Genomic DNA, 71,270 nt, shown 5'->3' with positions numbered 1-71,270 from the left:
GTCATTCGGTTTGCAATGGTCAAGTTTCATGCTCAATTCCAGCCGCGTTTTTGACCATTTCCAACGTCGTGGCCACCATTCGGCGATGATTCCCGAATTCGCGGAGGATCGCTGTCGGCTGCATAACCTTGATAACCCAGCAAAAGCATGTTTCATTGGTCATGATCGCATTGATAAGTTTGAAGGTTTTTCGGCAAATACCTGGCCGCCGTTGGACTGCTGGACTGTTGGATATTCCGTTGGACTGCCTCGCAAGAGAAATATCATTGGTATGGTCATGAATTGCTTCATTAAAGAGGTGCCTCTCAGCACCATGCTGCACGGACTGGCGCATTGCACATGCACAACATATGCCGGGAACCTGGAACTAAACTTATGCCGTCTTAAGTGTATTGCACGCATTTCACCTCTCTAATTTCTAACTGATTAAAATAACTGACGCCGCGGCGTAGCATGCGTCCATCCTAATTGATCGAGCGGACACTCCCAAGCTCGCTCTTGACGACCTACTCGTCGAAGCATCTTGTTCTAATTCGGTGGTTGGCCTGCATGATCTGGCCTCACATGCTCTTTCAAATAGTGAGACCTTTTGGACAGCTGGTGTTGCCAGCGTGACCGCTATAACATATTTTACGCGCGTGTCGTGGTTGCACGTATCGCCGCCATAGGATTGTATTGGTGCGCGAAGTGAGATTCTCACATGTTTAAACTGCATCAATCGTTTTGCAACATTGCTGTGCACTTGCATCGACCACACAATGCCGTGCTGCGATATTGTAACGCTTGTTCCCTAAACACAAAAATGCATCTGCTACCCACCCCGGACGCACGACTCTGCTGTCAATCCCGTGGGCGCACGCAGATCAACCATTTAAAGACGCACCTCTCTTTTTCAGCGATTGCACCGTTTTTGAAACTGGCTCTGGTGGCGGTGTTTGCAATGGTGTTGGCTACCGCTGTGGTCTTTTTCATCCGAAGCGATTTGACCTCGTCAGGTCGCGGTGATGATCCGGATGAGTGGGAAATCAACTACTCCGTCTGGATCGAACAGCTGCAGAAGGACCTGGACGAGGCCTGGGAGGAGGTGTGATGGACAGACCCCGCGCCGGAGCGAGCGGCCGCGGCCGGCCCCAGTGATGCGGCGGCGGCCGGTCCGCGCGTGGTGCGACGAACGCCGCTCAGTGATGGCTCAGTGACACACGACCCGCTGTCACGCGCCGGAGCCGGTGCCGCGTGAGCTACCAGTACCACCTGGTGTGAGAGCTTGTGGGGGGAATCCGGCGACGAGCGTAGCTCTCCCCGGCGAGAGCACGGGGAGTACGGTGGGCGCCAGAGCCGACGGGCGTGCCCCGGCGTCCAGACAGGCTGATTGGGGCTGGTGTAATGTACCCTGCTCCGGGTCTGGGAGACAGCACGCCGCCGCCTCTCAAGACCCGGCCAATGATCACACCAGCGCTGGTGCGGGCCAACACTGTGTCGGCCAGCGAATAGGGCCCGCCGAAACTTGTAGTGTCGTGCAATGGCGGAGTGTTCCTGTGCAGGTCAGATGGCACGTCAACTGCATGCATGAACGTAGTACGTTATTCAACCAATGATGATGATTTGGATACTGTCGTTGGTCATACGTTTGTCGGGCATTCCCCTGTCTTATCTTTTGCTTTCAGCGTTGGGTATTATCGTTGATTTTACGCAGTTGTAGTAACATTCCATGGGATCAAGACAATAAAAATGGATATTGGGAATACTATTACACGCATGGTTGCTTAAGTACACTTATGGCATTGTGTCTTTTATCCTTTGTTATGTTTTATACATTAATGATACGGGGTGCGGTGATGACAAGAAAGGTTGGCGGTAGTCTTATAACGTCCTGCACACAAATACATTTTCATGATCGAAATGCTTTCTTGACTTCTTACCGCGGTTTGCAGCCTTGGTGATAACATACAACAATCAAGCTCTGATGTCCTATAAATGTTTGCAGCTGGGTGAAACGTAGGGCGTAGATTCAGTAGCCGTGCGTGGAACGAAGCATGATTTTTATCATGTGTCCAAGCTTGGTTTTTAACATTTGCTAGCGTGCGGTAACGGGTTTTTGGCCCACTGAAATTGAATGTTAAGTTATTTGGTCAACGCTTCCGCCCACCGGGCCTTCAGTCCTGACCAGGCTACTTTTTCACACCTTCGTTGAAAAGGGGATGCCCGGGACCTATCAAGTATTGAGTTAACTTAGGTCACTGACCGTGCAAACCAGGCAGCATATGGAAAAGTATTACATGTTTTGGCCGATTATTTGTCGGGACCTCGGCTATTCTTTTTAATTTGTCATGCTCAATCAACGATGCCGGTCGAAACCAATGCAGCCTTGTTCCCAGAAAATATCTTAGCCGGTCCCGTGTGGCATTGTGAGTTAACATATGTATATGTGTTCTATATTAGTGTCATCTGGTTCACTACATCTAAATCGTGCCGGAATGGCTGTCAAGGATACCAAGATATTGCGTAACGGAATTATGATGGTCACGAGGGTCCTGAGCAATCGGCCAAACCTAAAATGACCAGCGTTGACCACTATCTCAGGCTTCTTTGCACACATTGCGCGTTTATGTTACATTTATTTCTTGTAGCTGTTTTTAAGTTTTAGTATACAATTTTGGCCTGTGGAGATTCTTCCCACACGCTGAGTCCCCGCTGTATATATATATATATATATATATATATATATGTATATATATGTATGTATATATATATGTATATATATATCTATATCTATATCTATATCTATATCTATATATATATATATATATATATATAGTTCGGCAAAGCAAAAACACGAGATAACAAGTAGTACACTGTTCTCTGCGTTACGCATCTTAGGTGCTTCCCTTGACCAATGAAAATGCGTTTTTAAATGCTTCATTCTTTCTGGTGCATAACTTTGAAGCTTAGCAGCGCTTGCGACGCCTCGTGGAATATATTTACCATGGGAATGCAACGGAGGGATAAACCAGGCTGCACAAATATTTCTCACTGTGTACCAGGGGGTAACCCAAAGAATCCCCTGCTCGGGCATAATCAAATTATTGTTGTCTCGGGCAGGTAAATCGACCACCGTAATTTGATATAAAACATACACGTGCGTTTGTTACTGTACATGAGTTACCCCCTCACAGTCCGGGCTTGTATTCCAATGAGACAGCTACCGATGAGTTAAGCTACATATGTGCTTTAACGCATTCAGGTCATTCAATGGGCGATTTTGTGCACACTCGGTGGAAATATTCTTACGAACACAGCTGTCCACCCGTTACAGGTAGGTCGGTTGATTTGGCAGCTTTACTGCACCATCTGTGTGCTTCTGAACGCCGCTTGCATCACCCCTCAGCACAACCAACGACGAATTTTCGCAACGCGCCTCTGAAGGCTAAAGAAAATGATCGCAAAGAACGGGTAGCATGTTGCCGAAAAATATTTCGTAGCAAACGATGCATAATGGTGTAATGGTGTATCTATCATTAAGCATACAAACTTTGCTCTGACAGTCATGAGCTACACAAAAATTACGTATTGGTTTGCATGCGTATTGAAACGTCCAGAGTTTATAAGGTCCAGTGGTCAAAAGTCCAGGATCGAAGCATCCGGCGTTCACAACATCCAGAAACCGTCCAAAACCCCTAGACAGAAAAAAACCATAAAGTCCAGCCTCGCAGCGTCCAGTGTTCATAAAGTCCAGTGTTCATAAAGTCCAGCGTGCGCGAGGTCCGCGGGTCGGGAGGCTGTCTCACTTCCTCGCAAGCCTTCACCCAATGGTTCGGATAATGCCCGATAGAGAGCTACCGGAGCCTATTTTGCCCGCCTCAGCCGACGAGTGACAGCACGCAGTACAGTGCTGCCCAGTAAAAACCACTGTGCATGGATGTGGACAAGGTTTTCTTTGAACGCACAAACACTGCCGCGTCAGCACGGCCCTGGCAGCAGACGCATTAAATAATTCAAAATTTTTATCCCTGGCTCGTGGCGACGGAAATAGCTGGTTACCCGGCAGTAGCTGCACGCCAATTGTGAAAAGTACTTGTCGGGGCGTCTGCTGTTTGGTATTGTGGACTATGGGTAAAATTATCGGCGGTCTTTGGTTCCGTTATTTACTGTGCGTGTTGGTGATGTTTATCATTTTTTGAAAGAATTGGTGACTGCTGTGTAAGGCGGACTGATTTGATGTCTGCTCCAGGTAGGCGCGCATATAGATATCCAGCTTGTGGGACGCTAACCTATATTGTTAGGGATTTTACTTGATTGATTCCCTTCTTTCCCCCAATTGCAGATTCTCTCGCACGCTCCTGCAAACGGAACTTATTCTGAATTATACATGCCTTTGCTCTTAAAGCGAGGGGGTAGGGGCTGTCTCATCAACTAAATCCTGATACTACTCCCTGGTAAGTCACGTTCAATGGCCCAGCCTACAAACAAAACGTTTCTTCAATTAGGTACGCTTTAAAAGGGCGTGGTTCACCAAAATAAGTCGGTTTTTTGAGCAATGAAAACACAGCGAACAGTATCGTGATAATATGCCAGCAAATTGGTTTGTCTCCGAATTTGGCTCACTCATGCATGTATGATGTATTGTGTATCACTTGTGCGTGCTCACTTTGGTATCGGTTAAGATGACAGCATACCGTGCATTTGTGTTTCTTATCATATTTTTCTAGCCTCCGTAATATCTTGCCTAGTTGTGAGCGGGGTTATACATCGGGAGATATGCGTAACCAGAATTAGAGTGCAAATTTGTGAATTCATATCATGTAATGCTTAGAAACATGTGGTCGATGGTGATATCCCTTCTGCGTGTGCTATGTCGCACGCATGTGTAAGTACCTACTCTCGCTTTCTTACCTATTATCTTGTTGCTGCACTGGATATCGGCAATGACGTTTCGTGAAAAGATTATCTTTATTTTGTCGACAGTTGCGGCCATGTGAGACAAGAAAGTTTGCTTACTTCCATATTTACTTGCTCCTTGTTTCATCTCGCACTGAGCCTCCCTCCGAAGACCAACTCCCACGCGACAAGTCGTGATCTGTCTGGGGTCCGATGCTGGACCACCACGGCGCTTGAGAAACTAAAAGCGGGAAACGTCCCCGTCCGACCAATTATGAATGTCATTAGAACATTTTCATTCACGCGTCGAAATTCACGCGCTTGACAGCAGCCAAGCTTTCGCGGATGAAAATGGCGCGAATGATCAGCTGATCGGCCAAGGCAACCGATGGCCGTAACTGTGCGAGTCAGAATTCAGGGAACCAGACTGCATGAGGCCAAGGGAACTACAACCACGATACAGATATACATATATATATATATATATATATATATATATATATATATGATATATATACATATATACATATATTATGAATGTGATAACTAACGGTTTTAATATGCACGGTTCGTTTCATTGTTTTTCTACGTCCTTGGTAATGGGGGTAGGTACGCCGTGTGCTCGGGGCAAGGGCAGTAGAGAGCATTTTGAACGGTGCTTATTGCAAATGCTCTTGAAACGGGATGAGCGATGGAGTATGCAATAGGCGTCTAGCAGCGGGCCGTATGTAGCAACACAGTGTGCGTACCTGAGCAGCTGGTGGGTACCTGTTGACTTGAAGGAAACATGTGCTTAAAGCCTACGTGGGGAGAGCCTAGAGGCGGCATGACCCAGTACACATGTCTCGTGCTAAGGAGGCGCCAGCTACATACCATGTACAAACAACACTTTCGGAATATAGACCTGGGCTTTGCATTCGATAGCGCAACACGATACTCAGATACACACCAAAGTGACATAAATGGGGCTTACGCGAGGAGCCAAATGAGAAATTAGGAAGAAATAACGGGCTACGCTTTGAGGCGATGAGGCGATGAGGTGTGTCTTGTCAACCGAACTTGACCAATGGCGGATCCAGAGTGGTAAGGATGGGATGGGATGGGGCTATGTTCCCTGTGCCTTGGGGCGAGGGGGCAGCAAAATATGGTGAAGGGGCAGCAAAATCTTCATTTCGGATCCCCATAACCTTCATTTTCAACAGGCCCCAAAATTTCACGAGCACCAAAAATGACCACAAATATTTATTTTCGATAGGCACTGAAATCCGAGTACTCCATGACCGGCCCAAAACCTTCATTCTTTAAGGGCACCAAATTCAGGATTCAGCAGTATTGTGCCTCCCAGTCTGACGAAACCCTGGATTGGCCCCTTGGGCTAAGGGGCACCAAAATGATCAGTTTTGAGCACCATAACTTCCATTTCGCGGCACCAGAACCTTTATTCTAAAGAGCCTTTCTATATATGTGGGCAATTTAACTTTCCCAAGGCTTTGGTTTTAAACAGGGTTGAAAACCCATGGACATCACAATATCTATGCCTTTCACCCTTGCAAAATTCTCGATCTGCCTGTTCCACGAGAGAGCACCAAAAAAACTTCATTACCGGGCATCTTAGCTTTTATTTTCCAGGGGTACCCACTTCCTGAGGCACTACACCGCAGGGGCGGGTCCAGAGGAGGAGGAGCCATGGGGTCATTTCTCCCCCCTTGGGCCCAGGGAGGATTTGATGCCCTGAAGACGCACCAAATCTCATCGCAAAGGGGCAACAATACCTTCATTTCGGAGCCACATAACCTTTATTTTATGAGACACCAAATTGCAGGGGCGCCACGACGTTCGTACCGTGGTCTCGACGAAACCCTGCGTCGGCCCATGCGGTGAGGGAGCACCAACTCATTTATTTTGGGGTAGCATAACTCTTATCTTAAATGAGCACCTAATTCCAGAGAGCACCAGATGGGGCCCTAACCCTTTTTCTGAAAGACCATTTATTTGAGGAGCATAACTATGTTGAGCTTTCCGCCCTGATAAAATCCTGGATCGGACCCTTGGACAAGGAGGCACAAAAACCGTCCATGCGGGGCGACATGATCTTGATTGCCAAGGCGTGCTAAATCAAAGCGGGCAATTTACAAGCCCAAAAGCATAATTTTAAAAGGGCACCAATGTCTAGCTGCATTACAGTCGGTGTACCTTCCACTTTGGAAAAAAATGAATCGGACCGTTCAGGGAAGGGGCACCCTGTTCAGGGAAACAGGCACCAACAGCCTACGTTGCCATTTGGGCTTTACGACGAGTCATCGCAATGCCCGCGGCTACCCATTACCGGAATCCTGCATCGGCCCATTGGGCCAAATGATACCTTTCTTTCGGACCACCACTGTACTTATTTCCTTGAGACACCAACCCAAGCGGGCGATTAAAAGAGCAGCTGAAGGTGGTCCAAAACGTCCATTTCAAGGGGCACCGAAATACAGGGGCACCGCAATTGCCCTGTCTTACACTGCTGATATCCTGGTTCGGCTCCTACAATGAAAAGGTATCAAGAGCCTTGATTGCGGGGCATCATAACATTTATTTTTATGAGCCTCTTATTTAATTTGGAACACCACAATCAGCCCAAACATTCATTTTAAAGCGATGTAAGATTCCAGGGGCATTTGAAATGGCCCCTAAAGCCTTATTTTCACGGGGGACCGATTAAGCGCGACTCCCCCCCCCCCCCCCCACACACACCTTCCTCTTAGGCTCCAAGGGTCCCATGGGTTCCGAAGGTCCTTTTTAGTCCCTTGGGCCGAAGATCAAGAGCCGATTAAAGGGTCCGAAGGGCAGGCCAGAGGTCGTATGGAGGGATCATAGCCCGAAGGCCGGACTCTAAAATGTAAGAGTAGCTCTATCACTGATCGGAGACCCGTGTGACCGTGTCTATTTGAAGCAGCTGACTGAGAACAGCCACATCGAACAGTCCGCTCTGTTCCAGGGGCCTAGGTGTTATTTCCCGAGCAGAGACAAGGCCAAGATCTCTGCATGCCAGTTAGAGGGCACCCTACATTCGTCAGGACACCTGAAACAATGAAGACCCCGCATTGCTGGTCAGTGACCACAGTCCCCAGCAGGAAACCATGGGTCGACAAGGACCCCCAGGTCGGCCAGGAGCATATTTGCTGAATAGGGACGACGATGGGCCCCCGTATGTCAAAGCGCTTATTTGTTGTGCTGGTTTGGACCCTCGTGACAATGAAAGGATTCATGAGAAATGACAAAAGGGGGTTCTCATGTACGATGAAACAGCGGAGAGGTCTGTACCAGCCAGGGACACCAGAACAGGACGAGAAGTCCTCTACCATTTCAACCAAGGACCGATAAGGCGAATAAGTGTCTCGATACCAATTATTGGACTTCCTGTGCCAGTTAAAAGTTGGTTTTCATCAGTGAGGGCCCCTGCGCCGATCCGTTACTGGATGTCTCGGAGGACCAGCCGCATCGAGGAGGGGACCGGCTGTGATGCATTCTTCTGAGGGTCTCCGTACGGTCCTGGGGGGCTATCACTACTGACTTAAAGCCGCTGGGAAACGCAGATGGAACGTAATGCCCTTCAGATGTTGACCAAAACATTTTATCAATGCAGTTTATTTGGCTGACAAGTTGATTCCCTGAACGGGTTCAGCAGTTGCAGCATTACGAGCAAGAGAGATTACGCCATTACGTCTCCCCATTGCGCATTCACGTAATCCGTCCCGATTCCCAGTCTAAAAATTGCGCTAGTGAAACATCCGGCAAGAGCACACTTTTTACACGGACTTCCACTGACTTCATAAAGCGTCGGAAAGCGCCGATTTCGATACGTTGGCATTCCCATCCGTCTGTTGACCGCTCCCAGATGTTGCTGCAAGGTTTCGTATGCTGCAGTGGTGTAACTATAACATTTGTGTTCCGACACCTCAAAGAGCACCTCACGGAGGGGGCCAAGGAATAGCGTACAGCCTGACCGCAATACTCTTCTCGCACCCTGAGCGCTCGCACAAAACTGAAATTCTATCATCTACACACAAAACAATCAAACTTAACATTCTGGATGCATTACTCATTCATGGCCCCAAACTATTTCCGAGCAAAGAAATGAATCAAACTACTAAATTACCTCTTTGGTGCAGCATCACAAATAAATTACTTAGATGAGGAACAAGACACTGATGAAAGGCGCGGGTATTAGGTGATTGGCATGTAGTGTTGTGAGTTGCTGTGTTGATTGTGTTCTTCACAGGTGTGGTGCTAATGATGTCTTCTGCACGGCTAAAGAATTGTTTGTTGTAAAGTCAAAACGGCAGGAAATGCCGTCCAGTGAAAAGTTTATTGTTGGCTTGCACGCTCGTGTTTTATGCTTTGATTCATGGTGTTTAAGGTGCCCAAATGAAATGAAGAGCCAAATATATCAAAGAGTTAGTCAGCAGTCATATACGGCGCAAGTTCTGCGAACTTCGCGTGTCTGTCGTCATAAAAGCATATATATATATATATATATATATATATATATATATATATATATATATATATATATATATATATATATATATATATACATCTGTGTGTGTGTGTGTGTGTGTGTGTGTGTGTGTGTGTGTGTGTGTGTGTGTGTGTGTGTGTGTGTGTGTGTGTGTGTGTGTGTGTGTGTGTGTGTGTGTGTGTGTGTGTGTGTGCGTGTGTGTGTGTGTGTATACATGTAAGTATATGTCATTATTAAACGCTCTGTGCGATTCGGGCAAGAACACCGGCCAGAATTAACACGTCACCATATCGGAGTGATCGGAAGCAGTAAACTTCACTGTAACTAAATCTCCACACATGCATACTGCTAAAATGCTAGAAAACTGGAGAGGGCCTCTTACTTTGTGAGCTCCCTAGAGTTCAGGGTTCTATCCACCAAAAACCCTCGTATTCCGGTCATTGAATTTTAATATTCCTATGTATGCAGGTTGTATACGGGAGCCTAGCTTACTGCGCACAGCCCTAGAAAACTAGCCGTGTTTCGTATGCAAATACATGAAGCTTGTCCATTTTCGTCGGATCATGGTGGATCCTGTCATATTAAGGCCAAGTACATCGAGGGAGACATGGCAACACATACTTAAATTGGCTGTGAAATGCCATCAAAATCAAGCGCAAGCTTGATTCCTGGCTTATATACGGTTATTGGGGTAGTTGATGAGATCAGCTGATGGCTGAGGACTAATACAGAGTTTTTGCTTTGTCTGTTGCAAGGGAATACAAAATATCCTCTCCTTCAAAATTATACTAAAACGTAACATACAAGTTTAATAAATGATTAAGATTTAGGTCCGGGAGCACCTCGGCAGGCTAACATATAGGGTCCGGCCGGAGTACAGGATCCCCTGAACAAAGGCCAGAACTGAACATCAGTGTACATGAATTAACGCCCCTGTGTGATCAAGAGTGTCCCGGCAGGTTAACAGAGAGAGCTCTGACAAGTGAAGGGTCCTCAGCAAGTGAGTTCAAAAAGGGAAAGAGCCATAGGTCAGTGAAGAGGTCCCCTGAGCATCGAGTGCCTCGGAGCGTCGTCTTATATGGGGCCCCAGCAATAACGCGGGGCACTCCAAGCAAGTGGAAAGACCCCGATTTGAAGAGCCCGATATGATATGAATGATATGAACCCGATACGATATGATATGAAGGGCCCCTGAGCAACCGAGTGTACCTCGGCATTTGGGGCCCGGCAGCAGCGGCGGGGCGGGAGAGCCCGCTTACCCCGCGGGCGCAGCGGTCTACGCCGAGCCCGCGTCGCCTGCCGCGTCTCCTGCCGCGCCGCCGCCCGGCGCGTCTGCGCCCAGTCCGCCGGTGAGCCCCGGGGTGCGGCCACACCCAGGCCGGACACGGCCGCCAGGCGTCTAGGTAATTTACATGAACCATGCTTAACTGTACGCATCACGTGATCATCAGTGGGATGCCAGGTTGGCTTTGCCATCTGTTGACAAGAGAGGGAAATAGCGGCCGGACTCAAAGATTCTTCTGTAGTGTTATCTAGCGGCAGAAATCCAAATTAGCCCGGTTGCCATGGTTATTGGACGTTTTGAACACTGGACTTTACGACTCTGGACATTGCGAGCCACGAAGTTACGTCCCTGGGCCTTATGAACTCCCCCAATAGGCAGGAAATTGGACGCATTCTGGACGTTATGGACGTTGGATACTGCAATCCTGGACGATATGAACACTGGACGCTGCGATCCTGGACGTTTTGATGACTCCCCGTTGGTTTAGGGGGTACATTTCATCTCCTTTACCCTACACCTGATTCCTTCATAGAAAAATCGTTACGCGTTGCCCGCAATGTAAAAAACAGACCACATCGCCGGTATTTGCACAATCCTGAAAAACTATCATATGCGGCATTCCAAGTGAGATCACCGAGTGGAATCGGCAGGAAGAGGAGAGGTAATGATGCAGTCTGTAAAAATGGTTGGCTGTTGTAGCTTCGGAAGGACGTTATCGCGTTGTTCGCACTGAGCTGATACTCCTGCCCCCCCCCCCCCCCACACACCCCGAAAGTGCTGCACAAGGTGAAGAAAAACATCAACAGCATCCTGAGTTGGCATAGTCACGTCATCAATTTATGCTGAGCTCTATCCCTGGTCCGTTCATGCAGGTTTTGGCCACCGCCAGTCTAGGTCGCAATGCAAAGGTCCAGGATGGATCGGACTATTGCACATTGAACAGGCAGCATAGCCCAATTATGTCGCTCCTAACGTGGTCTGCAACCCTCGTCCGTTCCAAAATATTCATCAGAAGTCCCAAGGATGGGCTTAAGCTCCCACGTGGGCATTGGAGGATAAATCCCATCTGTGCGGGCCGAGTGAGTGGCACCTTGAGCCCCCCATGTGGGGGTTGGGAAGGGGGAAGGGGTGAATCTCAACTGTACCATTGCCACTGAGCGCTGCTGCGACCAACACAGTTGCTGACGCTCCATAAAAAGTCGTGACTACGTATGTCGCGTTGCTTTAAAAGTTATATCTTGAGAACATATTTAGACTTACAGATAAGGGCAAAAGGACATGGGATCTTATCATAGGGGCATATCCCAATATTGAGGATAGGTTTATCTTTGACACAATAAGACTATGTGAGCTTCAAACGCGAAGTTCTCTGAAAGGGAGTGTTCCACGTCAATAAGGCATTTTGAACTAAAATGGCCACATTAAAGATCATGCGATGCAGCTCACAGCCTTTCCCTTCTTATGACCTAAGCCCCTCTAGTTTCTAAGCTACACACCCGCGAAAATGTGCATACTATTCGGGAGCTTTTCAAGGTCACTCAGGCATCCGTGACGCCATAATAACGTCTCTTAAATCCTGCTATTCCATTGGTCAGGCGGTGATCAAGGTCATTAAGAATGCAATTGCCTAGCCGTTAATATCTGGCGTTCGTGAGCATGCTTTCCAGATATACCGGTCGCCACTTGGCTCTAAATAGATGTCGCGCAAGGTGTGATAACGTAATCAAACCATGGAGTATTGAGGAGCATGATAACGTAACAGAGTTATCGTGTTGTCTACATCAGCCATTTCCACTTAAAAAAGTACCCAAATGGTGAAAAGTGAGCTTGTTTCAACATATCTGATGTTTGCTTCAATACCTTCCAACGTGGAACGTTCCCTTTAAAATATGCCGAGGTCACAAATGACCGTCATCCTGTGTCCTCTACTGTGTGGATACCTTCTATTGAAGATTGTGCAACTTAAGCGATAGTGTCCTACATTCCCAAGGGAAATCATGGTCCTTTAGTTCTAGTCCTTTTGTCCTAGCGCCAGTCCCAAGCTTTTCGAAGTGTATGTACGCTTCATAATCTTTGTGCACATGGACCGTCTGTCCCGATATTCTCACGCCGCTATCTCAGCCACAGTGCAGCTTAGACGACCGAAGTCTCTAGGTGTCGGGGAGCAGGCTGATAAGTGCAACGCTATCATCTTTCAAACAGTGACTCCAGCCGTCAGGGGTCGTTATTCTGGACCAGCGCGGTCGGGGTCGACAACTGACGACATTATCGGTGAGGGCCAAGCCGGCCGGCGCGGGACCGCGCGGTAGCCGTGACCAGCCGGCCGGCAGTGTCGCGCGGTCCCGCACCGGCCCGGGCCAAGCTGGCCGGAGCGGGACTGCGCGGTAGCCGTGACCAGCCGGCCGGCAGTGTCGCGCGGTCCCGCACCGGCCCGGGCCAAGCTGGCCGGCGCGGGACTGCGCGGTAGCCGTGACCAGCCGGCCGGCAGTGTCGCGCGGTCCCGCACCGGTCCGGGCCAAGCTGGCCGGAGCGGGACTGCGCGGTAGCCGTGACCAGCCGGCCGGCAGCGTTGCGCGGTCCCGCACCGGCCCGCCCGGCTCGATCGTATCCGTATTGTGCCGATGTTTATTAGGTACTCAGTTTTGTATTGATGGTAACAAACGTAGAATAAAAAAAGGAAATCGATACTTGTGGCGAATCGGAGGGGCCATCAAAGAGGAATGTTAAATCTTTATGGGAGAAAACGAAGGGATCTAATGATGGTGTCAACACTGAACAGAACACTGAACACTGAGCGTAGAGCACTTTTAGAACCCTGAATTACCTACATAATGCAGCTTTGCGATCAAAAAAGGTGCACTGGTTGCGATGTTCTAATGGCTTGATTTAGTAAGTTCACGGTGATACGTCATTTTCAGACATTACTGACTACAAACGGCGGAAGGCAGACGCCTAAAAGAAGCTGAAAACCTGAAGAGAGCATTAAATAGACTGACTTTCGTACAGTTATCAGAAAGTGGTAGGTAAAGTTGCACTTTTCGTGGTTGAGGTGGCCCCAAACATCCGACCATTTCCGCAAATGATCCAGCCCACTCTGGAGTGCAGTTTTGTCTGCTCCGCTGCTAATTCTATACCGTTAGGCAGCTCGTCTTCATACAGGCTGGTAGACGAAAGCAGACACCCACGAAGCAGCTGCCCTGGGAACAAGTAAGAACGGCATGTAGTTAAGTTTCCAGCTACCGCATGACTGGTACAAACAAGGAATAGGTCCATAGACATTTGCAGATTTCATTGCGGTACTTAATGATAAATGTATTTATACCATTAAGTGCTCCCACACAGCTTTCGTTCGTTGAAAGAGAATCGAAACTCGAGATAGCAAACCCAGTAGTGGAGCACATCGCGTTGTACACTCCTCTGCGAGTGAATTTGTGTTCAAGCGTCATGGCATGGTCGAAACGCTATCTTGAAGCCGATAGCGAAAGGGGGCCGGCGCCACGTCGTCTCAGGCATGCATTGTATCGCATCGCATGGCGTCATGCATCGCAACGCGTCGAGGACACCTAGCATAGCGTCGTCCGGACCATCTCATTTATCCTTCTGGGGACATCTACCTTACAGGCATCACGCAATGTGAGCGGACGCCGCCGGCCACGAGCCGTTACACGGTGGACTAAAAAACCGAAGACGGACCGGAAACGAAGATGAACGCAGGTGATCATTGGACGGCGTAGGCCCTGGTTGCCTCTGTAGGGCTCCACGACATTGATGCTACAACAAAGACTCCTGCCGATAGTAGTGCTACATTACTTCTATTGCCAATATTTGTACACGATATCAGTGCTCCGCAGCAAAACTTTTGGTGCAAAAAGTTGTACTCGTCATTACTTGTATTGCAAACACTTATACAATGATTATTGATACACAGCATTACTTCTCGTGCACATACACGACATTGGTGCTGCACGATGAAACTTGTAAGCGACTTAAGCACTACACGACAAAACTTATGCTTACAAAATTTATGCACGTCAGTACTTATATTTCAAAGACGTATACAATCATGACGTATGCACAACTCTACTTCTTCTGTAGAAAATTATAAGCGACATTAGTGTTACGACGAAACTTGGGTCTTAAAGACTTATACTTGTCATTACCTCTACCGCAAAAAGTAATACAGACATCACTTATACACGGAATTACTTGTATTGCATAGGTCTGCATGTGATATAGGTCTAACATAGATCACATGCCAGTCATTATTATGTCACCGTTGCACTGCTGTTGGTAGGAGTTTTTCCCGTAGCACTAATGCCGTGACACCCTTCTGTAGAGAGATCGAATGCATATGTAGAACCGGCCGATCGGAGGGCAACATTCCCGCCTACAGAGTAAAATGCAGTCACTGCCACTTCGCCAGAGTGCCAGAACACTTTTTGTCGTTTGCATCTGGGCCGTGCGAATGAAGGTACAGGCTCCAGCGTAGAATCACCGAGTACGCTTACCTATAGCGGAGAACTATAGTGATCCGAGCCTATAGCCTATAACTATATAGCCCCGAGAGGGATCAGCAACTGTAGAACACATCTGGGTTTGTTGAAATGTCGTTTGGCTTCACGTCGTGATAAGCGCAAAAAGCTGTGTCCATTTACCACATACACGACAGACAAAGAAGCGCGGTCCTCAACAGATGGATAGCTCCAGTCCAGCTGCCATTTCTGCAAGGTTGAACAGCTCGGCATTACAATAGCAACGCAAACTGCGAGGCCGCACACAAGATGAAATGTAAGGACGAGATAAAGGACATGCTGTCAAAATATGATGCATTCCACAAGGACATGCTAAGAGATACCACATAACAATCAATACATGTTATATAGGAACTTGGCCATTTCAGGACACACAAAGTGTATCAACACGAGACGTGTGCAAAAACACTTTGTGCTGAGTTTTGAAAGCCGTCCCAGATCATTTCAAGAACATCCTCTCCTTGTCTCGCCCATATAGGCTTGTCTATAACGCTTTAAATCACTTACAGAGCACGCGGCAGAGGAACAAAAGTTTCTCGCTTCTGTTTTCATAGTGACCAAAGTATTTAAGCGCGTTGTTCCCTCCAGTTTCATAATTTGTTTGCAGTTTCGAAAAAGGTCATACCCAGATAATGCAGTGCGTCTTCAAGAAATGAATCAAAACCACTGAGTGAGATGAATGAATGAAATGAATCAAACTACTGAGTTATCTCTTTGGAGGAGCGTCACAAGTAAATCAATTAAACGAGGGACAAGACACTGCTGAATGGCGCGGGTAATAGGTGATTGGCGTGCATTGTTGCGATTTGCTGTGTTGATTGTGTTATTCAGTGTGTGGTGCTTATGATACCTTCTGCACTGCTAAATAATTGTTTGTCGTTACCAAGTCAAAACGGCAGTGCATGCTGTCCGGTGAAAAGTTTTATTGGTGTGTATGCTCGTGCTTTATGCTCTGATTTGAAGTATTTTGGGTCATATAGAAGAGTCAGTCATCATTCATATACCGTGCAAGAGTGATCGGAAGTAGTGATCTTCACGGCAACTCAATCTCCACACATCTACACTTCGAAAATGCTAGAAAACGTGAGAGATATTCTTACTTTGTGAACTCCTTGGACTTCAGGACTGTATCCATCAAAAATCATCGTATTTTGGCCATTGAGTTTTAATATTCTTACGTAGGCGGTTCGTATAGGGGAACCTAGCTTACTGCGCACAGCCCTAGAAAACTGGGCGTGCCTTGTATGCAAATACATGAAGTTTGTTCGTCTTCGTCCGATCATGGTGGATTGTGTCATTTTAATTCCAAATATTTCGAAGAAAACATGGCAGCATACACTAAGATTGGCTGCTGAATGCCATCAAAATAAAGCACGAGCTTGATTCCAAGCTTGTACACGGTTAGCCGGGTAGTTGATGAGGTCAGCTGATGGCTGACGACCGATGCAGAGTTTTTGCTTTGTCTGTTGCACGGGAATACAGAATATCCTATCCTTAAACAGATATTAAAACGTAACGTACAGGTCTAATAATCGTCATAAATTCAGTAAAAAAGGGAAATAAGATGCATGACGTCGGCGGCATGTGACCTTATGTTCGACGATGACAATAGCGAATTCATCGGCGTAGTCGCCCTAGCCGCAAATTCAGTCATCAGTCGGTAAGAAGTAAAGCCCCAATAAAAACTATTAGGAGTTAGGCCCCCGTCGATGGCGTAGGCTCTCATATCAGGGCCTTGGATGACATGTTAACTGGGGGCAAATGCCCCCCAATGACCAAAATTTCACCCACCCCCTAGTGAACTCATTTTGCCCCTCCGGTAGGAGATCAAATAGAGATTAGCAAAAACGACAATGCACTGCCTGAGTAGAGAAATCGGCAATGCTGGAACATGCCTGAAGCTGACAATTACGTACGACAACGCTATTATCTTTCTTTAGAGTTTCGTCGTCTTTCGTCTTTTTCGTCTATCGTCTTTTTCCTAATATGGTAACTTCTTGGCAGCCGGCGGTTTTTTACTGGGCACTTAACGACGCAACAGATACAAATTCGTTGCTTGGCAACGGCGGTAAGTCCGCGGTTGGTAGAAGTAAGGCCCTATAAGCGTTAATTCTATTTCCTGTGGTTGATCCGTTCTCGATTGGTGTGATCGTTCAGGTCGCTGGGTTCTGCAATGGACATACGGCGGCCCTTTGCGAAAAAGGTGGCTGGGGGGATGGGGGGTAAGGAAGAGGGCCGTTCCTTTCCCTGCTTTTTTCGTGGCGGAGCGTTGTGGAGTAGTTGTGCACGGAAGACTGAATGTTAAAGGAGGTACCGCCTCCCCCATCCCCAACAACACACACGCTCATTTGACATCACACATCACACACATGAAGTGAAACATGCCGAGTCCGGTTAACATTATATGTGGATTTTAGAATGGCGCCGGTGCCGGGCCGGAATCACTTTTCGAACGTTTGCAATACCTCTCAGTACGGTTTGCTTTAACTCCTGTATCTATGTTTCCAGCTTCCATCCGAGCCCATTCCCGTTCCCGATTCCCGCACGACTGCTGCTGATGATGGCGAAGGTGACGTTGACGGAGGAAAACCCGCTGCAAAAAGGATCGCTATGCTAGGTTAGTTAGAACAGCATTTTGTTTCCATCGTTTTACATTTCTACCCACCAAAGTATTTCAGACCAAAACAGCTGGACATTTGTTGCAAACCATTTTTCCTGATATGTGATCACCACCCATTATTTGTTCCTGTGTAAATGTTACGTTCCGGATCAACTTATCAGGTGAGCCAACAGCAAAGTGCTACCGAGATTTGATTCCGGTGATCATTAACACGTCCCCGCCGGGCTTCAGATGATCCTTCGGCCGCCGGAGAAAAGACGGATTTCCGCCCCCTTCCCCCATGACCTCGGCCCCCATCGATGGCATGGAAAAAAGGCACCTGCGGAAAAGTATTGACAATAAGAGGCGAAAACACATGTACTTTTTACCCGGGTCAGTGTTAAGATCACCACAGGTCACGAATAGATCAAGATGCGTGACTAGGATTAAATGAACATATGGCACATTCTGGCTGGGAGAAACTGAGTTTAACGGTAAATATTGAATCTCGAGGCCGTGAGGGGTAAAATGAAATTATTTCTAACTTTTCATTTGGGTCAGGTCAAGCATACGGTTATTCCAAAATGGCCCACATGGAGAAGGATAACACATTTTCTTTCTTTTTGCTCGTGGCCAAACTTTTGTGGCTGAATTACATGCATGACTATGTGAGGTAACAAAGCACCGAAGTGAGGAGGTAAGAAAGCACCGAGGTGAGGAGGTAACAAAGCACCGAGTGCCATTTTAGGTGACGCAAGGGTCAAGCTTAGGGTCAAGTGAGGTCGAATTTTCAAATGCTCAGAATAAAAGAATTCAGTGTTTTAGCAGGGACATTGTGACAAAATTTTTTCAGGTAAGAGCACGTCCAGTGATTACTGTGAGAGGTCAAGAGATGCATTTCACTTGTCTTGCACTTTGACGACCTTCGGTCCCCATTGCTTCTTTTGATGACCACGGCATGCATGAGGAAAGTTTTTATGTTCATCTAGGGCCTAATTTGATATCTTACTTTGTTTTTAACATTGTTTTACGTACCGCAACTGCTCATTTACGACCAAAATATATTTCGCGCACACCTGAGGTCGAACAGATCGTTGACCTCGGAAGACTTCTGATGACCTTTAATTGATCTTCAATGTCATTAAAGGCTATTTTGACCGTGAATTTGAATCCTGCGTCCGTTTTTACCTTGCAGTCCAACAAACTGCCGGTTATGGACGAACAGGCTGTTTTACATCATGTACCCACATCGCTGGGTCGTGGCCTTACCTAAGGTCGCGGTCCTCTGACGACATGATGGTGGTAAGTTTTGAGGCCATACTGTTGATTATATATCAGCAGCAGCAGGCTGCATGAATTTAACAGTGACCTGTTGAAGCTTGAGCGGCTGTATTTTGAGTTTGCACCTCACTGATGTTAGGTGCGTTGCAGGACACGTAAATAGCTCATAAAGTTGCGCTTCGTGTCGTTTTATTGTAGCCTGCCATAAAATTCACCTTTTGAATTAATACAGTGCAAAACATATCCCATTGATCTGAGACTGAAGATAGCGTGCGAAACGCGTAATCGTGTTCAGTAACTAGTGTGGTGATAACCCTGGTGTAAGTGACCCACGGCGAGATATTTATGTCCTGAAAATCTGACGCTTACGTAGAATGTATACGAGTGCTGTCGTGCTATCTTATCATGATCTTTGTCTCAACACGACGCGACACACGATCGGACCTAAAACTCCCTTCAAAGGACGAAACCACTTACTCAGTATTGGCATTACTGCCACTGTCATGCCATCTCCGAAAATAATATCACGGTCTTCATCAACAGAAACCAAAAGCTGGTAACTTGATGCATGCAGTCAGAAAATGTCTGCCTTACTATCGTTGTGCCCTTTGGTGAGAATTCTCTCCTGTTCGTTGGTCAGTTCTAATCCTTGCAACCTCCCTGCTCCTAGATTCCACCCGGTATACTCAACCCGCCTCTTCTGGAACGCTTCTCGCTGCTCCGACGATCCACCTTACTGCTTCGGAGACGCACCATGCCACTCCAGCGGAACCGAGCCAGAGCAGTGCGGCAGCTGACGAGTGGTACAAGGGAGCCAAACTGAACGTTCAGTGGTTGTTGAACGCCTTCGACTGCCTTCTCCAAGAGAACTGGCAGATAAGCGGCAGGAAGCGAGCTGTGCTGGTGTGCATCATCTGCGCAGAGCACGAGGTGGAGGCAGCCAAGGCTTCGGTAAACGGGCGCGTTTGCACAGCCAGCGGCGTCAGAGCGGACTGCAAAGAGAAGCTGATGGGCGTGGCGGATCATATGCACGGAAAATTTCATGCCGTTACTGTGGATGCGAAAAACCTGGAGCAGTAGTGGATTAGCCGAAGCTCGAAACACCCGTGGATGTCCATCCTCAAGAGAACTGCCGCTGGTGTCATCAAGACAACCACCATCACGACCAAGAAGACACTTCTGGAGCTCGCCGTTGCTGTTCACTACGATAGCCTGCACGAGACTGGCCGCTTGGTCGTGGCCAGCCCGCTCCCTCGCAGCGCTGCACGAGCAGCGAGTCTGGACAGCTATAAGCGAGGGTGGTTGGGAAATGGACCTGCAGCCAACAGAGCCACCTCCTGCAGCTCTTCACTACAGAGATCCGGACATGTACCGGGAGATGCGCAGCGTCGTCGCCAAGCTACAACGGGCCAAGATCTGCGACAAGCTTGCCGCTGGAGTTGTGTACAGCCTACAGGTCGACGAAAGTATGAACCGTCCGCAGCAAGACAACAAATTCGTCACTGCCAGGTCCATGCTGACGCTGAGCTGCAGACCTACATTCTAAGCGTTGTGGAACCGGAAGAAGATGCCACAAAAGGTCTACTAGAGGCGGTTAAAACTGCTGTTGTAGGGCTGGATCTGCCTCTCGACAAGCTGTTTGGTTTGACCACGGACGGAGAGAGCGCCAACACGGGTCGCAGCAGTGGTCTCAGGAAAAGGCCCAATGACCTGCTGGGATGTCACCTGATCACCATCTGGTGCGTGTGTCACAGGGGTGACCCAGCTCTCGAGAGTGTAGAGAAGACGGTATCGGAGATCATGCACTGGAAGACGGACCTGTGTGCTCTAATAGCGCACTTCCAAACATCGAAGTCCAGGAACAAAAAGCTCTGCAGGAGCAGCGAGAATGCGGTCACTTTTCCCGTTAACATCCGAAAAATTCCAAAGCGCGGACCTGGTGTGCACTACCAGATGTGCTGAAGGCCCGCCATGCTGCGCTGCTGCAGCTGGAGTTAATGAAAGAGGAGCCACTGCCTGGTGGCCAGGAGGAAAAGTTCGTCCCAGCTGCAGACGGACCAGCCGTCAGAGCGCACAACAGCCTCGTTTTGACGAAGAGAACACTTGAAGCCGTGTGGAATGAGATCGTTCAGGCCGCGACGAACTTGCTGAACGACAGGATCGATGTCGAGCAGGAACAAGTTGTGCACGACATGGTGGTCTCTATGATGGAGTCCAGGTCAGCGAAACAGTTCATCGTTGACGGTCGCAGCTTGGCATCCCGACTGTTCGGCAGAGAGGGCGTGGCCCAGTTCACAAGAAACGCCTGTGACCAGTGGCGCAAGATGAGCGACGCCAGAGACCGGCATCCTGGCATGAAAGGAAAGCTGGTGGCGATGACGAAAAACGCTAAAAGCGCATGCAAGCAACTCTTGTCGTCGCATCTCTGCGTCACTCCGCACAGCATGGGCACCGAGCGTGCTGCGTCGCACTACAGCACTGTGTGCAGCAGCCATCGCCTGGGCATGCGTCTGTCAACGGTGAACGACCGACTTGTCATCAGTGTCAGCGGCTTGGGCACCGCGAGGTTTGACCCGCGTCCGGCGGTCGCGGCCTTCCTAACAAACAAAGACAAGCGCAACCGTCAGCCGGACCCGGAGAAGTACAAGCAGCGTGAATTTGCCAAGAAGTTCTTCCGCCCCGAGGGATTGCTGTTAAGTGTACTGGGTCACGTTGGGAGCATGCGTGTCAGCGAACTGTGACGTCATGGCGAAGCTGTTGGGTGGCCGAGGCCGAGCGAAGCTGACCATGGCCGAGGTTGTAAAACAGCTGGAAATACTGAAACCTGATACACGACATCCATCTCCACCCCAGGAGCTTCGGAGCCTCAGTAAGATGGTATAGTCGCCCGATTTCCCAAGTTTGCATGCATCCATTACCATGCATTTACGTCAAGACGTGATGCCGCATTGCTGAAAATGAGTTAAGTGAGATGCATCGTGGGGGCTTTCATCGTATTCAGATCGATTACTACGTACCAAAAACTTATCAACGGTTTCTCCAGTGTTCGCGGAAGAATTAGAACAAAGGTACGTCGTAGAGATAACTGAAACTCAGCAAACATGTCTCGTTTGTGTTCAGCTGACAGTTTCGGGTAAAATAACATGCAATGAGATAGCTTCGAGTTTGTTTCACTTTGATTTGATTTGATTTGATGATCATTGATTTGGACGATACTTCTAGGGGCGGAATATCCTGTGATGCTTTTGGCGGGGCCTGAGGCCCACCAACATTTTTGGAGAAGCTTCACCCATGGTTGTTGTATTGATTTTCCTGTCGGTGCTATCTTAAAAGTTCAGCAAAATCGGCTGAGAGGTTTGCTTAATGAGGGATGGGGGCCATGATAATTTTTTGGATTGTCCCCCCCCCCCACACCCCCAGTGACAATTCCTTATCCGAGGCCCTGCCTCATATAATATGGAAAACCCCGAGACCAACAAAGACGGCACCTGACCAATCAAAACTGCCGTGGCAGGCCAAGAAAGAGGCTCCAATGAACAGTGGAGGGTCCTCATAACAAGCGAGAAAAACCTAACGCCGATATGGTGGGACCCATGAACGAACGGGAGCACCCCGGCAAGCTAACATATAGGGTCCGGGCGGAGAACAGGATCCCTTGAACAACAGGCACTAGCCGAAGATCAGTGTGCATGAATTAACACCCGGGCCCCTGAGCATCGAGTGCCTCGGAGCGTTTCCTTATATGGGGCCCAGCGACAGCACAGGGTCCTCCAAGCAAGTGGAAAGAACCCCATATCAATATGAAGGGCCCCTGAGCAACCGAGCGTACCCTCGCAATTGAGGCCCAGGCAGCAGCGGCAGGGCGGGGGAGCCCGCTTATCCCGCGGGCGCAGCGGTCCCCGCGGAGCCCGCGCCGTACACCATATCTCCGGCCGCGCCGGCGCCCGGCGCATCTGTGCCCAGTCCGCCGGTAAGCCCCGGGGCGCAGCCGCACCGAGGCCGGACACGGCCGCTAGGCGTCTGGGTAATTGATAGTAACCATGCTTGACTGAACGCATCACGTGATCATCAGTGGAATATTAGGTTGACTGTGCCATCTGTTGACATGAGAGGGAAATAGTGGCCGGACTCAAAGATGCTTCTGTAGTGTTATCTAGCGGCAGAGATCCAAATTAGCCTGGTTGCCATGGATCTGGACATTTCGTCCCTACACCTTATAAGGGCCCCCAATGGCCACGGCATTGGACGTTTGCTGGATGTTATGACACTGGATGGTGCGATCCTGGACGATATGAACACTGGATGCTACGATCCTGGACTTTTTGATGGCTCCCCGTAAGTAAGGGTAAGTAAGGGAATATGTTTTTCTCTCGTTTCTTTGACGTCATTCCAGATCATGTATTGGTGGTTGCTGGATCTCCAGTTCTACTTTGAGGTAGATCTTGGTTCTCGCATATACTTTAGCTTTGGTTCTGATCCTTGCAGAGTGCCTCGGCGTAATGCCAGGCTGCATTTTGGTTAATGTTTGATACCTCGGGGTGTTCCAGATTGAATCCTGATTTTTAATGGTTCTCTTAGCCCAGCATAGGCTTGATCCTGGTTCTTACTGCATTTTTCGATTTCTTATCAGGCTGGATTTTGGTTCAAGCTACTGCTTTCAGATTAATCACAGACTGGTCCTTTGAATCTTCCTGGTTCTGACACCAGAAACCGCCAATTCCAGATGGAAGTCTTCAGAACCGAGTACATGCTTACCAATGGCCCACATGATATTTTTCTGACTTTAGATCGGTCTTGGCAACGTCTTGCGCCGACCCTTCCTTATAAAAGTCTTCAAAAAACTCCAAAGCAGACTTTTTATATGTCAATAAAATAGTGTCACTGAACCGGCGTCAATATTTGTTATCCGCTACCATGGGGGATAGCGGTATGCGTGCAGTTAAATGCCTTTAATTCACAGCACCAGATTTTTGGCGTTAAAACCAAATATTAGCGCCTCTGCTGTGTTCTATGGGACTTTGGGACAACAGAGAAGGGAGGGTACAAACACCCAGTATCCGATAAGGCGCACAAAACATTACACCAGGAGCAACTTTGCAGGCTCCATCCAGCACGCTAAAACTTGGTAGGCGAGTAAAACTCCTGCTTTCATAATGGATGCCACCACAGATCGCAAAACCAATTGAACAAATCAATGCAATATTGTATATTACTAAATACTTTGCTACAGCTTTACAGCCAACACAGCTTTGTTCACTATTTGTATGAACGTTGAAATGCATTGAACCGAGGCATTTCTGATAATATCGTCATCGAGCTGCGAGCCAGAGCTGCTGCCCACGAATGAGCTACATCATCGCCGTGCCGTGCTGTCCCCACATCCGGCAGTGATCTTCAGAGTAGACAAGGGCCTCTCGTCCCCTGGCTCCCCGCCGCGTGGTGCTCCCTGACGTCTCCCCGTCGGAGACGTCGCTGGCCGGGGTCACGCCGCCAGATCATGCCGGTCCCGCTGGAGCCACCAGTACTGGTGCGGTCGGTCGTCACAGACGAGCAGGGCGACCTCCGGGCCGGCGCCGCGCGTCAGGCACCGGCCCGACTCGACGTGTACCAGGCCCGAGCCCTGCCGGCACGGCGATGGGTTAGCTAAAGCACGGCGGCCGTCAGCGGCGGGCACATGGCGACGGAACCTGCTCTGACCCCCAGCGGCTTCCGGGCCTCCCCCTGACCTCCACCGGCTCCCGGAGCCTTCCATAGCACTCACTGAATTGCAGGGGTTCCCACTACACTCACTGACTCCCGGGCCTCCCTACACATTCACTGACTTCCGGGCCTCCCTACACATGCACTGACTTCCGGGCCTCCTTACAAATTCGCTGACTCCCGGGCCTCCCTACACATTCACTGACTTCCGGGCCTCCCTACACATTCACTGACTCCCGGGCGCCGCATGGCTCGCGCCGGCTTCCGAAGTTTCTGTCTGCGTCAAGCTCGCGTTGGTTATGAGTTATCCGTGTTAGCACTTAGTTAAAACCTGGCAACTATCGTGCAATCGTGCAAAGGCTCCGAGGCTTTGCATTAAAAGACTCCTTGTGAACAACAGAGTGGAATTGCATGACAAACATAAAACACCGAGCCAACATCATTCACAGTAAATATGGCAGCAGACCACTATGTGACCAGTTTCATCACATATCTATATTTTCGCCTGTGAGGTTGAGACGGTGCGACGCGGTGTGACAGGTGCACATACCTGAGTGAAGGCCCAGGCGTGCTGCTGGCCGTGACAGGGTACCAAGCGGAGCCCGCTGTCCACGCACAGGCCGTCGACGGCGCGCAGCAGGCCCTCCGCACTCAGATGGAAGCTCTGTGGTCAGACAGGGCGGAGTCAGACGTCGGCTAGTCACGGGCAGACGTCAGGCAGTCAGGGTCACATATCAGCTGGGCGATGTCAGACGGCCAAGGCCAGACGTCAGATAGGCGGGGGCAGATGCCATATGGGCAGATGTCCGACGCAGGGGCGGGCGTGCCAAGGACAACCGTCAAGAAGCCAGGGGTTTGGCGGCGTGAGACACACGGAGACAGTCACTGCGTCATCTGGCTCGACCTGCACAGGCTTGCTTCATTTAACGCGTCTCTTGCTGCACTTAACACTTAATTGGAACGTTTCACAAACATCGTTATGATTAAAGCTAACGATGTATAGAATTGTTGTACGCCTGAAACGGAGTCATCCAAACTATTGCACGTGATTCCAGAACGAGCCTGAGCCTCACACCATCAGCTCGGCGGAGCGGCTTAGTTTGTCAGGCGAAACCAAATTCTTATGAAGACCGGTGGGGGTTGTGTATTCCCCATAGCCAACATCACCTGATCATCATCGGACGTTCCGACATTTCTGCGACATGGTGCCAGTTCGAGGGCCCGGTGCAGCGGCTCGCCGCGCTTGGCGCTCCTTTGGAGGCAGACCTCCTGTCCCGCGTCTCGGTTGAATAGCTGGCGAACAGGGTAACACAGTTGGCGAACAGTTAACAGTACGTCGCTCATACTTTGATGACAGACAGGGGGCTGAGGAAACAAAACTGGACACGTTTCGGCCAGACCTTCCTTGCCGAAAAGAGAATGGAGTAGAATAAGGCGAACACTGTTGGAATGGGTAGATTGCGAAATTGTGTATGCGCGAAATGTGGAAAACGAACAAGACATCTTTGCCCAATCTCGTGCTCAATATCCTCGGTTGTAGATCTGCCCATAAATGATTAAATACCGTTTATCGCACAAGCCAGCAATTGGTTGAATCATTCCGGGGCATCTGCAAGGTGGGATTTTCCTTTTCCAAGTGTAGCGTAATAAACTATTACAACAATATGCTTAATTAAGCCCCTAGTCAAGTTTATCAGAATCCTATGGCATTGGTGTATGTCACGCGGAGATGGGACGGCTCAGCGCAAGAGGCTTCCGCAAAGCACGAACAAATTGCCAGGGTCAAGTCTTGCTAAGATTATGTCTACGTTATCACACACGTGATGTGGCGTCATAACTAAGTCTTGCACATCTGTAAACAACCGTCCCAATAGTGAAAAACAGGTCTGAATATAAGTATATGGCCTGATTTGATCCGATACATTCCGGGAGGAAGATGCCCCCATATCATGCAGATGTTGTGGCCTCTTTCGACACAGCGGCAACAAACAAACCGGCCTGCCGCTATACCAACGGCTAGCCCACGCATCATTGGCACATGCAGTACACAACCTAAACTCCCGACAAGCGGCAATAGTTTGGAAGACCCGGCTTCGCGCGATCGTCCTCCCGTGGCCGGCGCTGCCCGCCACCCCCGACGGCCGGAGCCAGAGGGGTGGAACCACTCCTGACATAGGGCAGGCGCTCCCCCCCCCCTCCCCACGCCGGAGTTTTAGAGGGCGGACGGCAGCCACGACACCGAGCCGGCGTGCCCGCCACCCCTGACGGCCGGAGCCGGAGGACCATCCGCCTGACACTGGGCCGGCCTGCTGCACGCACCCCCGGACGGCCGGAGCCAGAGAGGCGGCAGCCGCCTGACACCGGGCCGGCGTGTGCGCCACCCCGGACGGCCGAAGCCGAGGGGGCAGCCGCCTGACAACGGGCCGGCGCTGCCGCCACCACGGACGGCGGAGCCGGAGGGCGGCAGCCACCTGACACCGGGCCGGCGCTGCCCGCCACCCCCGGACGGCCGGAGCCGGAGGGCGGCAGCCGCCTGACACCGGGCCGGCGCTGCCCGCCACCCCCGGACGGCCGGAGCCAGAGGGCGGCAGCCACCTGACACCGGGCCGGCGCTGCCCGCCACCCCCGGACGGCCGGAGCCAGAGGGCGGCAGCCGCCTGACACCGGGCCGGCGCCTCCTGCCGCGTCGACACCGGCAGCGGGTCCGGGCCCGCCGTCGCTGCCGTCCGTACCTTGGTCCGGTGAGCCGCAGGGGAACAGGCCGCGGCACCGCAAGGCGACTGCAGCAGCCGTGCCAGGTCAGCAGGCTCGTCAGGGGTCGGGCTGGAGACTCACCCTTCGGTATGACTTTCAAAGAGCGGGCTGGAGGCTTACTCGTCGGTACGACTCCCGGAGCGCAGGCTGGAGACTCACCCGTCGGTACGACTCTTTTCTGGAGAAGTTGCCACGAATGACGGTGAACACCAGCAAGCCCAGTAGGCAGACCAAGGCCACAGGGAGCAGCACGAGCGGCCGGACGCTCACGACTCGGAAAGGTCTCATCACTGTCACATGGCTGACCTGAAATGCCCCATCACGGTCAAATGTATGACCTGAAGGGCCCTTCGTGCTCACATGGCTGACCTCCTGGAGGGCCCATCATGGCCACATGGCTGTCCTTCTGAAAGGCCTCATCATGGGCACATGGCTTTCCTTCTGGAAGGCCCCATCATGGTCACATGGCTGACCTGGAAGGCTCCTTCATGGTCATATGGCTGACCTGGAAAGAGTCGTGCTCTGCCGTCACGTGCACGGTCCGGCTTTCCAGGAATGTCTATCCAAAACACGCTGAGATCTGGGCTGACGGCCACACATTCGGTTTGACGTGGATGAAATATGTCGAGCTCTCTGACACCGAGTGTGCTGGTTTGCATAGCTTGCCGTCTGCAACGCCCTGACACCTGATGACACGCGCGCATCCCACTTCACGCAGCAGCGTGTCCATCTGAAATACGCCAAATGTATGCCGAAACCGAACAGTGTGGTTCACAGGGTTGTTCGTCTAGATCATGCCTACCTAAGGAGACACGTGAGAAATCTTGTCCACATGGTTTTGTGCCCTAAATTTGTTGGCAAAGTAAGCATCCGACGAGTCTGGCTTGCGCGGCTGCCGTCCTGAGACGACCGATATCTACAGCCTCATCATGACTCCGGCTCACGTGGCTGCTCATTCAAGACGTGCTGATCAGTACGCAAGACACCCGAAGAGTCTGTTCACATGAATGCACTCCTAAAGCGTATCGATCTTGCAAGCACACGAAAAGTCTAGCTCAAATAGCTGTCTGCTGGAAACACCGTGCAGCAGTCCCGCTAAGCCAAGGTCAGACCTGCCTTGCCTGCCTGTTGCCTTAATGATTACGGTTGCGCTCCCTCTGACTTGACGATTGACTCGTACACTGCACGGTTCGTTGTCCGTTGTTGTTTGGGCACTGTCAGGTTATGTCCGACAGGCGGCGCCGCTGAGCCGTGCCGCTACATAAAATGGTCCGGTCACGGCATTGCACCCGCATTGTGGGCCCGATAAAGGAATGGGCGTTCCCGGCCACAATAGCGTGGTGTTTATTGATCCAAAACATGATGGAGTAGCACGAATGGAATGGCACATTCAGAAAACATGCCTTAGAATTTTGCCTCAAGGAAAAAGCGCTAACAGTTGTTGGCTGTATTATGCAAGATGTAAGCTCAGGAACAGGCCTGTCAGCGCCACTATCGTTCACTTTACCAGAGCGGCCAGGTCCCATAAACTAAGCCCACACCGCATCTGCGCGCATTGTTCCTGATGACGGCTTCATGTGACGCTCCAACCGGCCCCGCACCAACACTGTGTAACCTGCCATTAGCAACACCACACCAACCCGTGGCTGTCAAACCCGCCCACTGGCAACACCATACCAATACGTGTGACTCACCAGCCCTACTCACAGCGACCAACAGCACCGCCAAACGCGTCCCAGAGTCCTATGGGAACAGAAACAACTGAGACAGCGTCCATTGGCAAATGTTGCAACTCGTCTCCGCTCCGAGACCATAGTAGCAAAACGGGGGTCCAGATCTCTGAAGTTATGCGACAAGCAGTGGTAACCCCAGCACAATGTCGGTAAAACAAGATTTGAAAATCAACTCCGGCTTCACCTCGTCATACTGGCCTGCCTGCAGGACTCGCGAACGTACCTGCTAGAACTCATGCGGCGACCTTTGAACGGCCGACAGGTGGTCCGCTCCGCATCACGTCTCAGTCGCCTCACACAGGAGCGCTGTGCGCCGCTCGCTGTCGCCCTCAGCCGGCGCCGTCCCCCAACTGGCACTCATCTGCCACCCCGCCCCTTCCCCCGCCACGTCACAGGTGCGGCGGCCAAAGCCGGCCAGGCGCCGTGTGTACGATAGCGTGGCGGCGGGCCCGGCGGCGCTGCCACGCCGCCAGAGCGCCCTGCTCGCCGCGTCGCCAGAGAGCCCTGGTCGCCGACACCGCCGGTGCCTGACCTACGGCACGTTCGCAAGAGCAGGCGACAGCCAGACCTGAAGCCCTCCGGACCATCAGGCATGGCGGGATCTGAGGCCACGCATTCTGCCGACGCCCAAGGCCGTGTGGAACAGCCTGTAAGCAAGACGGACTGGGGACTTGTCGAGCGGCCCGTGCAGGTGTGTAGGTAGTTACACCCACGCAGGATGCTGGGAGAGCACGCGCCAGGACAGTGCGTTGTTTGCGACAACGTGAACTTCCCGCGAGGAGCTGGTGGTTGTCATTGTTACCTGGAGCATGACGCGTCAATTAAGCTTCATTTATTTCGGCCCGTTGACTTATGCGATAGACGTGTTAACTGACTTCTGCTGTATGGCGCGTGCAGGCTGCTGGCTGTAGTAAAGCTGCTTTTGGCGCTCGATAGGTGCTGAGGCCTACAGTGTATGGTAAGGTCCACGGTGTGTGTTCACTGGCAGCTGATGCCCCGGCTGGCACGCGTTCAAGCGCTTCAGAACGCAGCAAGGTCTATATTAAGCTCAAATCACTGGCGGGGTCGAGCGTCTCATGTTCACGCAGATGCTTAAACACCGAGGCGCTCGAGAAAAATGCTGGCACACTTACAAACCCCCTTTTTCGTGCTACGATTGCCCACGTGCACCGTTAGACATGGCGTACAAAATTGATTTGAGTTCATCAAGTGAAGAGTGTGCGAGTCATGAACGTCGTGGCCACCTGCCAACGAGATTCAAAATTGTCCGTTTTGGCTGATGAAAAACACATGCACACACAAACAAACACAAACGCGTTTTGACTGAACAAAAACAATGAGAAAAAACACCCCTTAATGTACTGTCGCAATAGTGAGCCCACCATTAGACGTGGCGCTGCTAATTTACTGGAGGAAAATAAATCTGAGGCATGCGGGTCACAAACGCAGTGCCTCACGGCTCAGTAAAGCTCAAAATTGCTCATCGATAGTTGCTAAGACGTTAAAATCATCTTTTCTTACTCCCATCACAGTACAAAGCACAGCAATTTACGCGCCGTGGTACTGGTAGGCCCTCTGGTTTTCTATGCGAGAGAGGTACATAAACAATTTCTCTGGCACAACGAGGGTGCAACTATATATGAACGAAGTAATAGCCTTACTCCTCAAAGAAAAAAAAACAGGAGAATAACGATATGGATGCGTTGATATTTCCGCAACATGCCTTTCTCGCAACGAATAGCAGAAGTGAACTCAAAATTTTTAATTTATTTTGAAATCATTTCTGCCATTCGTTTCGATGAAAACATGGCTGTCAAATATCAACGCATCTATACGTTCATTCTCCTGTTTTTCTCCGAGGAAAAAGGTTTTACTACCTTCTTGTGCATGTGCATAATGTTCCTCGCAAATGCACTTAAGAACTTAAGGAAGGGTTCAAATAAATGGAAAGTAATATTCTTTCCGAGCATGTACCCACTAGGTATGAAATATCTGGAACAAGCAGCAGAGTATTACGGATACTACTAACAACAGTGCTCTCCAGGAACGATATCCGAGGCTGAAATGTTGAGTGAGACCTTTTGATGTCCTTTCCGGCGAATGCAAAAATTCACCAGGGAGAACGGAAGCTAGCATTTTCCCTCACAGACAACTGAACTGAAGTCATTAACAATGGTACAGGTCTCGGAAATCGAAATTGTGCACGTGATGTGCAAACCGTGTTTAATCCAGAGCTCAAAAGATGGAAATCCGACATGTCAGGCAAAGTGGCAGCAGAGCATTTTACAATCCCGGAGGAGAGAATGATGAAAATATGTCACCTTCCCAAGGAGTCGAGCAGTTCTGCTAAAACAATTTTGAGCAGTCTTTCAACTAAACTGCAAGCTCCATGGTATAAAGTGCCGAATAGATGCGCACCAACAAGGAAGTTTGTATTTAACCAAAAGATCACACAGTTGCCACAATATTGTAAATGCGATCAGGTGGACAACATGCATCATTACTCATACAATTGTAATGAGACTGCGAGGTTTTGGAGGGAAGCCATGCGACGAGTCAATAGGGAAAAAGGCAACAGGCTACGCTCAGCAGCAAGATGGTCATGCTCGGTTGTAAAAGGGCATGGCAATTCGCAAATTATTTGATTCCTTGGCAAGGCAGAACGTTTTCAACAAGATCCTGAATGGGGAATCGTTATTGGTAGACGTTTTTTGGGGGCTCCCTAAAAGGCAGCACGAAATTGACGGATTAAACACTAAGCCAGGAGAGATTGCATGACATCACTACCTTAATTGACGTGTCTCCATTATCATATGAAAACGGTAAAGCTGTCACCCGTTAGAATATGAGCTCCTGCACCAGTATGCCAGCTTTTTGTAACCCTGTAACGGAAATAAGTCGCACAAAGATTGCAGAGTGCAGCAAATGTGTTCTGCATTGATATATTCGCTGTGCTTTGCCGGCGAACGGGGATTATGATGCACCGCTAGGTTAGCTCTACAAGCTTGCTCGCTGCTGAATGGCCTTGCCTGATGCGTGTCGTGCGTCCACAGAGTACAATGGCCCTGCCTGATGCGTGTCGTGCGTCCACAGAGTACAATGGCCCTGCCTGATGCGTGTCGTGCGTCCACAGAGTACAATGGCCCTGCCTGATGCGTGTCGTGCGTCCACAGAGTACATAGCTGCGTCGTTTCTATGCAAACATATGTTGTGGGCTGAACCTCGACCTTGAGCTTTTTTCGACGATGGAACAAACAGCGTATGCCAGTTTGTATGAATTAATTGTTTGGGTGAAGCCTCGTGCTGTCGAAATCCTATTGCTCAAAAGATTATCCGGCTTCGTTCGTCAATGTTTTGTGATCTGACCTCATGGGGTATGAATAAACATAGATCACATCTGAAAGAAGAAAAATATGGCTTGCTGCACATACCCTGAACACACCACTAAAGTTGTTCCGTCCAGTCCAAAGGATAATTTAGACTCTGCCCTTTCGCCAGAGAAGGCAGCGGAGGACTGCCGGAAAATGCCACGGCACGGCCACCCCGAGCCCGGGCTGACCCTCGTTGGCCAGTTGTCAACTGCTTTGTTCAGGTCAGTCTGGTCAAACAGCGCACCGGCTATGGGGCTCGTACCAGTGCCGCTGGATACGGGCCCAACCCCTGCCATGAAGACGGCTGCTTGAAACAGGAGCCGCGCATTCGATCATTAGCCACGGATCCGCCATGTTTTCGCAGGTTCCTCCGCCATCTCGGTCATCACCTCACTCATCCATGCCAAACAAGGCATCACACCTGCTTATGTATTTAGAAAATCAACGAAGTTGTTAGCAGTCCACAAGAGAGAACGCAAATCACATTTGTAACGCTTGCTTAAAATGTAGGTCCATGTGCACATTTACACGCCTCCGCTTATCCCGCGTCATTTTGACTCTTGCCGCTGTTGGAGATTTGATATACTGCAAACAAATGCTGGCCATACTGGTCCCAGTGACAGTGTCATATGAGGATGGCGATATGGCGGTCCAGACAGATCCCGTGACGTGGAAGCTTAACTGACAAGAAGCACAAGCCAAGCTCTAGAAAGCCGCCTCAGCTCATCTGTATGGTCATCTACGGCACCCTTCTGGTTAGATGCACAACATCGTACAGGGACACGTGCACATGGCCATATGAGGTTAAGGTTAGTCTACGCATATCAGTTGACATTCCGCAAACACTTGGTTAAACTATTTAAAGCAATGCAACGGACATGACAAACTAATTGCAACTGGTTCGCTTGAAGCAACCATTGTTAGGTGAGGCCCATAACCCGACGCTAAACCCGATTAGCCAAGATTGCTATCAAACTAGGATACATTTTGACATTTGGTGGCCACTCATGTCAGATTACCGATCAGACACATGAGGCAGATAAGCATCGTGATGGAGTAAACATGTCGCAATTGTTGCTGGCCAGTAAGAGCGACACGCGCTGTAAAATAAATCCCAGACACGCTGCAAAGTCATAAGCCTCTTACGCAGGCAACTCGATGGTGTCATTATGCAACTTCTCTCGGCAGCGCCTGCGCAGTGTGATTCCTTAAGATAAAAATCACCGAACTTCCATATGCCAGAGGTGCGAGAAGGCGGGCCTAATGATTGGAGCCTATTGACTGGAGGTGTAATCATCAGGCGATGTCCTAAGATCACCCGACATTATAAGGCAGTGCACTCTTAGATCATGATTTCTGGATCAAGACGTCTAACATTCTCAGCACATCAGGACCGCTCGGTATGCTTGTTTCATTAATGCCTTCTGGTGCATCGAAGGTCGGTTATTTTCAGCTGAGGAATTTAAAATGCCGGAAGACTAGCTGCTCAAGTGCCTTTCTCGCTTTTATCCAGCTTTTCCGTGGGCTTCTCCTCATTACTGGCCATGCTAGCCGGAATTCGTAAGGCTCTATGATACTCCTATTCGTTGAATAAAACCAGCACGTCTCAAACAAACTCATACAGAAGCGGAGCCATCTCCGTCAACACTGAATGGTCTGACCAGCGCGTTGGAGACGCGACACTCACGATGACCGTGAGAGAGCATGCCCTTGGAGACGCGACACTCACGATGACCGTGAGAGAGCATGCCCTTGGAGACGCGACACTCACGATGACCGTGAGAGAGCATGCCCTTGGTGGCCACTGAGGAGCCAAGGCCAGGCGCTACACAGGCCGGCACAACCGGCTCTATCGGCTCGGCCACTCGAGCCGCTCGGTGACCGCACCAAGGTCACTGAAACGCGCGCCTGACCGCCACCGCCGGAGCGTGAGGTCGACCCCACGCTCGGCACTGTGCAAGCGCCGGGCTCTGGCCGGCCATCTCTCTACAACACGCCGACAGAGTCGCGGCGCCACTTGGGCAGCCGGTCGGCCCCCGAGTCCTTGTCCATGGAGGCCTTCTTGACGAGCAGGGCGCGCGTCTTGTCCGTCACCTCGGCCGTGCGCAGCGTGATGCCGAAGATGTCCTCGTGGAAGCGGCCCAGCTCCTGCGGAGGCACGCGTCGGCTCGGGTCAGAGATGTGTCACTCGCTGCCTGATGGGGGCAGCGGCTCTAGGCAGTACGTGTGTTCAGCCAACACCGCGGAACCACTCACAGGGAGGTCACGAACGGCGCATGCCATGTCAGAGTCTACTGTGAAGCATGTTTGGCAAGTCTGTCCCAATGTTCCCAGAGGTGCTAAGCGTTGCCGGCCGCGCCGCGCTGCGGCGGCGGTGCACACCTGCATCTTCTCCATGTGCTGGCGCGCCTCCTCGGCGTTGAGGCCAGCCCTGCGCACTAAGATCTTCTGCAGCGTCAGGAACACGTCCTCGGCCATGGTACAGTCACCACAGACGTAGACGTGACCGTGACCTGAGGTCAGGCACTCGAGGATGTCGTCTGACTGTTCCATCAGCTGGTCCTGCACGTACGTCTGGCGGCGATGGAGGACGGGTCAGACACCTAGGCACACTGGCAGGAGTGGATGTCACTGGCCTCCCCAGTCACCAAAGGCTATCACGAGGCACAACATAGAGAAGAATAGGTAAATCAGATACCTTGAAAGCAGCAGTAACAGACACATGTGTTTAATAAATGTGGCGGGACTACCTAAAAAATCCCTTGCCACCATTTGCTTTTCTCAGCGTGTGGATATATGATTGGCAGCATGTATAGTAGATATGCGCCAACATGAGCGTGCTTGTAAGGCTGACCGCGGTCCTGGCAGGCTCAGAGCGCTTACCTTGGGCACCCCAGGCTCCCGAGACAGCGCCATGTGACACTTGGTCATCACCCCCTCCTTCATCATCGCCGCCTTCTCGGCACTGTACAGGTCCATCTTCTGGCTCCGGCACCCGAAGAACAGTGTCATGGTGCCGAATTTGGTACCGGCTGAGGAGGGAATGCACGTTCGTGGTCGTCATGTTTTATTTCCTTCGGGTTTGTCCGACTGAGGCAAGACCTGGCACAGAATACTCGCATATGATCCCCCGAAGCAGGTTCTGAAAGATCAGTTTTCGTGTGGCCAGACTGGTGGCCTGATGGTGACTGCCGCTTTGCCAATGGTGGCTCGCCGATTACTGCCTTAGTCCAATGGCTTCACCCATTGTGCATCGTAGAGCAAAGAGGGTGGAGTACCTGTGCGTTTCTGTTCTACCAGCATCCCTGTTTTAAGAGCCTCTATGTTCTAGCTCATTTTGACACGAAATGACCGGGACCTAATAGAAGGAACTAATAAGAGTGTTCTTGCCCTAGTGCATGCAAGATGACTGTCTCGGCGTAAAAGAGGCACCCCGGCGGGGCGGCTGTACTGTCTGCGCTGCCCAGACTGGTGGCCACGCCATCGCCAGCGGTCGGCCGAGCCGGCGCGCCGCTCACCTGCAGCGCGCTGTTTCTCGAACAGCCGGTGCTCCCAGAAGGAGCGGAACGGCGCCACGCCGGTGCCCGGCCCAATCATCACGATGGAGTCTGACTTGGTCTCAGGCAGGTGGAACGAGGGCGCGCTGGCGGAACAGACACCCGGCCAGTGAGGAAGGTGACCACAGCTGCGGTGCATGAGCTGCACCGCGTCACGAACGCCGTACGGACGGCTGCGTCCGCCACCGAGGCGTGGAGGATGCAGCTCTATCGTCTAATGGGCGAAGAAATGAGTGTAAAACACCCGGTAAGGGCCCAAAATGATTACCTGCATGTATACATGCAAAAGGGCAAATAAAGGCGCGTTCGCCTTAAAAAGGAAAGAGCCGCTTTCTGAGCGGAATTGCCTCAACTGCTCGTTTTCATACAAAGCTAGAGTCTTTGTCACGTATTGATCAGCGTGGCTGCACTGGTTCCTACTTTCTGAAGTAGCAGACGATTTTGTCGCCCTGCTTGATGTCGTTCAGGTAGTTGGAGCAGACGCCGTAGTGCAGGGGTCCGGTCCCACCTGGCCGAACATCCCCAGCGCGTTACCGTCTGCCCTCCGAGGGCATGTGACAGGCTGGCAGGCTTACGCACTGTTCATGCAAGGAACCTGAGTATGCCAAGCCTGTTTTTGTCATCGCTGCCGATGAGCCCTAGTTACAAAGAAAACACCGGCACAATAATTACGAGCCGTTTCGAAGCCCACAGTTCGCTTGCTCTAACATCCTCATTATTGGCTTAAAATGCTTATTCATAAGTGAAAATGGGATGTGTGCAACAGCATCACGCACACAAAATCTCTTTAATCCTTAATCTATTCTAGCTTCTCTCAAAAGGATTGCATAGCTCAATACTGCGTAACTTTCAAAGTTTTTTCGAGCTAAGGCAAGTTTGACACCAAGTTTCAAGGGGCGGATTAAGCAGGGGAGGGTAGCGGTCCCTGGCAGAGTCACTGCCCAAAATCGGACACATCACAACAGCAGCTGCCGGGCGCAACACCCTCCCGGCACTGCTCGTTCATCAGCTGACGGCCGCCGCCCCGCGCCATACCTCGAGTCCTGTACTGGACCACCGCCACAGTCAGCTGAACCTCGTCCTTCCGGTGGTCCGGCGACGATGAGATGCTGTACGCCCTGCGGGGACACAGCGCGGGTGAGCTGCCACGCCAGCCGGAGCGCGGGACCAGGCCGGACGCCCCGCCCCTCCCCGGAGAGCCCCGGCGGCCCTCACGCCATGCTCAGGCACGCACTGGAGGTGACCCGAGCGCGGGGGCCCGGCGCGTCTCAGAGGCGACGCCCGCCACAGTGCCCGACGCAGGCGGAAGACGAGCCTGGGACGCAGCGTCACTGCACAACGTCACGTGGCGGTGACTGTCACGTCATGGGGCGCGCCTCCGACCGCGGGCGTCAGCGGGAGGCGGGATGAGATGCTGTACGCCCTGGGGCGTACAGCATCTCATCGTGTGGGCGCGTACCTGGCCTGCATCAGCGGCAGGTTGCAGAGAATGAAGGGCGCATCGGCCGCGATGGACGGAAACTCGGCCAGCGTCTCGGCCAGGTTCGGCCAGTTGGCGTGCTTCCATGTCTCGTAGGCGGCCGCGTCCTGTGCGACACGGACATAACAACCGGTGTGATAATGTGGAACAGCGACCCTGGCCCTATCCGTTCCGTTGGAAAATTTTAAGCACATGTGTAGTCCAGACTGCGTGAGTGCGATTGACGCCTTTTAAGTATTTATCTTGGTATTGCTACCCATCCCGCTCTTACATCGGTCCCAAAAGCTACCTTGCAATAGAAGGCTCCCACCCACGGCAGTCAATACGAGTGCAAATATCAGCATGTGAGAGATGGAATGTGCGTTAGCGGATCGCCGCTTACATGACGCGATCATGGTTAAGGGATGACATGGGCCCAAAAACGAAACGATCAAACACGGACCCTGTCTCGTCTCTGATGAACAAATGTCATGCCAAATGGAAAAACAAGCGCGTTTCGATGTACGCTGCCTTCTTGCATTCAGTGCGCAAGCACATGCCAACACGCGACGGTGCACACGCGAGAAGCAGCGACAGATAAGATTTGCGAGCTATTGCCGGCAGAAGAAAAGGTAGCCATAAGACCGACCCGCTACCGTCTCCTGGCGATACGTCATAAGCGACGCTGCTTCAGCCGCACACTCCGCCAGTCCCGGCAGGCGTGGCCGCACGCTCCGCCAGTCCCGGCAGGCGTGGCCGCACGCTCCGCCAGCCTCGACAGGCGTGGCCGCACGCTCCGCCAGCCCCGGTAGGCGTGGCCGCACGCTCCGCCAGCCCCGGCAGGCGTGGCCGCACGCTCCGCTAGCCTCAGGAGGCGAGGCCGCACGCTCCGCCAGCCCCGGCAGGCGTGGCCGCACACTCCGCCAGCCTCGACAGGCGTGGCCGCACGCTCCGCCAGCCCCGGCAGGCGTGGCCGCACGCTCCGCCAGCCCCGGCAGGCGTGGCCGCACGCTCCGCTAGCCTCAGGAGGTGTGGCCGCACGCTCCGCTAGCCCCGGCAGGCGGGTTCGTGTGCCTCAACACTGACCGTGGCCAGCAGCTTGAGCTGGGCGCGCTCTTTGGTGTCGGTGGCCATGAGCGCCAGCATACGCAGCATGTTGGGCGTCGCCGGCGTGGTGATGTCCATGTACCAGGTCAGCATGTTCTCCACGGTGGTGCGCGGCAAACGCTGGTGCGACTCCCACCGCTTGTCCACGCCTGTGACACGTGACCGGGGTCAGGGTCAGGCCACAGGAGAGCGCCGAGGTGGTGCCGAAATATGGTTGAACGCTGTGTTCTATGGGCACGGCGCTCAGTTGGTTGTTTGGATTAGATCACTTTCGGCAAGTCATGACCAGTTTAGGGCTATGGGATGAAGGGCAATGAATAACGATGGAGCAAAGCAACACACATTTCCAGATCCAACTGTTGAATCTTTGCCCGCATAGGGACCCCTCTGCGAGATATGTGATTTGCACTCGGACGGGGGGCCCACCGAGGGGCGCTTCAGCCCACTCACGACTGCCGCAGCAGGCTCCGGACAAACAGGACGTCGCGAGCATGCAGGATAAAGGAAAGAGAAGAGCTAAAGGACGGGTGAAGGAATACTCTGCGACATAGGTGAGGCATACCGAAGAACAACATTGCTCAACGGAGTGGTGATTAAGTCATATGACCAGCCTGCTTGATTGTTTGAGCCCATGATGGATGTCATGAAGCATGGTTTTTCGCTCACCGAGAGGGGTGGTGACCTTTCGTATGATCTGGAGCTCCACGGGACCCTCGGGGCATCGGACAAGACGCTTCATGATGGCATCCACGATCTCGGCGCGGTTTTTCGGGTGCACCGCCAGGTGGTCACCAGGCACGAACTTAAGCTTGGTCGGATTCCCACCAGATGTCAGCGCCACGTTGATGGTGCTGCGGCTGCAGGTAACACCGATGGATCAAGATCGAGCAGACTGCGGAAATTGCAGCCAAGGCGATACAATTGAATGAATTTCGAATACGCATTCACAAGGTTGAACTGGCGCTGAGAATTCGCGAATGAAACCCACAGCAGACATTGCGGCAGCAGCACTGAAAAACCAACAGGAAGCATGCATTAGACACAATCCCGTTCCCGCTCCCTCTCGCCACCCTCGGTCTACGCCACCATTTGCCCGTACCCAGTGTCTTTCTCGTGCAGCGCCAGCACGTGTTTGGCCGTGCAGGAGATGACGGCCCGGCCGTGGCAGCGGGTCAGCCCTGGGATCAGGTCGTCGGCCAGCCGGGACTCGACCAGGCGCACAGCGTCAGGACTGGCCGCTTTGTCCGAGTTGAGCCGCTCGGTGGCGCGAGCCATCACCGAGTCGCTGTCCAGGCAGAATGCGTCGCACGAGGCCTGCAGGCAGTAAGCGATCAGAGACTCCGACCACTGACTCCTGCTACCGGCTCCGACCACCGACTCCGACCACCGACTCCGACCCGGAAATCAACAGATGGACGACTCCAAGGTTTCGCTCATCTTATGCACTGTGTGATATTCAGCCATTTTAATGCAATATGCTTTTTTGCATACCGTTAAACAGCGACACCTCTTCTCTGGGCTGTCACTGTCTAGTTCTATTCAACATTATTCTGCTGGAGACACACTGCGCGCTTGCAAAGCGGGTGCCCACGAACACCATAAAAGAAACCGCCGAGACATGTTTGGTGCAGCGAGACAGCCTGCGAGCAGAGCAGCCCGCTGAGCCAGCCATCCTACCTTGAACACGTCGGCGGCCCACTCCTTGAAGCTCTGCTCCTGCCCGTTCAGCTCGTCGCCGCAGGCCACCGGCACGATACGCTCGCCCGAGAGCAGACCCAGCAGGCTGTCCACGTTCTTCCCGAACTGGCAGTAGTTGGGGTAGGCGCTTGAGCCGAGGCCGAACACGGCGAACCTGGTGGTGCGGAGACAGGTGAGGCGCGACGGCCGACTCCGGCCCACGCGCTGCACATGGCATCGCGGGCACATCGCAGCACATCCGAAGTCGGGCACAGCATATCGATATGGTGATCGAGCGTGTGTCGGATGCTTCACAGGCCTCACTGCTTCGTTCTTTGTTCTGCTTTTAATTTGTTCCGCTCCGGCTGAATCGCGTACTGTTCTGGCTCAGGTGATGGGGTGCGCTTCTAAGAATCTGAACAGCACAGAACAATTTCAAGACGACTCCTATAGCGCCTTATCGATGTGTAACAGAGTTGGGGAACCGATCGCGAGCGAGTTGATTCACGGGAATTTAGGAGATACTTAGTTCTATGGAGTGCTGCAAAACCTGCCGGACGTCCACAGCATGCGACGACCGATGCATACATTGCTTTGTTTGCTGCACAAAGAGAGGCTGCTGGAAAGATTACGTCGTTACTTAACTCTCTATCCAAAATGTTTCATTGATGATTCCGATAAGTGCTGTTGGCACAGCTGAAGCTCACACTCCAGCGAGTTTCGAAAAAGCGGCTTCATCTTGACTACGTGAAAATTTGCTGGATTTTGGAGTCGACTTTGACTTCCCCAGCGTTGAACACAAGTTCGTATAGGCACAAGCTGTTACTCACTCCTGTGGGCAGATTGCTTGGAATAACAGAGGTCGCAAAAACGCACTTGCAAGACATGGTGATATCGTCTTTCATAACTAAAGTACGTTCCCACCGCCAGCGTTTTTTACCGTGCCGCTTTGTGCGCGGCCTCGGCTGTCGGTGCTGCCACCTATGTGTCGTACCTGACGTTGGCCAGACTGCCGGCAGGGGCCTCGCTGCAGACGGACGGCCAGTGACACCAGTCCGTGCCGTCGCCGCCCTGCTCGGGCGTGTTGGGCACACTCATGTTCTGCGCCGCGTGCGAGCGCGGGGCCGGTGAGTTGATGTTCTTCGGCGCCGACTGGGAGCGCGTGAACTGGCCGACGGGCACGATCCTGGTGACGGGGCGCAGAGGGTCAGCCGGCTGGCGGTGTGGGCGACCACGTGGTCACGGCGTTGTCGGCACGCCGCTGGCGCGGCAGCGGGCTAGAATGTGTCGCGCTAAAAAGGCTGGCTATGCGATGCAGCGAGTAACTGACATGAGCCAAGACCATTCTACATGGTCGAGTGTTACGCTTGCATTGTTTTAAGTGCTGGACTAGTTTGCACATCATCCCTCGCAATAGCGCGCTGGATATATGATCCGACCTCCTTCATCTGTGGTTGGTAATCCTGCGAAGCATTTTAATGACGTCTGTCACAGAGGGCACAGCGTGTTGGTCCCGTTGGAGTGGTAACCTTTCGTGGGGAGGTTTAAACAGCGCGTTCCCCATGGGATCCGCTTAGGCTCAGCTAGAGATTAGCGTTGCGTGCAGAAGGCGCATCTGGCTTCGTAGTTACCACGCTTATGCGCATTACAATGCAGACGCTGGGATTAATACACATGACACGCTTTCACCAGTAGCTTCCTGAGTGTACCCACCTTTTCGCGACATTGAAGGACTTCTTGATGTCGGGAATGCTGTCCAGGGTGTTGGTTGATGACATCATTAAATGGTACTGCTCCGCCATGTTTTGCTGCAAATCCCAAAGCCAGTAAACGAAAGCACACCAAAGCATATCAAAAGTATTTAAGTCTTCTTAAATGTCTTCATGTAGCCATGAAAGAACGGTGAAACAGTAAAACGACAGGCAAGGAAAACGACACCGCACATGCATCAGCAACAAAAACCTAACTTAAAAACTCAACACTATCTGTCATACACGAGGATGAAAATCCGGTTGTGAATGGTCAAGCCAGTCACAATTTGTACACAAAACCAGCAGCAGATCCTTTTCTGTGTTGTCCTGTACTAAGCATGGCTGGCGCACTGTCCTCACCAGTGCCTTGTAGAAGCCCTCTCCGTTCTCGGGCGGGTCACCGTTTCCGAAGGTGGAGGTCACCACGATGAGCAGGCCCTCGTGCTCCAGATCCACAATGTCATAGTCATCCATGCAGATCACCTGGTTGAGTGAAATCACATAAACACTTGCGTGCCCCATGCCATGGTGCGATTGAGTGACACATTTAACAATCATATTTAGGCTATTTCGTACCAGCCCGAGGCGAGCGGACCGTCCGTTCATGTGACAAGCTATCCCATACTCGTCATCTACCATAAACCTACGTAGGGAACTTTTCTTCAAATTCCAACCAATCATTGAAAGGTTCGCGTCAACTGCGTGAACGCACATCTGACAACCCCCATCACACACAGATTCCCGACATCTGGCAGCTCACTCTCCTTACTCGCCATCAGATTCATTGAATTAGGGTACGTCAGTCGTCACGACTATTGCGTTTACGACGCCGGACCGCCGTCGGTTGCGGACGTGGCGCGTGGAGGCGAAACGTGGGACTGTACCGACGCACGAGGTAATGCGAGAAGAAGAACCCAATTTCCGCCGCTGGCGTGATCTATTTACGCCATCACGGCCGGTGCCGGACGCACGCGGGACGCGATGCAGGGGACGAGCGGAGGAGGACGGGCTGACTGTTCAGCGCTGCCGCTCGCACGGTGTCGAAATTTGGGTTTGGGCAGCGGTTTGGGCAGTCGTGGGTCATTACAGACAATATGGCCAGATGTCAAGCATCAAAATGCACGGACCAAAGCGGACCAGCCTTCTAAATCAGGTCAATAAAGTCACCGCAGCCCTGGGAGCCATCCAAGCTGCCGAGAAATAGAACACCGCTGCGCGGTATTTGATGACGCAGATGGCATCACGGTGGGCTCATTTGATGTTCCGTTGCATGATACATGAATGGCGGAAGCGGCCGGCCGTCAGCTTGTCGGACAGCTGACCCGGCTCCGGCCACCGAGGCCGGCTGCACGTCACGACCCTGACGCTGACGCCGACAGCTCGCTCTCCGTGTCGCCCCGGAGGTGCGGCGCTGTCTGGTGTCGCAGCTCGGTTGTGCTGGAGCGGCCATTTATCAACATATCCGGCATCTCGGCCCGATCGTTTTTAGCTAGGTCTCGACTAACGGAGGGTCGTTGACGCTTTATAATGCTTTTGCATACCAGGACTGTATCGCCATCGAGTATCGTGTTGAAACGAAAAAGGGAAGCTAAGTCAGTGCTATCTGCCCTCAAATATTATAGAAGGTAACCACTTTCAGGATAAGACCTTTGCAAGTGCTCTTTTCGTTGATTTTTCCGTGCTCCTGTTTTACAACGGCAACCATTTCAGCTCAGCGCCCTGGGCTTGGTGATTACGAAACAAGCAAAACTCGCCAACGCTGCACCGACAACCGCCCGCATTGGCCATTGTCAGCAACAGCTACATTATGGAGAGCGCTATAAACCCCGGCCAGCTGACGACGGCGTGACATAACCACACGCGGTCACGTTATGACACCGTTTCCCAGCTTCCAGGGTCAGAAGAGCCCGGCTGCGCCCTTCCAGACATTGCTCGCGGCAACGTTGGTGTATCGTGAGTGGAGGAGAGGGGGGGGGGGGGGGCACGTGCAGCGGTGCTACACGGTTACTAGCGCCCTGGAGAGTTCATTGGCGCGCTGTATCCTGATCAGGAGAGAGTATGGCGAGGTGAAAATCAGCTCGCACTGAACGAGCCATGGTGACGTCCCTCTCGGGTGAAATCGTGCAACCCGACCAACTCCCGAACCTTGCATCTCCAACTCGCGAGCCATCGCATCAGCTCCCAGCTCGTGACACTGCCCGCGTCCAGCCCAGCCGCCAGACCGGAGTGTCGCCCCGCCGAACCTAGCGCAGGCCTGGGCCGCACTTGCGAGACTCCCGTCGACTCACCTGGGCGTTAAAGGCGTGGGAGAACACCTGGCCGAGCATGTTGGCGTACGTCTCGGACTTGCCCGTCTCGGTGGCGTACAGGATGGTGGCCTTGATGCGACGCGACAGCGCCTCGCCGAACAGCTGTGAGGCGAACTGCACCGCCCTGGCACAGAGACAGCCGGCAGCGTGAGGCACGCGCCGCCACCAGGCACGGCTGACCGCCATGAGCCGGGGGTGCGAGGCACCGACTCGCCGCCACCAGGCACGGCTGACCGCGGCGCGTCGGCGCATTAGCCGGCGGCGTGAGGCACCGACTCACCTCCACTAGGCACGCCGCGGCGCGCCGGTGCACGCCGACGTCAAGGTACACGTCGACATCGATGAACGTGCCAGCTCTACATGTGCAAAGTTGCGAGTAAAGCCATCTGATAAAAAGCAATTGCTGCCTTGGTTGGGCAGCAATGTTCTTCCACTGCATTCTGCCATGTCCCCAGAGGTTGCAATATTTGGGTGGGTTCAGCCGCCTACAAACCGAGTTGCTGCTCAAATAGATGTGGGACACAGACAGCTAGCAATATTTGAGACTGCCACGGTATATCTTATTTATATATTTCTGACCTCAAAAAGAGAAATGACACCCTATTTAGGTCGCTTAGCATTGCATATTAACTAAGCGGTTTAGCATAATATGTCGTTTTAAACATACCCCGCAATCTCCTTGAAGTGGAATTTCCTCTGCTGTTTCCGCACGCCTCCATTAGCGTCCCGTTTCTTCCAAGCATGGGTTTTCCAGGCAGCAATCTGTTTGTGGCGGGTACGTAACAGTCATTAGACATATATGGGGCAGTGCAAGTTAGCTCAGACTTAATACGGAGCATGCAGCGATGCTCCTTTTCACGTTAAGACTCTAACCTGCTATTCGATTTCGTGAAGTCCAAGTTCGGTTGGGTGTATCTACATCACGGCCTGCCGGTAGCTCTTTTTGTCATATCCAAACATCGCTAAAAAACAGCATTTACAGGTTCGGTGCCCAGCCAGGGCAGCAACCGCTTCGCATAAGCGGTTGGTGCCCCGCATAAGCCGGCAACTGCGCTTCTCGTTTCGCTGTTTCATAGCATGCCACCGAAATTTTTGTGGAAACGCCTGCCAATTAGCTTGTCCGACGGGCTCAGTTCCGACCTGCAGCGACCGGCTCCCATTGCCTGTGTCGGTCAGTGACCGGGTCGCTATCAGTTGTGCCCTGCACGTGCAGGCCGCGGGGAATCCCGTCAGCCGGCACGTCCGCACAAAGACGTGCGCGCGGAGTCGTGACGTGTTGAGCAGATAGTGGTCCCGGCTGACATGACAGTGGCCCCGACTGACATAACGTGGAGGACAAACTGCTCGGGCCGCGCTGAATCGGCCGGCTCGCTCACCTGGTACGAGTACGTGGGCTTGACGATGTAGCGCGACATTTCCTGGTGGAAGACGGGCGTGGCCGAGCCGGACATGGGCGGCACGATCCAGACCCAGTCGGCCGGGCAGCCGCCGCGCAAGCGCTGCTCGTTTTCCATGAACTTCATGAACGAATCGGCCGCAGTGTGGTGGTCCACGATCGTCACGTTGGCCTCCTGCGACACGTCACACGGGAGCGTTCAGCCTGGCTCGTGGGCGGCCCCTCCCCCCCCCCCCCCCTTCGCCGGCTGGGGCCATGTCAGCTCAAGTACGCCGAGGCGTTTCCCAGACAGAAAAGTCCACAAACGACTGCACGCTTACTGGCCGACTGGCAAATTAGGCTATGATAGATTTAAAATTAGGTTTCAGCGGCCCAATAGCTGCGTACGGCTGCGTTGTTAGCAGCTCCACAGTTGTCACTACGACTCCGACGTGGCGTGAACATAAACATGACGTGAGCGGCACACGACGTTCCGTTTTCCTGAAGCCACGCACTCTTTCTGAGAAACCCCGACCGCCGCCCCCCCCCCCCCCCCCTCACCCTCCCATCCTGACCGGAAATTACAACGCCGGTAGCGGTCGCGATGAAGCGAGATGAAGTACTGTGATGGGGACAAACAAAAGGTACATCATTGACAGTGAACATGCTGCCCAAAAACAGATAGAATATAGACATACGATCCCAACAGCATCCACCCGCGTATCGCGCTGATCTGGTTAAACTGCTGAGTTCGGTAAGGGAAAACTGCCAAGCCCTATCCCGCTGGGGAGGGAAAACGATGCCCCCAGAGGAATCGTGCAAAAGAAAGTCATTTCAGATCAAGGTCAGCTCTATGTTTCTGTTCGAGGAACGTATCTGTAAAGGCATGTGGGGCGTAGGAATGCAAATTTGCATAGAATTTCGATTTCACATTTTCAGTCTTACTGATGTTTCATTCGCTCTGTACCTCACTTACTTTGCCCAAGTATCTCGCTTGATAAGCCTGTTCGCTTAATGATGCTTGGTCCATATTACAACATATCTCAAATGGATTGTACTGCCGATTGCAACCCATTATTCTGAGAAAGCCTGAAGAGCGGATTGTGATCCTGTATGTGTACATGAAACGACTGGGTACTGGACTGCCGCTCACTAGAAATGGGTTTTGCCCTCCGCGTATCAGCCTGCATCGGCGGTGTCCCATGTATCAACACGCATCGGCGATGCCCCACGTATCAACACGCATCGGCGATGCCCCACGTATCAACACGCATCGGCGATGCCCCACGTATCAACACGCATCGGCAATGCCCCCGAGTCAACACGCATCGGCGATGCCCCACGTATCAACACGCATCGGCAATGCCCCCGAGTCAACACGCTTCGGCGATGCCCCACGTATCAACACGCATCGGCGATGCCCCCGAGTCAACACGCATCGACGATGCCCCACGTATCAACACGCATCGGCGATGCCCCACGTATCAACACGCATCGGCGGTGCCCCATGTATCAATAAATTTACCCAACAATTTTTTGGTCGAGGTAGAGTATAAGATGAGCACAAACATTTCACATATATATATATATATATATATATATATATATATATATATATATAACATAACAAGGATTAACGTAACCCTCGTGCAGTAAGTAACGGCGCAGATTTGAGTACAAAAACTTCTCAGGTAGGCAACTTTGCTATTTCTGAACTCGTTTAGATCGTGATCTGCCGTGCCGGTGGAGATAACGTCTGTGTGCCGGTGACCCCGACTGACCTGGAAGCTGTGCAGCACGGCCAAGTTGATCTCCACCAGCGCCTGGTCCTTCCACAGGTTCCGGTAGTTGGACGTGTCCAGGCCCATGTGCTTGGCGATTGTCTAAGGGTCGAACCGTCAGCTATCACACAGGGTGTGGCGACAACAGCCTATTTCACCCTCATAAACTGGTACGCTCTGACAACTCTTTCTTCTTTCCATATGAAATTCGCACACGTTGTGTTGCCTTCTCTCTCTCTCTCTCTCTCTCTCTCTCTATTCTCTCTTCTCTCTCTCTCTCTCTCTCTCATCTCTCTATCTCTCTCCTCTCTCTTCTCTATCTCTCTCTCTCTCTCTCTCTCTCTTCTCTCTCCTCTCCTTCTCTCTCTCTCTCTCTCCTCTCTCTCTCTCTCTCTCTCTCTCTCTCTCTCCGTCTCTCTCTCTCTCTCTCTCTTCTCTCTCTCTCTCTCCTCTCCTCTCTATCTCTTCCTCCTCTCTCTCTCTCTCTTCTCTCCCTCTCTCTCCTCTCTCTCTTCTCTCTCTCTCTTCCTCTCTCTTCTTCTCTCTCTCCTCTCCTCTCTTCTCTCTCTCTTCCTCTTCTCTCTCTCTCTCTCTCTCTCTCTCTCTCTCTCTCTCTCTCTCTCTCTCTCTCTCTCTCTCTCTCTCTCTCTCTCTCTCTCTCTCTCTCTCTCTCTCTTCTCTCTCTCTCTCTCTCTCTCTCTCTCTCTCTCTCCTCTCTCTCTCTTCTCTCTCTCTTCTCTCTCTCTCTCTCTCCTCTCTCCTTCTCCCTCTACTTCTCTCCCTCTCCTTCTCCCTCTCCTTATCCCTCTCCTTCTGCCTCGCCTTCTCCTTCTCCTCTCCTTCTTTCCCCCTCTTCCTCTCCGTTTTCTTTCTCGCTCTGTCCAAATCACCCAGGATTAAACGTTACAAATTATGTTCCAAATATTTACTGCTTGTAGCTTGTTCTTTGTAGCAAAACAGCTGAGTTCAAGCAACGTAATATTCTAAAATCACGGTGCATGTTCGCTCACCATCCAACGCACATGCGCACACCAATAGTGGGTGAGCATGCATGGCAAACATAACGTGCCCGTCCAGGGTACGACAATGCGGATGCTCCACCAGTGGCATGCATCTGGCCTGCAGAGGCATCGAGGACTGCACACAAGTGGTCACCTCGACGTCGCTGCAAACGGAACCACTCCCCGCCACGGGATAGTAACTCGACAGCGCCAGCAGTATCGCCGGATGTAAAGCCTTGTCAAACAGGTTTGTAGGACGTGCCAGGAGCGTGTGCACTGCGCACCGATCCGGCCACTGCACATATGAGGAGGCAAGGCGGGCAAGCCGAGCACATACAGCCCGGATACCATCGTCCACGCCAGGCTCAAATACACGTTATTGCATACTCCAAGCATTCATCTCCACTGGGGCAAAAGACGGATGGGGAATCTCCTTTTCCCCAAATAAAGTTTTTCCAGCACGCAATGCAAAAAAAAAACTGCCTTGGTCTACGGGCTCAACAAGACATTTTTACAGGAGGCATAGCAATTGTGTTTCTATGCGAAACCCAAGTCAACACCTATGGAAGGTTTTCTATCCCCCAAAATATTTTAAAGATAAGATGGTGAAGGTCATCTATGATATATGTTTTTGAGAAAGCTGCGCGTGTGTCTCCCACCTTCATTACACACAAAAGTGTAAAGAAAGTTATGTAGCAGCAGTAATTGTGTACTGGACAGCGATAAAGTTTGTGAAATGAGTGCAGCATGCAAGACAAAAATAGAATGTTTTACACGAAGCAACACCTGAATATATCACACTTCAATGCGCTGTTTTCGTCTAATGAAACCGGATGTGTGCTTTTCAGCGCTGCTCACTTGTCTTATCTGCTCATACTTGCAGTGTTTTGACACAACTCTGCTCCCGTAGGAGGCCTTTAGGAAATCTTGCAGCTTTTTTCTCAAGTAGAACATAAGACGCAGGTAACGTAGCTCACCGCCCCTGTTCTTCAGCCGACAAAGGCCTCGTTAGGGGTTGTCTGGGATGGCAGCCAGGGCGCTGCAATAGTGCGAGCGCTAGAGGGAGTGCCCCGAATTACCTGCTGTGCTCGGCTTTTCCCGTCTCTCCCGAGGTACATTTCAAAATATAAATAGATAAGACGGTACTGATAGACTTATACCTTGGACAAAACCCAGAAGAATGGAGATATAGACGCGTCGATATTTCGGCAACATGCCGTTTTCAAAGCGAATAGCAGAAGTAAATTGTGCTATCCTCTCCACAGAAATGGGCTGTGCTATTCTCCGTATTGAAAGAGGGCCATGATATTAATGCATGGAATTCACTTCTGCTACTCGCTTCGATAAAGGCATGTTGCCGAAATATCAACGCATCTTTATCTCCATTCTTCTGGTTTTTCTCCCAGAAATAATGCTATTACTACTGTCTTATCTAATTGCGTACTATTCCTCGAAAATGCCCACAGCAACTTATCTAACTCAAAACATAAGCATCAACATACGACCCAAAATATTGGCACCTGAACAAAAAGCACAAACTTGACATGAGCCCATGTTGAGATTTTACGGCCCGAATTGATGCCATTTAACGAGAGACGCTCCGCGAGCCATCATCGCGAGGAGCGGACGCAGGAGGCCCGAGCTCTGGCTTACCTCGAGCATGTTGTAGCGCTGCGGATCGCAGAGGTCGCGCGCCGCCACCTCGGTGCTCATGTACCAGCCGCTGAAGGGACAGGCGGTGAACTCGATGCCTCCGCAGTCGAACATCATGCCGGAGACGGCCGGTAGCACGTACCACTGCAGACCCAGCTCCTTGAACCACGGGTACCTGCGGCCACCACCCGAGCCGTCAGAGGCCCCCACCGAGGTCCAAGTCAAGGCCAGAGGAGGGAAGTCGAGACAGCAGCTGGGGCCGGAGATCAGGGCGGGCGGGAAAGGCGAGTCAGGAGAGCGGCAAACTGGGACGGATGAGAGCGGCAGGGATGGCGTCAGAAGGGGCGGAGGGGATAACAAGAACGGCCAGGAGAGGGGAAAGGGGCCAGGGATCAGGAGGTACCAGAGCGCCAGGAGGTCAGGCGAGGCGTGCCTGCGCAGGAGCGGCAGCCAAGCCAGGAAACTGAGGCAAAAGGTTGCGGCTGGAGATGGCGGGCACAGGAAATAAAAAGGACCATGATACTACTTCTACTTGCAGTTTCCAAGAAATGCTCACCGCACTTGGGGTCTTGATGTTCAGTTTGCCCTTTCTGCCGCGACGTGCCGCAAAAATTTACAGGCAGGGAAATTTAGACAGATTTAGGCTCGGGCGGATATAAGCTTTCCAAACGACGATGTCAAACGACAAGTTGGACAAACGCCAGCCCGGAGTGAGGGTGGGCTGGCACGGCTTCGAGACGGCGGCGGCTTCAGCGGCCAGCGCACGTGACCGACAGGCGCCTTGCGCCGTTCGACCCACTTCAGCGCTACCCTCAGCCTCTTTTATTTTAATGAGGCGAAGAAAAGGCCGGCGGCGGCAACACAGCCGATAGCGCGGCTCCGACGGCGCCGGAGGCCAGCCTGCTGCGATCCCGGCGGATGGCTGACCCCGGAGCATCGTGGCAAGGGTCGCGCGGGGCCGTATTAGTATTGCGCACGAATCAGTCGGTGCAGGGAAAGCACACGAAGCTCGTGCATCGGCGCATGCCGGACGGCGGCTGCCACTGAGACAAATAACCCAGTGACCCCCACTTACATCAGTTGGCCATGAATCAAGCGTTACATCGTGGTGCGGAGACGAGGGTCCATCCGAGAAGCCTCTAGCCCAATTCTGCGACTAAGTAGGGTGTATTTCTGGTTCCAGAGTCCTCACTGAACACGTGCGTCACGTGATGAGCAGTCTTGCCTAGCCGCAGCTTTTTCCGCGCTGGGTGTCGTGGCACTCACTGGGAGCTAGGAGAATTCAGTGGGCGGCAAGGACACTCAGTGGGCATCAGGAGCACTCACTGAGTGTCTGACATACTTCCTGGACGTCAGAGGCGCTCAAGGGATGTCGGGTTGCTCCCCCCCACCCGGGAGTCAGTGCGCTTCATGAGTGCCGGGGCACCCTCTGGGCGCCAGCACACTCGTTGAACGTCAGGGCGCTCAGTGGGCATCAGAGACATTACCTGGCAGTCAGTGACACTAACCAGGCGACGAGGACACTTACTTGGGATGCGAGATCTCCACCCGCATGATCAGCTCTGGTGGAATGTCAAAGTACTCCGGGTCCTGGGCGTTGGCCGACAGCACCATCGGCAGGATGTCGAAGCGGGTGCCCTTGCTCTTCCAGCCCAGCTTCTTGCAAACCTTTGGGGGACGAGTGTGCGGTCAGCACTCGGTCTCAGCACTCAGTCGTCACTACTGTACCCAGTGCAGCACTCAGCCGTCACTACTGCACCCTGTGCAGCACTCAGGCGTCACTACTGTGCCATGCGCAACAATCAGTCGTTGGCACTGTACCCAGTGCACCCAACGGGAGGGGCTCCTCAAGACCCATTCTCTTTAACTCAGCTGTCACGCAAGGGCCTCCTGCCGACCCGTGCACTTAAGCTAGCCATCTTGAGTGAACGGCCTACATTCGGCCATGGTGCAATGCCGTCCGCTAAATAAAGGCGTCATATGACAGTTCGGGAATTTTTGTTTCAAATGCAGTGTTACAAACAACTTGATTACGAACCATAAATGCATCAGATTTTGTTATTTTGCAACTATTTACTTGAGCTCAGACGTAAATAAGCACGTTTTAAGACACACTGATTGCGATGAAGCCATCTAAAATGTCACCACCGTCAGTATATTATGATGATAAATGACACTATCTGCACGCATGTGCACGCATTAAGGTTTGTTGCAAAGATCCCTACAGACCTCTTGACTTACGGAAGATTGATTTGCAAAGCTTTTTCAAAACATGACATGCATAAACAGTTTGGTCAGGAAGACTGGCATGGCATACCCGAGTTCTGACGCACTGCACACAGCGTTGTTGCGTGGATGTGCTACTAATATAAGCATCTACTCTCCAGTACCTTGGTAGTTCTCATTTCTCAACACGTCATTTAGTACAAGGGAGCTATGAGTTGTGTAACTGTTCGGCATAAAAGGTTGAAAATACTGATATCCTCGATGAACCTGACTGGAGCATAACCACCGAAGAGCAAAGCATGCAATTCCGCCAAAACGGCTGGCCGTAAAGGATTGAAACGTACCGGGCCAGATTTCCAGGAAGCTGTTTAAGCAGCTGACATGCCTTTCGCCTTGTTTTGTTTTTTAAAGATACTCCAAATCTTTTGATTGAATTTTTTCAGCGATCGGCACCGACGCTGTGCAGTGTTTGTCGCGTGCCCTGACACCACCACCCGAACGGTACTGACGCTGCGCAGTGTCTGTTGCGTGTGCCCTGACACCACCACCCGAACGGTACTGACGCTGCGCAGTGTCTGTTGCGTGTGCCCTGACACCACCACCCGAACGGTACTGACGCTGCGCAGTGTCTGTTGCGCGTGCCCTGGCACCACCCTCAAACGGTACTGACGCTGCGCAGTGTCTGTTGCGCGTGCCCTGACACCACCACCCGAACGGTACTGACGCTGCGCAGTGTCTGTTGCGCGTGCCCTGACACCACCACCCGAACGGTACTGACGCTGCGCAGTGTCTGTTGCGCGTGCCCTGACACCACCACCCGAACGGCACTGACGCCGTGCAGTGTCTGTTGCGCGTGCCCCGACACCACCACCCGAACGGTACTGACGCTGTGCAGTGTCTGTTGCGCGTGCCCTGACACCACCACCCGAACGGTACTGACGCTGTGCAGTGTCTGTTGCGCGTGCCCTGGCACCACCACCCGAACGGAACTGACGCCGTGCAGTGTCTGTTGCGCGTGCCCTGACACCACCACCCGAACGGAGCTGACGCTGTGCAGTGTCTGTTGCGCGTGCCCTGACACCACCACCCAAATGGTGCTGACGCTGCGCAGTGTCTGTTGCGCGTGCCCTGACACCACCACCCGAACATAAACTTCCGGGCCAACGGCAGAATTTGGCGGCGAACGCGTAACGTGTCGCTCTCTTCGGCACGGTCTCACCACCCTCTGACCTCATCTGCCCCTTACTCTGACCTGCCCTCTGACATTAACTGACTTTAATCGCGGTCGCTGTCACTGGCGGTAGGCTGCTTCAGTCAAGGGTAAATTGCGGGAGCCGAAGGCGACTCGAACCCACCCCGCCGCCGGTGGGTGAATCGAACCCACCCCGCCGCTGGTGGGTGACTCGGATGGCTGGCACTCCAACCGAATGAGCTATCGGATCTGGTGTGATGTTTCCAAGGTTTTCTCTGTGTTCGAGCCCATGTTTATAAAATACGTTAGGAACTGGCCCCAACCAAACTCTTTGTAGCTGCTGATACCCTGACAATCGCCGCCGCATTATCACCGATCAATATCGGCCGGAACGGGCCCATTTTCCTCTCGATGGCTTCAAGGAACTGTGAAAGGCGCCCGATTGTAATCTGCCTCAAGTGCCACCCACGACCGTTTCAGCCGCGGCTTCTGGATCCTCTAGCATGAATCGAACGTCCGAATACCACTGCCGAGCGGCCGCCGGATCTGAGGACGCCGCGCCAAAATAGCCCGCATCTCATTATCGGCCGCAGCGGATATCCCCGAGTCGACCGCCAGCTGCACTTCTGAGATGAACGCTGGTGGAGCGGCTGTATAAGTTAGACACCGATTTAGGGTCGAGTCGGCCTCGTGGGTCAGCAGCGAAGGCTTCCGAGCCGCCCACACGCCGCCTGTCAGCGGCGGCGGAGACCGACTGACCCTCCACTACCGACCACCGGCGGCGGCCGACCGAGCGCCGCTCCGCCTCCGCCGTCCTCCGCCTCCGCCGTGCGGCGTGTCGTCCGGCAGTGCCTCCCGCCCCGCGGCGCCTCCCACCCCCGCGGCGCCTCCCGTCCCGTGACTGCCCTTACCTCAGTGAACTCGACGTTGGCCGGGTCACCAGTGATGGTTCCGTCCTCGTTGCGGTAGCCGGCGTAGGAGACGAGCTGCTGGTTCCAGACGCGGTAGTCGTGCTCGCCGTCGGTCCGCTGCGGGAACACGGTGATGGCCGACCTGCGGCGGCCGGCCGGCCGAGTCAGCGGCGCAGCACGCCGGGGCACCGCAGCCGTCATCAGCATACTGGACTTGGTGATCTCGTCATAATAGATGGCACCGTTGTCAGTATATTCCTCCCATGCTAGTGTATATGCGCATCGTGCACAGTCTATACCGCACCTTTTATCTTATACCGTGCCCAACATCTTTAAGGGACTGTGCTAGCTGCTTCCCAGATGTGACGTCCTTAATTACTTGTTTACTCCCGCCTAAGTAGAATTGATTTTTCTGGTCGATTAAGGCCGACTTCAAGTCCTTACCTGAGGTTGCCCTTGTTGGTGGTGTACTTGATGTGGTTGCAGATGGCGTCGAACATCTGACCCGCGGTGGTGACGTAACGAGCATCAAACAGCTGCCAAACCAAGGCAAGGCCTGTAAGACTTCGGCAGGCAGACAGGCACAGCAATGCCGCTCAGGCATATGCCAGAAAGGTGGTACGATGACCTAGATTGGTAGCCGTGGCGATAATTAAACATCTTTAACACTAACGTATGAAAGCCTGGCCTAAGGATTGTGTGTTCCAAACACTTGAGGTTGTGTATTCTAGCATATCTATTATCGACATATGCACGCCATGTGCACGGAATGCAGCATTGGTACCGCAGCCGCGCACATGCTTCTGTTCGACGGAGTTTCCAAAAGCTCCTGGTCCTGCAAAGCATTTCGCTGATGCCAACCGCGCACAGCATCACCTGGTCTCTAGCTTCCCTTCCCCGACTCACAGTCTCCCATGCCCCCCCCCCCCCCCCCCCCCCCCGGCCGGTGGCCTCACCGTCAGCTTGTTCCATTGGATCCTGCCGATGCAGCGGTAGGCGTTGCGCCATGCCATCTTGGCGCCGTAGGTGAGCTCCTGCGTGGTCAGTTGGTAGGTGCCAGTGCGGGCGACCTCAGCCTGGATCTGCTCCCAGCGCGCCTGGTGCTGCTCGCTCGGCGGCCTGCGGCACAGCGGCGCTAGCTAGCAGGAGGTGCCGCTCGCTCGGCGGCCTATGGCATAGCGGCGCTCGCTAGCAGGGGCCGCCGCGGTGCACAGCGGCCGCAGCCGGTGCTGGGGACGTCCAGGGCAGTCCGCCTGGGAACTGGTCCAATGCAGCACCACGCCGAGCCACGAAAACGGAGCTAAGCCGGTGGGGATGTCGTACAAGTGTTGACAGGATAGCCCGTGCACAATCCACCCGTTCATGGGCAGTCGCTGACGGCGCAGACGACTCACCCTGGATAGGGCGGTATTCCTCGAGAAGACCTCCGCTGGGGGAGGACATGGTGTCTCATTAGGATGAACCCACCACTCTGAGCGGACCTGCTTCGGGGCTCACCTGTTCATGGAGCGGTAATAGCCGTCGATGAACTCCTTGGCCTCCGTGAGCAGGACGTCGCGGGAGCGTGGCGTGCCTCGCGGACGGTCCTGGTGCTCGGGCGAGCGCGGGAACATGACGCTGCCGCCGCAGTGTTTCGGCTGACATGGGGTGTCCTGCGCGGACCAGGGGCGGCTGGTCAGGGCAGGTCGCACCGCCCCACAAACCCTGAGAGTCCCACAACGAAGCATTAACCCCCTCCCTCCCCCCCCTCCCCACCCCCCTAACGGCTAGCGGCCTCAAACAGCCAGGGGTACTGTAACGACGAACTGACCCTCACGGCTGGTGGCAGCAAACGACCCGGGGTTCCCGAGCCGACGAACTGACTCCCGAAGGCAGCCGAGACAGCGTGAGGCCGTGAATGGCCCAGCACGCTGGTCATAAGCCGTCCTTAAGAGCAAAAGGCTTCCGAGACGAACAGGACCAAGCATGCGGAGGCCTCTGAAGGGACCTGAATGCTTTTATTCGGGTTCAGGGGCGCGTCGACAACATCGGTCCTTTTGCGCCCGGAAAGAGAGTTGAATGTGCGTAAACGAAAGATGGTGAAGACGGCATACAGCCAACAGCGCTGTGGCCTAATGCTGATTTTCCGCTTCCGTGCATCGCAGTGCTGTACTATGGTGATCTACCGTCGCATGCATGGCAAATTTACGGATCAGTTCATGCCTACGTGACACGGAGGATACGATAACACTGACACCCTTATTCTTTGTAAAATAATCTTCCAGGGAGATGGGGAGAAGATGCGTTGATGCTTCGGCTACCTTAACCAAACCAATATGAACAGTCAATTCTAAATTCACAACTGCCTGCCGATCCCACTCGATTGTTCAGTTGCTTTTCAACAGCAGCACAATTTGTACAAGTCTCCAACATTCAGGGAATTAAACGAGTAGTAATGATCAGCCATTTATGCGATACGGTGTATACCTAACCAACGATTATAATGTGTAAAGAATGCGTGTGCATACAAAGTCATGCAAATCGTCAGCACAACAGAAAGGCATAAAATAAAAAAATGGCAAATAATACATGGTTTAAAAATGAATTGATACACGTACACCTATTTTTCAGCATTTCAGTGCTTCGTTGGATATACACTGTGACGTATCAATGACTGGCAATGGCTCCATGTTTAATTTCCTTGATGGTGGTGGTTTGACCGCGAAAAATCGGGTGGAATCGGCAGGTCATTTTGAATTTGGGATGTATTATCAATATTTGTGTCAATAAAAGTATGCAGGTGAAATACCAATACATCTATCGCTCCTTTCTAATGGTCTAGTGGTCTGAAGCCCGTCTCGGTGGCTCAGTTGGTAAGAGCGCCTGTATTCCGATCCATCTACCCATGGAAGGGTGGGTTCGAGTCGCTTTAGGGCGCTTGCTATTTGCCCTTGGCAGGGCTGGCCTGTAGTCGGTGGCAGCGGTCGCGTGCCGAGCATTGCGGCACGTTAGGCTTTCGCCACTAAATTCTGCCGTTGCCTGGAATTGCGTGATCGGATGGTGGGGGTCAGGGCTCACACAACAAGCACCGCTTAGCGTGCGCTGATCCCAGAAATCCATCCATTCAAAGGGTTCGGATCAAATTTATTAAAAAAGTTATTCTATAGGGCGGATATAGGGCGAACAGCACTGTCTCATCTATATGCATAATGTTTCTCGCAGTTGCACTTAACAATTTAAGTAGCACGGAAAAGGTTTTGTGCCAGAGCTTGAGGGACACAGCCATGTTCAACAAGCGGCACGAAATGGATGACCAAACACCATGGCCAAGGGCCACTTGCAGCCAGTTGCAGAAGCCGTTCTCCACCATGGCCGGCTACTGTTGGTCAGGTTACCAGCCTCTCCGTGACCGTGACGGCTACTGATGCCGCTCCGTGACCGTGACGGCTACTGATGCCGCTCCGTGACCGTGACGGCTACTGATGCCGCTCCGTGACCGTGACAGCTACTGATGCCGCTCCGTGACTGTAACGGCTACTGATGCCGCTTTCTGACCATGTCGACTACTGATGTCGCTCCCTGGCCGTGACTGTAAGACAGAGGGCGGATATTGCGCCGATCGCGCGGTGCGGGAGTCGCAGCGCCCATATTGTGTGGGATCTGCTCCACCCCGCTCATCAGCGTCATCTGCAGAATCTCTACGCGAAGTATGCTCAATGATTGCTTTGACGCATCCCTCGACAGTGTCGCTCACGACTTTACAGCCCTTACGCAGTATTAATGTGCAGTAAATATCACGGCTGAAAGGCTGTTCTTGGCTATTTGCTGCTGCACAAACCGGTTCTGAAACGGCAGTCGAAACCAAGCACTTTCCGAAGCCAAGGCGGAAAGGATTTGCGACTCGCCAGATATGGCTGCAGGGATGCTTATTTTATTGTCGTCATCAACGCAAAGCCTCGACGGGAAGTGTTGAATCCAGTGAGCAGGCTAATTATTTCGGTCCAACTGCCATTCGATGGCTGCAGGCATTAGCGGTCCTATCGACTGACAGGCTAGATATGGTCGAACCGTGGCACACGCTTGGTTTGAGGGGAGTGTTATATGAGCCGATTTTACGATGAATTAAGGCAAATAATTTTTTAAAAGTTTCTTTTAAGTTTAAGTACCCACTTGACACAAACAAAAACAAATTGTTGTCAAATTTCACACGCATGCAAAATGTGAACCACGCGTATCCAGCCATGAGTTAATCATATAAAACGACACTATTTAGAGACCTTGATATTCAATCCCTATCTTTATTTTACCCAAATTCTGGAGGAAATCTAGCATGACAACCAGCCGCGCGAATCGGTTGAGGGCGTTAGACGCCGGCTGCGCCATTATTGTTTACATCGGTGCTGTGTGGTGCACGGAGGTCTTTGAGGATCACTTAATGTAAGGATCATTCATCGTGGATCGTGTTTAAACATTTAAACTCTGTACGGAATATATGTGAATAGGGGCGCGACCAAGATAAAGCCGTTTGTTTCGTCCCGTCTGCGTCAGCGATGCCACCCAATATTAAAAAAGTTCGAAATTATTTCGTTAGAGAGAGGTCTTCACCTCTCCATAATACTACGATCTTGCTTACCGCCAGCCAAACGAAAGAGCATAATCTTACTTACAGCCAACATAGCGGAAGAGCATAATCTCGCTTACAGCAGCCAATTGAAAGAGCACAATCCCGCTTACAGTCAGCCAAACGACAGAGCATCGTCTTCCTTACAACCAGCCAGACGAAAGATCATAATCTTGCTTGCAGTCAGCCAAGCGATACTTCATCAAACTATGCGTCTTTACAAACATGTTTTTAAATGCATGCACGAAGATTTTGACCGACAATCGCTGATAGATGCATGTGGTTCAAAAACAAATGCAGATTTTTTAACTTTTAAAAAGCATTGCACTATAATCAGTTGTGAAAACGGTCATGATCTTGGCTTCGGCAAGGACGAAAGCATTTTCTTTTTTCTCCCGCTTCTCATGAATCGTTGTTCTTCTTTGGGGCAGAAACAGTTCAGGAGACACAAATGCTGCCAATGTTGGTGTTCTGAGCACCGGAGCGCTGCAGGGACTGTGTTCTGAGCACCGGAGCGCTGCAGAATCTGTGTTCTGAGCACCGGAGCGCTGCAGAGACTGTGGTCTGAGCACCGGAGCGCTGCATGGACTGTAAGCGTCTGAATGGCGCCGTTGGAAGACGAGCCAAGTATATTTATGAGAAACGCTAGGCCAAGCCAAAACCAAATATCCTTTCAATGATCACCGGTAAAATCGATTTCGGTAAGCTTCATGTTAGAGGAGTCTACAGATCCCTTTCAGTTATTCATGTCAGGGGAGCCTACAAAAGATTGAGAAAGATGGGAATAAAGTTGATGGAACGCATGACAGTCAAAATTAGCAAGTTTTGCCATTTAAGTGGTAAAGTTTCTATAACGTTATCGTTGGAAGCAACGAACTACAGGCTGCATTATGCAGCTTGCGTACTTTCACAAAGAGGCGTGCGGTTTCAACTTATGTGATATATTGTTATCTCCGCAGACCTTGTTAGCAAGCTCCCATGTAATATGTATGGGGACCGGGCTTTAATCAGGGACGCTCTCTATGTTGTCTCATCTTCAGTATGCAGAGCGCTGCTGTTTTGAACACGCCATGCTATTCACAGTTCATGGGTATCTCTAATGTTGAGTCGCGTCTGGCAATATACGGCAGGCACGTTCTCTCAACCAACCTGCACACCTTTTAAGCTGATTGTTGTTTTCCAGAGTAAGTTCAACGCATCTTTCGTGAAAATGTGATACGATACGAATATGAAAAGGCAAATGTCATACTGCACACAGTTGTGGTGCCCGGCTGTCTGCGGGTGAGTCCGTACCTGACCTTCATCGCCCGTTCAACCGGCGCATGTTTTTTTTTTCATTTCCGCTCACGGGTGGCATAGCTGATGCTGATGCGATGATGTGATTGAGGATGATGTGATTGATGATGATGATGTGATGTAATGATGTGACTGCTGGGGCTTATACGGTCTTCGAGGACATGGCGGATGAGCTCGGGAGATGTGACGGCGACATGCACTCCTCACTACAGTTGTCATGTCACGCAAGACTGGCATGGAAGAGGCTCGGGGCTGTCAAATCTGTGGGATAGATATCTGTGCTGTAGGATTTAGCACAATCTGCGTCTGAGCTCACGAGGCTTTTTGCCTTCTAGCATGCGAAGTAAAATTGCAGACTTACACGCGGCCCAAAGTCTGGAGATAATCCCTCATCAACTGCAGCACACCGTTGTTGCAACCGTCCCTTAGAAAGTGTCCCAATAAGAGGATGGATCAAGAAGCGCGGAGTTTTTACGTATGGGCGATGTTCCTTCCTCGGATCATTTTGTTGGTCTGGGAGTTCAGACAACCTCTGCCCCACGCTTATAGGAATATCACTATGTCATGGAAAATACCTGCTATTACTTAAATTAAAGCAAGACAACCATTACTAATGATATATAACTACAACAAACACATTTTCTCATTTATTACAGAGTAAAGCCGAAAGGCAGCGCATGTCGCCGAATTTCTGAGGCATGTGCGATCTGTTAGCTGATCAGCAGATCAGATTGCACTGCTGAACGGGTTAGTTGATCGGCAGTGTAAGGGACTCCTTGGCTCAACGTGCATGCGCTGGGCGGTGCGAGGCAGCTGTTGCAGTGACGTGTCTGACCTCGGCAGTGACACGCCATAAGTTGCCATGCGGGGTCGATTTCGCTGCTGCCCGCCCGAGGCACGTTCAGGCAACGCCACGAAGCGCGTACTGGACCGGTACAAGCGAAAAAACACCACCTGTTGACCTTTGTCGAGCTGAGAGTGATGGCCGCGATTTCATGCCGCATCCATAACGACATTAGCTACAAGCCGCTGACGCACACCCATGTCTCCTATGTAAGAGCAAACCGTCGCAAGACACGCGTTGCCGGCGTATTGCTATCGACCGGCTGGACTTGGCCTGCAGCTACCAAGCTCCTGTTCGCATATTCGTAACTCTGCCTCACCTAGAACCCTATGGCTTACTTCATGTCTAATACCTTTGCCCTATCATTCCTTTCCCCCTATTTAGCATCTCCATACCATAACAGCTATTCAGCATCTTCGTGTCCTTGCGTTGAGTCCATTGTTAATCACAATTCACTACGACAGAATCGACCTTGCCGAGCCTATAAAGGGATGACGCTTCACCTTGCTCGCTCAAGCTATGCAGAGGCTGCGAAGGGTTCACCAGGTCGGCCTCCTCCCTGCCAGCCGGGGCTCGCGGCGGTGAGATGGATGTCGGGAGTGACGGCCTCCCCCCTGCCGGTCGGGGCTCGCGACGGCGAGGTGGATGTCGGGAGTGACGGCCTCCTCCCTGCCGGCCGGGGCTCGCGGCGGCGAGATAGATGTCGGGAGTGACGGCCCCCTCCCTGCCGGCCGGGGCTCGCGGCGGCGAGATAGATGTCGGAAGTGACGGCCCCCTCCCTGCCGGCCGGGGCTCGCGGCGGCGAGATGGCCGCAGAGTAGCGGACGAATCACAGGCGCTTGCGCTGACGCTTACGTCCGCTTAGCAGAACAGCATCTAATACGGCGGCATGTATGGAAGCGGAGGTACCACAGAAGACAGTAAATCCAACTTACCGAATGCAGTACGCCCGTGCGATGGAGATGTAAAATGTACTAGTTCCTCGTAACAGAAGACTTTTTCTTATACTCTTGATCAAGAAGTTGCCTGGGCACATTTGCTGAGCAATGCATTCCTGGCACAATGATGGATCATTTTTGACGTTAGTCGTGTGGAGAAATAACCTCGCGACTACCTATCACTCGGTATTTTTCATTCTGTATGTCTAAAACCGAAAAAAGACTCCTGAAGAACAGCCGAGGGGAAAGCGGTTAAATTGGACTAATGCATCCTCTAACACCACGGAGAGGAGGATAGGCTACGCTTTTTATTACATAAAATCACATCAGCAGTGTATTTGCAAAGTTAACAGCATTCACAAAAGGTGCAGTAAAAGTACGAAGCAAACGAAAAGGGCACCAGCGGACTGTCAAGCCAGCAGACGGAACCGAAGGATGACTGTGCCAGTTAATGATGTCAGTGGAGTGGAAGGTTAGTTGACATGGTGATGGCCCAGGGACCAGCAGCTGGCGCGAGGCCCTGACTGCCACGCCGAACCGTGACATGGTGATGGCCCAGAGACCAGCAGCTGGCGCGCGACCCTGACTGCCACGCCGAACCGGCGGGCTAAACAGCCGCCAGTAGTGTCTGCGGCCATTATTAGTTGTTCTTAGTTATTCTTAGTCCTCTTTAGTCGTTCTCCAACTGTTGGGAAGCCGAGCGTGACGCCTAGATGAGTTTATATAGAAAGAAGCAGTTAAAAAACCTCGAGGCCCTCCCTAAGTTTTGGAGCGCGGTGGAAATGCCGAGTGGGCGTTGTTTCAAGTCGCAGTATCATGAATGTAATTTTGTACGATATAAAACACGCCACATACAAAAACTGAGTCCGGTGTTAAAAGGAGTGCCATACATTTGAAGATATTGAAGTCAGAATTGGAGTTGATGAAATAAAGTCATATATATTGGTGTAAACACAACTTTCACGTGGCTCTGCTCGTAGTTCGAACGGTTCAGTTTTTCCACACTTTACATAGATGCGTGTTTTCCATCGAGGCCAATATTATTCCTGTTGACCACGTGTAAGGTGCAGCAAGATGTAACGAAACCTAAGTACGTAAAACTATACCGCACTGAGCAACTTTCCGATGCAAACAGAACAAAAACAATACACCAGTGTCGAAGTCATGATTCACGAGTCGAATAATGAATCGCTGAACACAGAGCTTCGCATGCTACTTGCATGAGGCACCAGAGGGCTGTCACATTGCCGTGATTTGTCTGGGTGATAAATCAAGTGGAACTGAACGATCAGTTAAGGAACGGTACCCAGAACGCCATCTTTAGAGTTTCGCCACAAAGATACGTCAAAGCTTTACCGATTACAGAGAAAGACTTTATTTCAATAGAAGAAGTGATCGACCAGTCCAGTCATGTAAAATTGATTAAGCTGATAAGAACCACGAAAAGTGGTTACCGGTAGTTAAAATGAAGCACACATATCTGTCTCTTAGCTCAGCAGACCGGCGCACACGAAACGGTTTGGCATCGCCATGCTTCTAACAAACGTCATAACCATAATATGATATACAAATACTGATGCGACACCGACACGGAAGTTTATTTTCTTTGAGTGTTTTAAGCATATACTTTGAAACCTAATGAACGGAGTCGAATCTGGGGTTTCGCTAGGGCAATTATCACTTGCAACATTATTTGACCAGACGGGGCCCTACCGGTTTCGATAGGGCTCCTACCCAAAATTGTGTCAGCTTTGCCGTGGCCATGACCAATATAATGGACTCTAGTCAAACGGTCAAGGCTGTGCCGAGCAGTGCTGCACCGTTAAACTGGCGTCAATTTGCATGTCTCATGGACATAGACAAAACATCTCGCACAATTGTGCAAATCCATTGCAATTGTGTTTCTTCATTTCTGTCTGCATGCTGTGCTTTCTTAATTTTATCTTCAAATATTTAGAGAGCTCCACGTGTTAGCCCACACATGCGCATGTTGAGCTCCCGATATTCCACAAAGACCGTCGAATGCGTGGCGGCCAGAGGTGTGCGTGGAAGGGAGAGAACACTGCATTCAGCCGGCGAGATCTCCGGTCATGTGTCCGACGTCCGAGGAGGGTCGGACGCCATCCACGTGTCCGACGTCCGAGGAGGGTCGGACACGCCATCCGCGCACACTGGACACACGCTTGGCCCGTCGGCGTCCGTAGCCTTCGTGGGTAGGTCACGTACCTGCAGTGCAGAGTTGCACAAAGTGTCGACGTACTCTTGGCCGTTTTCATAGTTCTTCAGCTTCATGAACCTCCTGTTCATGGGGTGGTACTTGGAGCCGATGAAGGGGCAGCCAGAGGCCATGCCGTCCTGTCCGGGGGTCTCCTTCATGGTGGCGAACCCGCTGTGTCGACACCAATGGTGCAGCGGCGGCTCGGCGGGCGGTTATAAGGCAGCGCCGGGTGCCCCTCCCCTCCGGGCGTCCGCGACACGGGCACGGCTATCTCCCCGCGGGGCGACGCACGTCCGCCGCGATCGCTGTGCCACCTGGCGGTCGGCTGGCCAAGCTGACCATCGCGTGGGCCATGGGTGAGATGGGCGGGGCGCGGTAAAGCGGCGGGGCTTTGATGATCGCCCGCACCGACACGGCGCGCTGAGAACTCAACGCACCACGTGACTGGACAAACGAGTCTAAACATCATGCGATTTGCAGCCGACGGTGGCAAGGTGACGGTGTAAACTGAAGGCGCTAGGCTCTCCGCCGAGGCGGTGCCTGGGGCGTGAGATCCGCAGTCTGCGGTTGTACTAACATGGCCAGGTATGCGCGACAAGTAACATAGTGACATAAGCATGTATGCGTGACCGTCAAAGTTTGGGTCGCAGATATTTGGGTGTGGGGTGATTTAAAGCAGTAGCGTGATGGTCCATGACTTGTTTTAAATATATGTTGAGCCCCAAACAGGCTTTTAGCCATTTCTTTTTTAGGGAAAATCTCCGGAAAAGCATCGTTGCCAATCTTACCAGAATAGGGGGAATGGCCGCCCTAATAGGGGGAGGGGGTCGGTGTGACCCCGCCCCTCTATGATTTCTGAGGATACCTCTCCGGCATGTCGCTTAATCGCAATCGAATTTTTAGTGACCAATGGGGCATCCATTACGTGCATTTTGACACCAAAAACGTGTTCCTAGCAGTTCTGGGCTGGGAGCAGCGGCGGTTTTTTAGGAACACCGCACGGCGCGTTGTGCAGGGCGGCGGGCCGTAGCCGGCCATGCCCCGGAACGGGCGCAGCCGACCGACATTGTTGCAGCAACGGAGTCATGCATCTGACACAAAAGGTCAAACACAACAAACTCTACACTGTTCTACTCAGAAGCAAACAGGAAGCATGCCTGTTTTGGCGTCGTGCTGCTTCTAGACACGGTCTCGTCCACATAAGCATGAAAGCTAAAATGGTCATTTTCGGGAAATTCAGCCTTTGACCTGGCATTACGAAATCAGCTATTGGCATAGAAACATTGATCATCAATCGTGAGATTACGTTGGACCAATCCATTGACGTTTTCCGTTAAGCTCTATTTTTTAGTTTGAAAACGGCAGGGGAGAGGTCTCATCGATTCCGTTCAGTACACGTTATGAAGGACGACGCATCAGGGCGAGGATCAAAACTGAAGTCTACGTTTTGGCACATTTAAAGTTGAGAGCCACGATGTACTCCGACAGCAAGTTCCAGTCATTGGCCGTTCTGACTTCGCAACAGTTTCTTTGCGTACTGTTGAGATATCTGTGCCCTTGGAACCTTGAGACATCTACTGGCAAGGGAACATGCCTGAATGATCGGATATCGAGTCTTCACCCGTAAGATTGTCTTTATCCAACCTGTGCGCTAACCACGAGGCTGCGCCTTACGCACGCGCCAATCATGCCCCATCAGTTGTACCCATCCGCCAGTCATGCCGCATCAGTTGTACCCATCCGTTATTCATGCCGCATCAACAGTGCCCATCCGTTACTCACGCAGTTGTATTTTTCTGGCACCAGTTCTACATTACGGAAGAGTTTCAGTTAAAACCCGCACTCAAACCTATTTTTGCATTGAAAATTGCAAGAATGATGTGAATAAAGCTAATTCTGACTAAAGAAAAGCGGCATTAACGTTTCATAGTATTTCTCGCAGTGTCCATTCGATATTTCGCAAATGCCTTGCCCATGTCTGCACATATACAGTATCTGTCCACAAGTCCGTACAGGGCCCAGCTCGTTACCCATCTCATACAGGCGTCCATGGTTAAACAAAAATACTGAAGATCTTACTTCACGCGGTAGTATGAACGCGTATTTCAGACTTCTTGATGGCTGGGAGGTCAGTAAATGTGTTTGTTGAGCTTTATAAATATTGTAAGAGGTCACTGACCTAGAAAGGCCCCGGCCAGCCTTTTGTTTTTAAGAGCGTACTTCTTCGTGTAATCCCTGATATTCATTCAAAAGCCAGGACAAACCTCGCGGATTTTGGTCACCGTGACCTTAACAAAGTAAAATGGGGTCACTAAACTAAAATAAACACCAGTTGCCTTTCGCTTAGTACGGATTCTAGGTTAATGGTGCTTGCGTAAGGGGGACTGAGGGAACTTCTGGCACCTACCTGTAGTTTGAAATTGTTTGACGAGATTTGGCCCAAGTGTCATCATCTAGCAAGCTCTCAAAACCCGATGAAACTGAGCTCACATGCAAGCTTATCTATCCTGTGAATTTGGAGTCTCTAGCTATCTTAGTATTTGAGATATCAGGGCGCAAATTGAACTCCAACCGAGTGGCGTCGTATTCGGCCGGCCACCCGGCTGAATATGGCGCCACTTGTTTGGAGAGCGCGCTTTAAACCTAGTAAGCTTAAAATTGACATCACGCTATGTTCTGCATACCTGCACACCCATCACGCTGCATGGTAAGAAAAAGGGAAATTCCTTCCGTTCTCATGATCATCAGACGGTGGCAACGCTCTTGTGTCTGGCTGTTGAGGCTCAAATATTGGGAGAGCCCTTCATCTTTGTCACTAGGTCGATGGGCCGCACGTCAAAGATGTGCACTGGAGTTCAATCCCCACTCTTCGCTACATGCGCTGTGGCAGCCACGACGCCTGCTCATGTGCATCATGCGGCAAATGGGGAGGGTCCTCACGAGCCTGGTGGTATGCATTTTCTATCGAGGAACATGTGGGTAAGAGTGCGTTTGTATATATGTGTGCAACAACACAGTGGGAACAGCACAAGGGAGATGTTTCTCTAATTTTGCATCAACGCAGGGTGCTGAAATAAAATGAGCCTCCAGCGTGTGCGCCGACATGATGTGAACAGCATAAGAGAGATGTATGACTACATGCACATCAACGCAGAGTACGGAGAAAGTGAATCTCCTGTGCCTCGAGCTGAAGCCGGTAAAGCTACTCTGCTCACTTAGGTTTGACATCCTGTGATGCCTCACGAACAAGGTAATAAGAGCACTCTGATCTGAGAAGCGCCCGGGGTTCCTCTGTATCATCTGTCTCCTTAACGCGCGGTCTTTTTTATCCGGTGAGATAATGCAAGATGATTAATCCGGCAGCCAAAGGCACGTGCTCGAAACGGATGCTTGTACTCGCCAGTACCGGAGCTGGCGCAAACCGCTGCTTTTCGGAGACATCTCCTGAATCATGCAGTTGAATAAAATCTCGTTATCAATAAATTCGAAATGAGCACTAGAAACTAGTCCATACAGCAAGCCTTTGAGTAAAAAAAGCGCGGTTTTCACATTGGTCTGACCTTCATACCAGACCCTAGGTCAATAGAACTTATCAATTCAGTTGTTGTATTGCCTAAGAAAGTATCTCAGAGATGTATGGCATTGTCTAACACTCCGTTGTGGGATGAGATTGAACGATTCCCTAGAAACTGTCTTCCTGAAACCATGGCCTGACTTTGACCTACCATAGGTCAGCAGCTTTCCAAGGTTCATCTAAATCTGCAACACCAGACGATCCGCTATTCAATTGTCTACAGCTCTGCAAAATTTTGCGCGGCTACACCACGCCGTTCGGAAACCATGGCGGAGGACCTTCAGCGGGGGAAGGGCAATTTAGCCCCAACCCCAATCCCCACCTGAGCGCTTAAGTGACAGTGCAATGTCGGCCGTAGTGTGTAATTTTAGGTCACCCCTTCAGTTCAAGGTTTTAAGCCGCGTTAAGTAATATTAGCGCATCTATCACCACGTACCAATTTTACCACAGAACATGGAATTACGCTTGCACGGTCATCCAAGGCCAAGGTCATGAGAGGTCATGAGTGACCTGAGGTGACCTCACCTCACCATTTGTAAGTCTCGCACTAACTTACATCAACTTCAATCGGCACAAATACGCGAAGCTATGGGCAGACGGCAAGAACTCTATTTGACCTCTCCTGACCTGACCTCCGATCTGACAGGTCAACCGTAGAACATACCGTCACTGCAAAAGAATAAAGCAAGAGCTGTGGATCCCGTCCTTGCGGAGTAGTGGCCTCGTCGGTATGGAGAGGGGCGTTTGCTGTTTTGGCTCACCGGGCGTGACATCAGCGGGGAATATTTTGACGTCAGAGGTCGGGTGTCATGGTGGTCGGCGCCTGTGGCCGGCGGCAGGGATCCCCGTGATATCTACGACCGCATAGCACGTAAGGCTGACACATGTTCGCTTTGACGGAAAATCTGTAGTGGACGGAGACCTGGCGGCGGACTCTCCGGTTTGCGCCAGCCTTCCGGCCTAATGATAGCGCTGGTGTTCAACGTCCGCCGGAAGCCCACATGGAGGATCAGGCCGCGATTTATATTCGTGACTATTCATATCTGCCGTGGAAAGACAGTGCCGAAGACACTGGTAATTGCACGCTGCTTGGACGTCATTTCGTCTTGTTTACGAAGTAGAGCCCCTCGCTACGCACCCAGCCTTTCGGAACATTCAGCACTTAAGCTGAGTGGTCGCGTCATCTTTGCCGAAAGCAAGTAGGAATGCTTGCTGCAGAAACTTTCTGGTGTCAACTTTTTCTGCAACAAGATTATTGCTACAGCAAACTTGAAGAGTAAGAAATATAGCTTCTTCTACAAACTTCGCAGCGACGAAATCTTTGCAGAAAGAAGGTTTGAGGCTGTGCAAGATTTATTCTAGACAGCTCGTGTAAAATACAAACTGTCATTCCTTTCCTTCTTGCACGCAAACTTTCCTCTCATACAAAAAAAGAAATGGCAGGGTTTGATTTTCTTCCACATCACAAAGTAAAAAACAAAGCTCTTCTCGTGCCGCAAAGGAGCACAAAGAAAATGATAATGCCCGCTTCTTCTGCGTCGCTTTCAAAAGACAGCGCGGACGCGGACGGGCGCGAGCTGCAAGTCACTGTTGTGATCTCAAGCTGGTGGGCTGCGACATCCCGCCGCGCGCGCTTTCCAACGCGCTGGGCGGCGGTCAGTGCTGTTTCCGTAATTTAGGGGTTCCAGTGCGGAAGCCCGTGCGCAGGTAGATGTTTTTACCATAATCAGAATCGCACTACGATAACACACTTCACCTTACACCATATTAGATTGAATCAAAGCATGTGCAGCTATCGCCTCGGTGATGTATCACTATCACCTGTTGCAATGTTGCTGGATCTCAGTGATGTATCACCTATTGCAATATTGCTGGATTCTCTCGCGTACAGTCTTAGAATTACTGATGGACCAGATATGCAAATAGGCATCAATTGATATTGCTATTTATGTCTAACTGAAATGACTTTGACCCAGTTGGTGCTAACTGCATAAAATTAGTTCGGGATTCACATTTGTTTGGCCACTGTCACACATTTCAGCATACCCTCAAAGCATGCATAACTTTGGTCCACTCGGATTTCCCTGTCCGCTCATAATTCGCATTTTCAGGGCGTAGAAAACTCCAACATAGTCATCGTTTTGAGTCCGGCTTCTTGACAACAGTTCGTACATCTGCACTGTTGGCCGCAACTAAGGCTTGTTGCTAGCCGTAGTGACTGTTCATCAGTTATTTGAAATTGAAGGTAATTACGTCGGAAGGTCAAGACTGGCCGCCAGTGTTATGCGGGTCAGAAGACGGCTGGCCGCTCAGTGTTATGTGGGATAAGAGAGGACGGGCCATCCAGTGTTATGTGGGATAGGAGAGGACTGGCCCCCAGTGTCATGAGGGTCAGGGGACGGCTGACCGCTCAGTTTTATGTGGGATAGGAGAGGACTGGCCATCCAGTGTTATGTGGGAGAGGAGAGGACTGGCCATCCAGTGTTATGTGGGATAGGAGAGGACTGGCCGCTCAGTGTTATGTGGGATAGAAGAGGACTGGCCTTCCAGTGTTATGTGGGATAGGAGAGGGACTGGCCGCCCAGTGTCATGAGGGTCAGGGGGACGGCTGACCGCTCAGTGTTATGTGGAATAGGAGAGGACTGGCCGCCCAGTGTCATGAGGGTCAGAAGACGGCTGGCCATCCAGTGTTATGCGGGTCAGGAGAGGACTGGCCGACCAGTGTCATATGGGATAGGAGAGGACTGGCCCGCTCAGTGTTATGTGGGATAGGAGAGGACTGGCCATCCAGTGTTATGTGGGATGGGAGAGGACTGGCCACCCAGTGTTATATGGGATAGGAGAGGACTGGCCGCTCAGTGTTATGTGGGATAGGAGAGGACTGGCCACCCAGTGTTATGTGGAATAGGAGAGGACTGGCCACCCAGTGTTATATGGGATAGGAGAGGACTGGCCGCCCAGTGTTATGTGGGATAGAAGAGGACTGGCCACCCAGTGTTATGTGGGATAGGAGAGGACTGGCCACCCAGTATTATGTGGGATAGGAGAGGACTGGCCGCCCAGTGCCATGAGGGTCAGGATTACTGACATCATTCGGAAAACATTATTTGATAAACCGAAAAACCGATGTGGGCCGGTTTGGTTACATCAGTGGTGAAATAATCAGT

General features: G+C 51.7%; 2 protein-coding genes across 4 annotated transcripts; both read right to left on the bottom strand.

Moving 5' to 3' along the window:
- Positions 1-24,261: 24,261 nt before the first annotated feature.
- Positions 24,262-29,599, bottom strand: LOC119099143 (uncharacterized). Of its 3 annotated transcripts, none has more exons than XM_037222244.1 (6): positions 29,487-29,599; positions 29,225-29,273; positions 27,690-27,836; positions 25,944-26,069; positions 25,327-25,440; positions 24,262-24,696 (listed from the first exon to the last, which is right to left on the bottom strand). In XM_037222244.1, the coding sequence occupies exons 3-6, from the start codon at positions 27,816-27,818 to the stop codon at positions 24,559-24,561; spliced, it is 507 nt and encodes a 168-aa protein (XP_037078139.1). In that variant the 5' UTR covers positions 27,819-27,836; positions 29,225-29,273; positions 29,487-29,599; the 3' UTR covers positions 24,262-24,558. The 3 variants fall into 3 exon arrangements, with proteins under 3 accessions (XP_037078139.1, XP_037078140.1, XP_037078141.1); XM_037222245.1 differs by having other exon boundaries at positions 29,238-29,273; XM_037222246.1 differs by lacking the exon at positions 29,225-29,273.
- Positions 29,600-33,049: 3,450 nt separating this feature from the next.
- On the bottom strand, positions 33,050-64,706 carry LOC119099496 (Nitric oxide synthase). The gene is made up of 25 exons (XM_037222654.1): positions 64,538-64,706; positions 56,131-56,285; positions 55,590-55,752; positions 55,078-55,169; positions 54,634-54,775; positions 51,833-51,972; positions 50,305-50,479; positions 47,651-47,752; positions 45,871-46,065; positions 45,162-45,256; positions 44,474-44,618; positions 42,546-42,668; positions 42,148-42,242; positions 41,429-41,620; positions 40,435-40,609; positions 39,857-40,071; positions 39,424-39,614; positions 38,737-38,906; positions 37,651-37,778; positions 37,227-37,309; positions 36,612-36,699; positions 36,153-36,277; positions 35,518-35,666; positions 35,017-35,208; positions 33,050-34,782 (listed from the first exon to the last, which is right to left on the bottom strand). The coding sequence occupies exons 1-25, from the start codon at positions 64,685-64,687 to the stop codon at positions 34,621-34,623; spliced, it is 3,642 nt and encodes a 1,213-aa protein (XP_037078549.1). The 5' UTR covers positions 64,688-64,706; the 3' UTR covers positions 33,050-34,620.
- Between the last annotated feature and the right edge of the window lie 6,564 nt (positions 64,707-71,270).

This window comes from Pollicipes pollicipes, unplaced genomic scaffold, assembly GCF_011947565.3.
Source record: "Pollicipes pollicipes isolate AB1234 unplaced genomic scaffold, Ppol_2.1 Scaffold_4740;HRSCAF=5597_pilon_pilon_pilon, whole genome shotgun sequence".
NCBI lineage: Eukaryota > Metazoa > Arthropoda > Thecostraca > Pollicipedomorpha > Pollicipedidae > Pollicipes > Pollicipes pollicipes.
The sequence above is the reverse complement of the archived record's forward strand: the minus strand, read 5'-3'. Positions and strand labels throughout refer to the sequence as shown.

What these genes read in the sequence shown, in the direction of transcription:
- LOC119099143 (XM_037222244.1), bottom strand. Translation starts at nt 27,818, where the DNA reads ATGAGACCTTTCCGAGTCGTGAGCGTCCGGCCGCTCGTGCTGCTCCCT. An exon ending in GAAAAGAGTCGTACCGACGG is followed by an intron (nt 26,070 to 27,689) that starts GTGAGTCTCCAG and finishes CCTGTTCGCCAG; the next exon opens with CTATTCAACCGAGACGCGGG. An exon ending in ACGCCTGGGCCTTCACTCAG is followed by an intron (nt 24,697 to 25,326) that starts GTATGTGCACCT and finishes CCGTGCCGGCAG; the next exon opens with GGCTCGGGCCTGGTACACGT.
- LOC119099496 (XM_037222654.1), bottom strand. Translation starts at nt 64,687, where the DNA reads ATGAAGGAGACCCCCGGACAGGACGGCATGGCCTCTGGCTGCCCCTTC. An exon ending in TCCTTCAATGTCGCGAAAAG is followed by an intron (nt 41,621 to 42,147) that starts GTGGGTACACTC and finishes CCCCGTCACCAG; the next exon opens with GATCGTGCCCGTCGGCCAGT. An exon ending in CTGCCGCTGATGCAGGCCAG is followed by an intron (nt 37,310 to 37,650) that starts GTACGCGCCCAC and finishes GTGTCCCCGCAG; the next exon opens with GGCGTACAGCATCTCATCGT.